Genomic DNA, 72,089 nt, shown 5'->3' with positions numbered 1-72,089 from the left:
AGCAACACTGATAGAGTCATTCACGGCACACACCTGCTGACGTTTGATGAGGAAATCTACGTGAATGGGTCTCTCTTTGAAAATACCAAAAACATACTCAGGCGTCATCCAGGCCCAGCAGTATCGACAACCCTAAACATAACTGGCCACCGAGAAATTTTAAGCATGCCCTATCTTCAGAGGCTGAACTTTGAGAATCTTCAATATATTGGAAACATCGAAAAAAAACTGGCAATATGGCCTATGATATTTGCAGCATGCTTGTCACTCTGATCATCGGTCTCGTCGTCTTCAAGGTTCATCAAAAATGCAAAGAGAATAAACAACAAATCTCGATACGAGCTGTCATCGACACTTTGAGGAAAACCGAGGACGGCCTTCAAACTAGTGAGGGAGGAGTTAACACATCCGGTCAAACAAAGTCAACGACTGCAGTTCTGCACGATCAGCAAAGCTGCAACAATGCTTAATGCCAATTATGCCAAACTGCACAATACGTTGCCGTCAACTTTCCATGCGCCGTCGCGACGTTGAAACATAATCCATTCAGCATAATCGCTGACACAGCGATTATAGGTCAGGGCTAGCTTATGTTAAGAATATTTTGTCATTTATATTTTAGTACGGATTTGACCAATAAACGAACAAGTATAATTCTATCTCTCTGATTTAACTTCGTGCAGAGATCACAAGTAAACAGTTTGAGTATATTAATTATTAACTTATACATAGGTACATATTTGACTGAAAACAGATTAAATATTTACAAATCTATATATATAAAAGAAAGTCGTGTTAGTTACTACACTTATAACTCAAGAACGGCAGAACAGATTTGGCTGAAACTTGGTAGGGAGGTATCCCGTTCGACAGCGTTCCCGTGAATAAAATGGGTTTTATAACGGCAGTTACATGTCAACCACGTTGTAGGAAATTCATTCGTTCCTGTTTAAGTTACTAATGAAAGAGCTATCGGGCTGAAACTTTTGTCCGGGGGTTTTTATTACCCGGCAAAAATAAAATATGAAAACCATAAAGATCGGACCACTATATCATATAGCTCTAGAAGAACTAGAAGAAACATTTTCATAAAAATCGAGTATGCTATGAAATTTACATATGTGATAATATTGGATATAAAACCCCAGATCCCAAAATTTGAATGTGATCGTCAATATAATAATCGGCTCTGCTCCCAGCTCTGCCGGCAGCGCTGCTTGCTGTCTACTACGCAGAGTACATGCATACAAACACAGATGCAACGCTACATAAAGTGTATGTGTATGCGTGCGTTGCTTTGCTTTGGGAATGAGGGAAGAAGAAAAACAAATTGTAAAATAGAGAGTAAAATTGTTTTGTTTGTATATTGATGAATTGAGTTGCAGAAAACAAATTTTGAACATGTAAAATTATTATTACCAAGGACTGCAAGGGTATATAAACTTCGGCATAGCCGATGTTAGCTTCTTTGATTTTTTCGAAAAAAAAAAAAAAAACACTCTCCTTATTTATTGTCATTATTAAGGCGGAACAAAGTTCACCGGGTATCTAGTAATTTTTTTAAACAAAAATTAAGACTTAAATCAGATGAACCTACGTATGTATATTAAAAATTATAGAATCTCACACACACATAAAATAGAAATTTCCAAACATATTGACAAATTTATTAGTGATGACGTAATAGAACCTTCAGCATCCGAATACAACAGTCCAATACTGTTAGTACCAAAGAAATCTAATAAAAGATGGCGTTTAGTGGTGGATCACAGAAGCTTAAACAAAAAATTAAAGAATAGATGATATTCTTGATCAATTAGGCACAGCCATATATTTTTCCTGTCTTGACCCTACTTCAGGTTTTCACCATATTGAATTTGATAAAGAATCTAGTGACTTTACATTCTTTTTTACAGATAAAGGTTCAAATCGATTTTAAAGATTACCATACAGTATAAAAACAGCCCAACAGAATGATGACCTTAGTTTTCTCCGGACTACAACCATCCCAAGCTTTTTTATATGTGGATGATTTAGTTGTATTAGGCTGTTCTGAAAAACATGTTCAAAAATTTGACTGATGTTTTTGACGATAGCAAGTTCCAAAAAATCCAAATGAAGTAAAAAGATTTGTTAAATTTTGTACCAAACTTTGCCCAACACGGACGCGTATTGACAAATTTATGTTAAAAGAATGTCCAATTCATTTAGACTGATGAATGTGCTATTGCGTTCCAGCATCTAAAAACAGCACTAATTAATCAACCAGTACTACAATACTAAATTTTGCATCACTACCGATGCTAGTAAATTCGCTTGTGGAGCAATGCTCAGTCAAGAATATGGCAATCAGCAGTTACCAATAGCATTTGCATCCCGCTCGTTTATTAAACGCGAGAGCAATAAATCAACAATTGAACAAGAACTTATACACTGGGCTATTACATATTTTAGACCATACATATGTATGTATATGGAAACAACTTTTTAGTAAAAAGCGACCATCGTCTACTATCATACCTATTTTCTATTTTAATTTATTTCTATTTTCTATTTTTTATCCTCAAAACTCAGGAAAAAAAAAACGACGCAGCATATGCATTGTCTCGTATAAATTTCAAAGATATAGAATCAATCCAGCTTCAGGCCCAAAATATCCTACGAGCAACCACCTACAAGGTAAAGAACAAAGCAAGCACCCAGTTTCGACTGGCATAAATTAAAAATTCGTCACATAGTACAGAGTTAGCTATCACTGAGACGCTTCAGTCAAACGAAGCCGAGAATCGTTCTCGAATTTGTTAAAAATTCGATAAAATAAAAATAATTCTGGGGAAGAAAATAATTTGACCATGCTATTATTGAAAGAATCCATTTAGATAAATTTTTTTCCAGCTTGAAAGAGTAGCTGATAGCACTGGTCTGAGAAGGTACCAATTGTCTAGAGACGACAATTTAATGAACAGCTGCAGCATTACAGCCTTAAAAAATAAAGGATACAAAATAACCAGAGGGTCGGGGCTAACTTCGACCGCGTCAAAGTTTGTATACCCTTGCAACTTTTTGGTAACTCTATCCTTACCTATTAGCCATCAATGTGGAAGAACGTTTTATCTAAAAAGGCTTAAGCTTGAGAAAGAAAGGCCTACAATCATAGGAAATAACGAAGATATTGATCAAAGTCACTGTTTTCCACCGATCGTTCCTATGGGAGCTATATGATATAGTCACCCGATCTTTATCAAATTCGGCACAGTCATTAACATATATATTAAATTAAGAAATGTTTAATTTAAAAGCAATCGCGTTAAAAGTAACGAAGTTATTTACAAAAGTCACTGTTTTCGCCCGATCGTTCCTATGGGAGCTATATGATATAGTCACCTGATCTTGATCAAATTTGGCATAGTCGCTTATAGGCGTAGTAAACTCTCTAATATTAAGTTTCACGACAATAGCTCAGAAAATAACGAAGTTATTGAGAAAGTCACTGTTCGTGACTTGGCCGTTTGTATGGGAGCTATATGATATAGTCACCCGATCTTGATCAAATTTGGCACAGTCGTTTATAGGCGTAGTAAACTCTCTAATATTAAGTTTCACGATTATAGCATAGAAAATAACGAAGTTATTGAGAAAAGTCACTGTTCGTGACTTTGGGGTTTGTATGGGAGCTATATGATATAGTGGTCCGATCCGGCTGAATCCGAGATATACAATGCAGTATATACAAGCCTACGTGCAAAATTTCAGCTCTGTAGCTCTTACGGTCTAGGAGGAGTTTGCGTTGATCCAGACGGACGGACGGACGGACATGGCTAGTTGAACTCGTCTCGTCGTGCTGATCAAGAATATATATACTTTGTATGGTCGGAGATGCTTCGTTCTATGCGTTGCACACTTCTGACCAAAATTAATATACCCTTTTTGCAAGGGTATAAAAAATTTAAGAATAGCACTCACTCCCTGACTGAAAACCATTATTAATAACGACGAAAAGCTTGCAATAATGCTTAAATATCACGATGATCCCATCTGGGGTGGCCACCCAGGATTATCGCGATTCTTAGCAAAATTACAAAATCATGCCCGCTGGAAAAATATGCGCAAAGATATTGTCCAATATAAAAAATTGCAAGCATTGCCAGCTAAAAATATCACAAAGACAAACAAAGCAACCTATAATTGTAACACCAAAACCTCAAAATGCGTTTGATGTTGTGTTAATTGACACAATAGAACCTCTTCCAAAAACGGAAGACGGGTACGACTTTGCGGTCACAGATGGCGACTTAACAAAATACTTAGTAAGAATTCCTGTACAAACTCACTTCCACAGCATATCACCATCAAATTTTAGGAACAATAGAACATTCAATGAATATTTTGAAATGTACATTTCTTCAGATAAAATGGATTGGAATGCATGGCTTAAATATTATACTTATTGCTACAATTAATTTTTGTAAAAATTCCTATCCCCTATAGTTTTATGACATTCAATGAGATAGATCCACTCAACAAGATTGAAGCTTACGAAAAAGAAGTTCTATATAGATTACAATGTACACGTAAAAGAGCTCAAATATTAGTAGAAAAACACAAGGTAGTGAATTAAAATATCAACAATAAGCAAACAAATACAGTAGAATAATCGATAAGAGATCTAGTAATAGTAAGAAATGAATCAGAACATAAGCTTGATATTAGATACAAAGGGCCCTATAAGATAGTTAGTATAGTATAGTTAAACTGCAAAATAGATACAAATTATAACAAGAAAAAAAATAATATAAACGGAGTAATAGTTCATTTAAATAGAGTTATAAAATACAATATTAAATTCATGCGAAATATAAAATAATTACACTTATAAGTATACCATTAGTCAAAATCTTAAATAAATTTATTTTATCCATAAATTCATTCGCAAAAAAAAGGAGGTGCAATATACATATAGTAACGGTGTTGTGTTCTTATGATAAAGACATCACCGTATGGTGCGGTACACCATCAAGGAATATTCAATTTGTACATAGGTACACATTTACTTTGGTTAATACCAACTAATTAACACAATAATTTTGATTTCAATTTTTGAAATGGACTATGTGGCAACCATGTTGCTCCAAACTTTTCTATATTCAGACATGAATTTTATTTTATAATTTTATAATTTTGTTAATTCTAAACGTAAAACCTCTGTGCACCCATCTTTTTTGTCCTTTCAAAATAAAAAAAGCGAGCACTGATCAGGCGATTACCGGACGTTGACGATACTAGTACAGTACGCAGTACGTTCAAGTGGCCCCTACGACACCAAGACACAGCCTGTTACGCGCGAGCCCAAGCAGATAACTGCCCACCTCTCACCCGACCGACCGAGGGGTGCAGCCGTATATCGCACGGTACGAATCGCGTGGACAAATACACAATAGAAAACACAGACAAACAAATAATAATATAGCTATCTATTAACTAAATGTGATAGGATAGATGTTTTAAGTATATTAATAGAATATTTTGAGCCGATTACCGGGAATAGAAGGTTGTAATCAGAGCAGAGGACCCTAAAAGGTTCATGCATGGCATAATTAGAAGAACAACGACTAAGGGATAAAGGTATCAAAGGATGTCTACTCCGTCTACATGGTACCGACAGATTTACCTGAGCTAATAACTCAGGCGAGTCGATATCACCAATTAGGACCTTGCATAAAAAATAACACCAAGCATAATTCTACGGTTAGTTAGGGACGGAAGGTTAATCAAGAGAAGTCTACTAGAATATGAAGGCAAATTGACCTTGCGATCCCAGCTTAAGCCACGAAGAGCAAATAGCAAGAACTGCTTTTGAACGGATTCAAGTCTAATCTTGTGCGACTCATATTGGGGTGACCAAATGCAAGATCCATACTCTAAAATAGGACGGACAAGCGAAGTAAAAAGAACTTTAGTTGTATAGGGGTCATCAAATTCTTTTGACCATCTTTTAATGAAACCCAGAACACTCATGGCCTTTGCGACCGTGTTGGAAATATGGGTGTTCAAATTTAAATCATTCATATAATTTAGACGTTCTAAAGGACTATTGTTTAGAAAATAAGTGACCAGTTAAGGAGAGTTACGAAAAAAAGTCATTACCTTACATTTGGTAGTGTTAAGATTTAATAGATTAAACTGGCACCAGGATTGAAAGTTTTTAAGATCAGCTTGCAGCCGACTAAATGAATCTGTATCATTATAAGTAAGACAATGCTTGACATCGTCAGCATACATAAGCACGCGCCAATGAACAATGACTAATGGAAGGGGCAAGGTGACTACCTTGAGGTACACCAGAAGTCACAGGAATGGAATTGGAAAAAGAAGACTTAAAAAGTACCTTCTGTTTTCTATTTGTTAAATATTCTCGAACCCAAGAAAGGAAAAGAGGTGAAAATCCAATGTCGTTCAGTTTAGAAAGTAATAGAGTATGATTAACAGAATCAAAGGCTTTGCTGAAGTCCGTGTAGATGACATCAGTTTGTTTAGCATTTTTGAACCCCTTGATAATTATAGAGGTAAATTCTAAAAGGTTAAGCTGAGTATGACAAACGTGTTGTGTTTGAAGCAAATTTTGAACGTGGATAGCGTTGTTTGCAGTAATTTTCGTGTTTAAAGTGCGCGTTTGACGAAAATAGAACAGGTTTTATCTTCGACGTGTTTGACGGAACTGATTTGTTTGTCATACAAATTTGAGTGTGGATACACAGCTTTAGTGGTTGTAGACCTACTGTAGCGTGCGCTAGTTTAAACTTTCAAATTTTTAAACTTAACGACTTTACGCGCCACTTTGCCAATAGCGATTAATCAATAAATAAAAATATTGGTATCGATCGATCGATAAACGCATAATATGGGGATAGCGATAAATGATCTATCGTTTTTCTGGAGGTGGCAACGCGCTTCATTTTTTTGCTAGGCTTCATTTTCATTTTTAATTCTGAGGAGAAAAGTGTGTACAAAAAAAAAAAAAGCTGTAGTCCAAATCTTTGGTTATAAATCATAGCAGGTATGTAGGTTAATTAGAATTTTTACCCCGCCGCCATCTGCATCTTACTCTATATCCTAGATTGGAAACCTTACTTTTTCTGGCCAATATTGCTGATAGCTTTCGTTTGGGAAGATTATTTTCTGGAAAACCGGCGAGTTTTCAAATACCCATTTCTGGTGCCGGAGCACGTGCATCCGAATTTTCGGTTGTCGTTGCCTTCTGGAATTGGCATTCGGACATTGAAAAGACACCGCCAACTAAACACCGGTAGTGCCACAACGTTTCTAAGTTAAGGCTTACGGTGCGGCCAAAGTGTCTCATTTCCCGAAAGGTGTCCTAACCTTCGGTGAACCGGATTTTTTGTACGGCAAGGTTTTAAAGGCAGTTTTAACCTTCTGTCGCTGCTGACCCAGACAAAGTTTGTCTTTTAGCCAAATTCTGGATACTGCTTGCTGTTGCCCTATTTATCGCATTCCATGTGACCACCTCGAAAGCTCCTACAAATTTTTTTTAAATTACCCTCGTTTTGAACGAAATCTTTAAGTCCTGATATTTTCATTTCTGATCTTATTATTAAATTTTAATTCCTAATCAAGTTAAACGAAAAAAAAAAAGGGAATGTAAATAAGTTAAATATTGAATCAATTAAAGTCTCGTTAAGGTTATATTAAATAATTCAAGTCGAGAGTAACGTAAAATAGAGTAAATGTAAAAGCAAAGTGAGTGAACGGAGTTTAATGGTGGTCATAAAGCGCGAAGGAGAAATCATCATATAAACACCCTCCCACAGTGCATCGATGGAAGGCCTTTCAGCGAATAAACTATGGGGTAAGTGCCTAGTGTATTAAGCAGTATCAATTCGGCGACTTTCAACCAAGTTTTTGCGAACTATGGAGGATGGTAGTCAATTGATACTCTGATTTGTTGATGTAATTTCTGTTTCAGCGTTTTGTGATCAACCAGATAGTTAAATTAAAAATTGATTTTCATAAATAATGTTTGACTTGAAGAGAAATTAAAGCAATGAGTGAATTTGTGCGACTTGAAAATTTAAAATAACTTTAAAGAATTTAAAAACAAAAAAAAAAAAAAAAAAAATAAAAGAGAACTTGAAATAAGATGAATAATTACAAGAAAAAAATGTTAACTGTATTCATTTAATATTCCTTCTATATTTTTTTCTATCTTCTACAATAATTAACAATGTGTAACTAGTAAGCTCTCTTTTATACTGCTAGTTTTAGTCCCTCTTATTCAATAGTTTGATTAACTTTGCGTTCCATTGTTTTGCAAGTCGGAAAGTTCAGAATCTCAAAATGTTGAGTCATACCAGACCAGCTGTTTAAAATTAGTCTGTAAATATTTCTTTAAAATTTATTGTGTACAACAAGAAATGCTTCTATCTGAAATTATAATGAATTTGAATATGATTGCTTAAGCTTTCTAATTAATTTTCCTAGTGATATGGGTACATGAGTTGATATCGATCAGTTTTTTGGGAATCTTTACAAATGCCAATAAAGATTCATGGTTGGGAGGGTATAGAACTGATAAGGTCCATCTACATCTTGACCTCAGTAACCGCTAGCTTGTGAACAAAAGGATACACCATCATTTCTTTTGTCGTTTTTTATTAACATGAATTCCCTACTGTTTTCGTAAGTATTTTCTGCCAGTCCTTCTATTTTCATTTAAAGTTAGTTTCAGTAGAGATCCTAATAAAATTAAATTTTATAATTAAAGGTAGAGATTCAGCAAACAACCCCCCCCACCCCGCAAGAGCTACGGAACCAGAGGATCTCGAATCTGCTGCAATTCACCTACCGCCTTCTTTTGGCTATCGATAGCTTTATCGTCGCTGTGATAGGAGAACCGATTACATAAAAATTTATGGCGCGCAACGAGAAACCGAATAGGAAGGTTACATAAAATTTTTGGCGCCCAACGTGTGGGGCAGGATAAAAGCATACTCAACTCCTTGACAATATTAGATATAGACAAGAAGGTTATTTAAGTTACGGCATGTGGTTATTTTGACAGCAGACCACCTTAGATGTATGTAGTTCTACCCTAAGTGATATAAAGTGTTGAGTTCAAGTATATCAGGAAAGTCTTAAGATCAAAACATGAGGTTTCAAATTTTTCGTCGATTTTGTTAGACTATATTATGGTTTAACTTACGCGGATAAATGAACCTGCACGGTTTAAGTCTGCTTGGCGAAGCCGATGTTTCTGTTAGGAATATTCAGCCGCAAAGTTAAAAGCAAAAATGAATGTAAACAAGAATTGCAATACTCTGTATCACAAATTGCTCGTTTAGTTAAGGTCCTCGATAATTTATCACTCGTTTAGTAAAGTCGTTCAAACTTTTCTTAACAATTTAGATTATTGTATATTAGATGTTTCGATATCAGTACTGATTGGATTTTAGATCATGTTACGACAGCTGAACGTCTAAAGAAATCGAAGAGAACACGAACAAATTGTTTTATAGTAAGACTTGGATGATTTAATGTTCTGGTGTCTGGATCTTGGTAATACAGATAGTATAGCCTTGCCGATCAGAAAATTCAAAAGGCCAAAGCCTGACTAAAAGAAACAATTTCGTAGATGCAATAGCCCAAAACAAAAATAATAAAGTTACCAATATTCTTTAGGTTCATTTAGCTAGTTACGATTTCAAATCATGTACCCAGTCATGCCACTTTTAGGAAAATAATTTAAAAAAAAAAAAAAAAAAAAAAGAATGTCTCCAGTTCAACATAGTCCCGAAAATACGGACACTCCAGCAGAAGACATATGCAAAATTTGTTCCTTGGTTTTGGACAACACGCAAACATGTTTCTGTACTCCCTGTAAACACATTTTTCATAAATCCTGTTTGGAAGCTCTACTAGAAAAGGAAAAGCATTGCCCAATTTGTGAGAGTGAGATAAATGTGTCTAGTATAAAGCTCGTAGTAGGCAACTGTTCACCAAAAGCGAAGGAAAAACATTTGTCATTGGCACCCAGCACTTCTCGAGCATGGACTCGTAATTTTACAAAACAGCTAAGTCAAGTCCCAAGAGACAGAGCAGAACAGCTCAACGAACCAGCTATATCAGTTAGCGAAGCACCAGCATCATGCTTAGATGCCAGTCACAGTAGTAATCAACCAGAACCGCAACTACCTAGAACCATGCCTAATCAGCGAAGAGCAAGACCAAATCGTGGTAATAATACTCGTCCTAATCGAGAGATCGATTATACGGTCATACAAAATATGATAGAACAAACAGTTTCTCGTGTAGTATCGTCGTTACCTATGAATTTAGGCCAGCGAGAAGTCCCATTAGACACGGTCCAAACCCGATCTCTGATAAGTTCGCCCTGCCCTACAACTGTTCAAAATGCAAAAATTGCAAATGTAATGCAGAAATGGAATCTACGTTTTGACGGATCTACGGAAGGTCTAGGAGTAGAAGAATTTATTTATAGAGTAGAAGCCCTAACGGAGGAAACTCTTGATAGTGATTTTATTGGGGTGTGTAAACATATTCAAATATTATTTGGAGGAAAAGCCCGCGAGTGGTATTGGAGATATCATAAGCAAGTCCCTCGAATAGTATGGAGCGAGTTTTGTTCAGCTATTCGTCAGCAATATAAAGACTATCGATCAGATTTTATGAGCAAAGAAATGATTCGTGCTAGAAAGTAAAAAGCTGGAGAATCTTTTGTTTGTTTTTACGATGAGGTAGCTTCTTTGATTGACAAGTTCGGTATAAAGTTTGAGGAAGAGGAGCTGATGGAAATTTTACAAAATAACCTGTTGCCAGAGATACGACAAAAGTTACTATATCAATCCATCGGATCAATAGGTCACCTTCGTAGATTAGTACAGATGCAAGAAAATCTAACACATGAGCTCAGCCCTCAAGTAAAAGTAATTTCTAACACCAAAGCGAATGGACGCAGACAAATTTTTGAAATTCAAGATGGGGAAACCGAAGATAATAAAATAGTTCCAGACCCAGACGAGGAATATGAAGTTGCCGCTGTGCAAGGGAAGTTCGTTTGTTGGAATTGTCGCGAAGCCGGTCACACCTGGCAAAACTGTCTAGAGGAACGCACAATTTTTTGTTACGGTTGCGGCACGGCCAATGTTTACAAGCCTCAATGTCAAGATTGTATAAAAAGGCTAGCGGAAAACCGACCGAAGGGTGCATCCAGACAACGTCAGATGCTCCCGCAATAGTTACATCAAACTCGGAAAACGTTCAACAAAGTATCAACATTGTGAATCACAAAGTAAACGTACGAAAGTCTCAAAAACTCCCACTAAGATTTTTGCCATATCCTGAGCGTTTACAACATTACCTTACTGTTAAAGACAGAATTTTCAGATCTGACCAACCCTTGTCTAAACGCACGTTAAGACTAAGGAAATATTATGATCACGCAAGACAAACCAAGAAACTTTTTGTTGCAACAATTTTTAGAAACGACAACGATAATAGGAGCTATGCAGAAGTCTCATTTCTTACGTTCACAGAATTAGGTTTATTGGATACCGGTGCCAGCATTAGTTGTATAGGCTCGGATTTAGCACAAACAGATTTTTCACATTTTCCCCAATTTGTAAAAACTAAAGGTCAAGTGCGCACAGCGGACGGAAACGGCCAAAATGTGATTGGTATGTTAGAAGTAATAGTACGGTACGGTAGATTGGAAAGAATGTTGAAATTATTTGTAATTCCTACGTTGAAGAAAAGATTAATATTAGGTCATGATTTTTGGAGAATTTTCGAACTTGCCCCGTCTATAATTAGTTCGATCGAGATTGGTTCTGAAAAAAAGTTAGAGACTGACCCTAGTTCTTATTCTCTCACGTATTCCCAAATTAGACAGCTTGAAGCCGTCAAGCAAATGTTTCCCAATGCAAGTCATCATCTCGGACGTACATACGTCCTTAATAAAACATCATATCGAGATTGGCGAAGCCAAACCGGTAAAACAACGTTTTTACGCTATTAGTCCCGCTGTTGAAAAATTAGTATACACAGAAATTGATCGTATGATTCAACTAGGAGTTATCGAACCAGCTGTTAGCGCCTGGAGCTCTCCTATTCGACCAGTGATAAAGCCCAATAAAGTGCGACTGTGCTTAGACGCTCGCAAGTTAAATGCAGTCACAATTAAGGATGCTTATTCTTTGCCCAGCATTGACAGTATTTTTTCAAGATTACCCAAGGCAAATATTATTTCCAAAATCGATTTAAAGGATGCCTATTGGCAAATAGAATTAACGGAAGCATCCAAACCTCTTACTGCATTTACAGTACCAGGAAGACCGTTATATCAATTCACAGTTATGCCTTTCGGCCTTTGTAATGCCACATCTACTATGAGTCGTCTAATGGATGAAGTAGTCCCTGCTGACCTTCGCCATTGTGTATTTTGCTATTTAGATGATCTGTGTATAATTTCAGAGGATTTCTCATCTCATCTTTCGGTGTTAGCAAGAATTGCGGAGCAATTTCGGAAAGCTAATCTGTCCATTAACATAGAGAAAAGTTTTGTGTCGCAAGCATTAGTTATTTAGGATATGAAATAGACAGTAAAGGTATCTGCACCGATCCATCAAAGATTGAATGTATTAAAAATTGGCCACCACCTAGGAATTTGAAACAAACTAGAGGATTTCTTGGAGTTTGCGGTTGGTATCGCCGTTTTATACCGAATTTTGCCGATCTCACTTATCCTATAACGGAACTGTTGTCAACAAAAAGAAATTTTGTTTGGACTCCGGAAGCTCAAGCTTCTATGAATAAGTTGAAGGATCTATTAACTTCTGCCCCTATTCTACAAAACCCGGACTTTAATAAGAAATTTTTCTTACATTGTGATGCCAGCGATTATGGTATTGGCGCTGTACTTGTCCAATTATCAGACGCAGAGGAAGAGAAGCCTATTGCTTTCATGTCTAAAAAGTTAAGTCGTGCCCAACGCAATTATAGTGTTACTGAACGCGAATGTTTAGCCGTTGTACTGGCTATAGAAAAATTTAGGTGTTATTTGGAATTGCAAGAATTTGAAGTAGTTACTGATCACTCTAGTTTATTGTGGCTAATGCGTCAACAAAATGTTTCTGGGAGATTAGCTCGATGGATTTTTCGCTTACAACAATTTAAGTTTAATATGTCGCATAGAAAAGGAAAAGAAGACTTGATTCCTGACGCGTTATCAAGATTGCCCAACCTTTCGATAGAGGCGATAGAAATGGGTCCGATTATAGATCTTGACTCTGAAGCATTTTTGGACGATAGTTATATGTATCTGAAGAAGAAAATCACTGAAAATCCAGACAAATTCCCGGATATCAAAATTGTAAATAAACATTTGTATATTCGAACCGAACATGCCAATGGAGATTCTTATCAAGAGAAGCTTTCTTGGAAACTATGGGTGCCGGATAAACTCAGAGTTGATGTTCTAAAACAAGCTCACGATAGCCACACCTCTTCACATTCAGGTATGCAGAAAACTGTTGACAAGATACGTAGAACTCTTTTTTGGCCTGGTATGGTAAAGGATGTGCGGGACTATATTCGTCAATGTGACACTTGTAAGGAGTCCAAAGCCCCAAATTATACGCTTAGACCACCTATGGGTCAGCATATTCCAACTTGTAGACCTTTTCAACGTCTGTATATCGATTTACTTGGTCCTTACCTTCGTAGCAAAAATGGATTTGTCGGTTTATTAATTGTTCTTGACCATTTCAGTAAATATCATTGGTTACAACCTCTGAAAAAGTTTCGCACGGAGGATTTACAAGAATTTTTGTTAAAACAGATTATTCATTGTTTTGGAGTACCGGAAATCATCGTTAGTGATAATGGTGTTCAATTTAAGGCAAATTCGTTCAATTCTTTTCTTACTGAACTAGGCATAAAACATCAGTATACCGCTTTATATTCTCCGCAAAGCAACGCAGCTGAGCGTGTTAATCGTTCTCTGTTAGCTGCGATCCGTTCGTATTTAAAAAATCAGGATCAAACGCTTTGGGATCAACATTTAACGAGTATATCTTGTGCATTGCGATCCTCGTTGCATCAATCTTTAGGTTGCTCACCCTTTAAAGCTTTGTTCGGACTGGACATGGTTACTCATGGATCAGATTATAAACTTTTAAAGGAATTAAAGTTGTTACAAGAGCCCATAACACCGCTCAATCAGACTGACCAGTTAAACCTTTTGCGACAGGATATAAGAGAAAACATTAAGAAAGCATTTGATCGAAATGTAGCACAGTATAATCTTCGCAGTAAGTCTGTCTCTTTTAAAGAAGGCCAAGAAGTTTTTCGCAGAAATTTCGCGTTAAGCAAATTCTCTCAAAACTTCAATGCTAAATTAGCCCCTAAATTCATAAAATGTCGAATCAAAAAGAAGCTCGGAAACTGCTTTTATTTGTTAGAAAATATGCAAGGTAGAGAAGTAGGAACATTTCACGCCAAGGATATACGGAACTAATTCCCACTAATATGCTGCTTAACGTTGCATATTATCGGGTGGTGTAGCGTGCGCTAGTTTAAACTTTCAAATTTTTAAACTTAACGACTTTACGCGCCACTTTGCCAATAGCGATTAATCAATAAATAAAAATATTGGTATCGATCGATCGATAAACGCATAATATGGGGATAGCGATAAATGATCTATCGTTTTTCTGGAGGTGGCAACGCGCTTCATTTTTTTGCTAGGCTTCATTTTCATTTTTAATTCTGAGGAGAAAAGTGTGTACAAAAAAAAAAAAAGCTGTAGTCCAAATCTTTGGTTATAAATCATAGCAGGTATGTAGGTTAATTAGAATTTTTACCCCGCCGCCATCTGCATCTTACTCTATATCCTAGATTGGAAACCTTACTTTTTCTGGCCAATATTGCTGATAGCTTTCGTTTGGGAAGATTATTTTCTGGAAAACCGGCGAGTTTTCAAATACCCATTTCTGGTGCCGGAGCACGTGCATCCGAATTTTCGGTTGTCGTTGCCTTCTGGAATTGGCATTCGGACATTGAAAAGACACCGCCAACTAAACACCGGTAGTGCCACAACGTTTCTAAGTTAAGGCTTACGGTGCGGCCAAAGTGTCTCATTTCCCGAAAGGTGTCCTAACCTTCGGTGAACCGGATTTTTTGTACGGCAAGGTTTTAAAGGCAGTTTTAACCTTCTGTCGCTGCTGACCCAGACAAAGTTTGTCTTTTAGCCAAATTCTGGATACTGCTTGCTGTTGCCCTATTTAGCGCATTCCATGTGACCACCTCGAAAGCTCCTACAAATTTTTTTTAAATTACCCTCGTTTTGAACGAAATCTTTAAGTCCTGATATTTTCATTTCTGATCTTATTATTAAATTTTAATTCCTAATCAAGTTAAACGAAAAAAAAAAAAAAGAGAATGTAAATAAGTCAAATATTGAATCAATTATAGTCTCGTTAAGGTTATATTAAATAATTCAAGTCGAGAGTAACGTAAAATAGAGTAAATGTAAAAGCAAAGTGAGTGAACGGAGTTTAATGGTGGTCATAAAGCGCGAAGGAGAAATCATCATATAAACACCCTCCCACAGTGCATCGATGGAAGGCCTTTCAGCGAATAAACTATGGGGTAAGTGCCTAGTGTATTAAGCAGTATCAATTCGGCGACTTTCAACCAAGTTTTTGCGAACTATGGAGGATGGTAGTCAATTGATACTCTGATTTGTTAATGTAATTTCTGTTTCAGCGTTTTGTGATCAACCAGATAGTTAAATTAAAAAAAAAAATTGATTTTCGTAAATAATGTTTGACTTGAAGAGAAATTAAAGCAATGAGTGAATTTGTGCGACTTGAAAATTTAAAATAACTTTAAAGAATTTAAAAACAAAAAAAAAAAAAAAAAAAAAAAAGATAAAAGAGAACTTGAAATAAGATGAATAATTACAAGAAAAAAATGTTAACTGTATTCATTTAATATTCCTTCTATATTTTTTTCTATCTTCTACAATAATTAACAATGGGTAACTAGTAAGCTCTTTTTTATACTGCTAGTTTTAGTCCCTCTTATTCAATAGTTTGATTAACTTTGCGTTCCATTGTTTTGCAAGTCGGAAAGTTCAGAATCTCAAAATGTTGAGTCATACCAGACCAGCTGTTTAAAATTAGTCTGTAAATATTTCTTTAAAATTTATTGTGTACAACAAGAAATGCTTCTATCTGAAATTATAATGAATTTGAATATGATTGCTTAAGCTTTCTAATTAATTTTCCTAGTGATATGGGTACATGAGTTGATATCGATCAGTTTTTGGGAATCTTTACAAATGCCAATAAAGATTCATGGTTGGGAGGGTATAGAACTGATAAGGTCCATCTACATCTTGACCTCAGTAACCGCTAGCTTGTGAACAAAAGGATACACCATCATTTCTTTTGTCGTTTTTTATTAACATGAATTCCCTACTGTTTTCGTAAGTATTTTCTGCCAGTCCTTCTATTTTCATTTAAAGTTAGTTTCAGTAGAGATCCTAATAAAATTAAATTTTATAATTAAAGGTAGAGATTCAGCAAACAACCCCCCACCCCGCAAGAGCTACGGAACCAGAGGATCTCGAATCTGCTGCAATTCACCTACCGCCTTCTTTTGGTTATCGATAGCTTTATCGTCGCTGTGATAGGAGAACCGATTACATAAAAATTTATGGCGCGCAACGAGAAACCGAATAGGAAGGTTACACTACGTTTCACAAACCCATGTTGGGATGGTGAAATAATAGAGCTGCAAAAATGTTGCAATTGAGAAGTTATAATTTTTTCAAAAGCTTTCGGAATAGCGGACAATTTTGAGATACCCCTATAGTTAGAGGCTTCGGACTTTTTGCCATTTTTATGCAGAGGAATGATATACGACTCCTTCCAAATAGGTGGAAAAGAGGAAGATTCGACAGACAATAGAAACAATTTTAAAATGGGTTTACATAATGCGTTTGCACAGAACCTGAGTAGACATCCAGGTAGACCATCTGGCCGCGGAGATTAAACAGGACTAACTAGTTTAAGTTCGCTAAGAAGATACCTTTCATCAATCACTGGATTGAAAATGCAACTAGATTTTTCTAAATGATAAGGATACGGACTTGCTCGATATTCCGTTGAGGAATAAGTTGTTTTGAAAAAACTCGCAAACATATCGGCAATTGCCTGATCAGTGCTCGCTTTTTTATTTTGAAAAGACAAAAAAGATGGGTGCAGAGAGGTCTTACGTTTAAAATTAATAAAATTATAAAATTGTTTAGGGTCAGAAGAAAACTAAAGCTTACACCGCTGAAGATAATTCTTATAGCATTGTGTATTAAGCATCATGAATTTTGAACGAGCGACTGTATACAGAGCATAGTCTGATGAACCACGTGTTTTTTGAAACTTCTTATAATATCGTAACTTCACATTTTTCACATTTTGAAATTGGATAACTCTCGAGAGAACCAGGAAGGTTTGTTAAGCCGCTCCAGCCTACCAAGAGGCACACAAATATCAAAGAGTGAATTCAGAGTATCATACAAAAAACGAACAGCTGAGTTCATATCTCTACAATTTTAGTGATAAGACCAATCGGTAGTAGTAATGTTTTCATTTGAACCAAGTAATGGTGAAAGCAAGGGCAGATCAATTTTTAAATTTAATGTAGAATGAAATTTGTCTTCGGGAAGAACAAATGGTTCAATCCTAGGAACATCACAATAAGAAGAATTCAATACAAAAATAAGATCATGTGACATAGAGGGCAGCAACATGATAGATTCATCTGTTGGTGACCATGCTAAAGCTGGTAAAATCAAATCACCTACAACTATGAGCATGTCTTGACTGGAAACTAAAAAGGAGACAAACTCAATTGCCTCTTAATGATTAAAGTATACCACCATGTCTGACAATGGTGCAATATAGGAACAAGTAATAAAAACATTAAAAGATTTAAAATTTACTTTAACACTGTCAATCTCAATCTCCTATATTAGAATATTAGAAAATTGAATTATTTCAGATGGTAAAGCAGCATCAACAGCTATCAAAACGCCACCGCCTACGCGAGAAATATGGTCACGTCTGAATATAAACAAGTTTGGAGAAACCGATGCATCAGCAATGTCAGGTTTTAGCCCCGTCGCGGTAAAAGCTAGAATGTTATGTTCAAAAGATAACCTATCTACATAGAGATTAGGAAGTTTAGGTTTCAGTCCTCTAACGTACTGGAAACCCAGGTTAAGGGAAAAAGCTAGTTTTTTGAAACACCAGCAGATGCTGATGTGGCAGGAATAGTGTTAGTTGTTGTTGGCAGGCGAATCGGTTGCCGATTTTTCTTTTTTGTATAAAATATTTCTTAACTATTATATGTTTCGGCCAAAAGTCTTCTCGACATATAATGTCGAAGATATTGGCAGAAACACAAACACACAAAGGACGAAATGTCCCGAGAATAAGAAAATTTAAACTTTTCCACCGCAATATTCGAGACGTTAACTTTCTTCCGAATATAGGTTATTACATCATCAGATGTGACAACAGGGTCTAGCCTAGAAACAAATATATGTCTCTTTGGTGCTATGCCAACGAGAAGCTGCGGTCCCGAACCGTCAGCCGCAGCAGCAACGTTAGACAAGTCACCCACTGCAGCAGTCAACTTGTTTACGGGGCCCTTTATACTTTTACAACTATCGGCAACTTCCTTTGGAATGGGTAATTGCCCGGACACATCGGACACTACAATAGGCATCGTTTTTAAGAGATCATTCCCAGATGATACCGGTAATTCCTTACTAATCGCATTCACAACCGGGCTCCTAAATGATATCAATTGCTGTACATTAGGAGTGAACGGTGCATGAGGCCGGTCGGGAACGATAAGAGATGCTGGCGGATCAACAGATAAAGAAACACCTCAAGGACTGGTTCTTTTGCGTTTCAGAGACTCATTCATAAGCGACAAGCTTCTGAACTGAGTCTCCACCGCAGTAAACTCCGCTTGGAGTTTGTTAAAACCTGCCCTTAAAGTGTCAAAACTATCTCTAGTCCGCCTCATGAATGAGTGCATCTCATTCTCGACCCCACGGCAAGCATCACATCCATATTTTAAGCCACCACCTTTAGCAATAGACTCCTTGATTCTGCCTGTGTAACCTGCACACTTAACGTGAACCGCATTGTGACAAAACCAACAAAGAATATAATCATGGGTGTTTAAGAATAAACATCGTGTTCATCTGAAGCGGCTTCACCAAATCAGATGCACTAAAGAAATTATAATACAACTGTACTTTTGTCTAATCTAGCATATGACTAAAATTACAATCAGCCACACACGTTGTGGAAAAAACACTTGTAATTCTAAACTAACCCAAAAGATCACAACGGCAGGATGTCAAGTGGCCGACGCCGTGCCCAAAACAATAATAATTTTCAACCCCCGAAATCTTGGGTTTGAGTCTCTTTAGAATAAGATATTTTAAAAACAATTGTTACCTCCTAGAGCCTAAGATTCCCTATATAAACTCCATACTTTTGTTAATAAAATCAGTTCATATTTTGAATTCAACGAATGAAGATTGGGTTATTCTTCTCCTCCGGAAACCCTATTCAATCGTAGTCAACCGCATTAGTGGCAACTACGCAATTATTTTTCGAGCAGACAACCATTTTATCAAAAAGTTTAATTTAATTAAAAAAGGAAAAAAAAATAAAAATTGCAAAGGTAAAAAATCTGTGTATAAGAATATACTGACCAGTACTGACACAAGGGTTAATGTGCAGAGTAAGCCTTCACAACTAAAAAAAAATTAATAAGCAAGAATACACAAAAACAAAAAACACGTATTACAGAGTCACGGGTAGGCAAAAGACGAGAGCGCAAATCAAACAAGAACAGGAAAGAGCGGGAGAGCGCGTCATATTGAACACATGCAACAACAATTTGTAAGCAAGAGCGCGAGTTTGCGAGAGTTAGTTACAACGGTAAAGACAAAAAGGCAAAAGAAAGAAGCAAAACAACAACGCTAATGCAAGTATTGTTGTAAGCGACCGCAAGAATTCGCGAAATGAAAAACAAAATTCGGATGCTGAAATTATTATTAAGCCGATAATGAGATTAAAAGTTATAAAAATGTATTTAATCACGAAAAAAAATAAAATTTGATAAGCGCAAAAAAAAAGCGAGTGAAAAAATTTTGCAATTGCAATTGCCGATATGTTTGCGATTTTTTTCAAAACAACTTATTCCTCAACGGAATATCGAGCAAGTCCGTATCATTATCTTTTAAAAACGGCTAATTGTATTTTTAATCCAGTGATTGATGAAAGGTATTTTCTTAGCGAACTTAAACTAGATAAGCCTGTTTATTCTCCGGGGCCAGATGGTCTACCTGGATGTGTACTCAGATTCTGTGCAAATGCATTATATAAACCCATTTTAAAATTGTTTTTATTGTCTGTCGAATCTTCTTCTTTTCCACCTATTTGGAAGGAGTCGTACATCATTCCTCTGCATAAAAATGGCAAAAAATGCGATGCCTCTAACTTTAAGGGTATTTCAAAATTGTCTGCTATCCCAACATGGGTTTGTGAAACGTAGATCTACAAGCACTTACCTTTTAGAATTTACCTCCATAATTATCAGTGTTCAAAAATCGTAATAAATGCTGATTCTGTTAATCATACCCTATTATTTTCTAAACTAAACGACATTAGGTTTCCACTCTTTTTCCTTTTCATTGCTTCGGGAATATTTATTAATACAGAAGGTACTTTTTAAGTCTTTTTTTTTTCCAATTCCATTCCTGTGTAACTCTCCACAACTGGTCACTTATTTTCTAAACAATAGTCTTTTATAACGTCTAAATAATATGAATGTTGCATAGGACTTGAGTGTTCTTGGTTCCATTAACTACAGAACTGAAGTTTTTTTTACTTCGCTTGTCCGTCCAATTTTAGAGTATGAATCTTGCGTTTGGTCACCTAAATATGAGTCACATAAGACTAGACTTGAACCCGTTTAAAAGCAGTTCTTGCTATTTGCTCTTTGTTATACCCTTGCAGAGGGTATTATAAAATTGGTCAGATGTTTTTAACGCACAGAAGGAGACGTTGCCGACACCATAAAGTATATATATTTCTTGATCAGCATGAGAAGCTGATATACCCTTGCAAAGGGTATTATAAAATTGGTCAGATGCTTGTAACGCACAGAAGGAGACATTTCCGACGCCATAAAGTATATATATTCTTGATCAGCATGAGAAGCTGAGTTGATATAGCCATGTCCGTCCGTGCGTATGCATTATACTCAGCCTTCTTAAGAGCTATCGGTATAAAATTTTTGGTGTGCTTTTTATACCCCTGCAAAAAGGGTAGATTAATTTTGGTCAGAAGTGTGCAACGCATAGAGCGAAGCATCTCCGACCATACAAAGTATATATATTCTTGATCAGCACGACGAGACGAGTTCAAATAGCCATGTCCGTCCGTGCGTATGCGTTTTACTCAGCCATCTTAAGAGCTATCGGGCTGAAATCTGAGGTTTTATATCTAATATTATCACATATGTAAATTTCATAGCGATACTCCAATTCTTATGAAAATGTTTGTTCTAGAGCTATATGGTATAGTAGTCCGATCCCGATAATTTTCATACTTGATCTGCTCCAGATAATCACCAGAGGGCCGGGGCTAAGTTCGACCGCGTCAAAGTTTGTATACCCTTGCAACTTTTTTGGTAAATCTTTCCATGTGGAAGAACGTTTTATCTAAAAAGGCTTATGTTTGCGAAAGAATGGCCTACAATCATAGGAAATAACGAAGATATTGATCATAGTCACTGTTTTCCACCGATCCATTTACAAAAGTCTCTGTTTTCGACCGATAGTTCCTATAAGAGCTATATGATATAGTCACCCGATATTGTTCAAAATTGGCACAGTCGTTTATAGGCGTAAAGAACTCTCTTATATTAAGTTTCACGACAATAGCACAGATAATAACGAAGTTATTAAGAAAAGTCTCTGTTCGTGACGTTGGCGTTTGTGTAGGAGCTAAAAAAAAAAAAAAAAAACAAATTTTCAACATGTAAATATATTTTTGCCAAGAACTGCAAGGGTATATAAACTTTGGCATGGACGAAGTTAGCTTCTTCAATATTTTTAATTTATGTTGTTTGACTGTCTGTATTTTGATCAAAAAAAAATTGTAGTTCTTGTATTTTTACCAAATTAAAGCTAAAATTTGTTGTGTTTTCAAGTCAATAGCATAGCTCGCAAATAACTGTCGACCGTTTTCATTCTTGCGTTCTCGTTGCGAACACAACCGAAAAAGTTCATACTCTCTCGCTCTCGCTCTGAACAAGAGACTCTTGCTGTCTTGATTTATATTTTCTGTTGAGCTCTTTTCGTTGAGCGCTTTGTATATCGGTCTTTCAATGAGCAGTGCATAAAGAGCGAAACGAGAAACGCTCGCACGATGTGAGTCAACAAAAGACCGATTGACCGAAAAACTCAACGCAAACGGTCTTCACATTTATTTTTGTTGTTGTGAAAAATAAACATAATTTTTTGATTTTTTCAATTTAAATTTTTAACTTAAATTTATTTTAAAATTTTTTGGTCTTTTTTTCATATTTTTTTTAGAAAACCATATTTTATTTCATTTTGATTTCATATTCCATTTGCTTGCCTATGCGTGTGAATGTATACCAATACATACGCAAAAGACTTTTTGCTTGATTGAACACGACGAAACGGTCTTGGAACAACCAGAACAAAACAGTACAGAAAAAAACGGTTTCGCTCCGAGCGCGAGCGAGCTCATTTAAGAACCGAAAAATCGGTTGCTCGCTGAGTCTTTTCGTAGAATGTCGGGAAAAGACACTTATTTACAGACAACGAGAAACGGTCGACAGTTATTTGCGAGCTATGGTCAATAGAGTTTCTTTTAAAGGGGTAAAAGCTTTACAAAATTTTTAAAAAAATTTTTTCCACGTATTTCGTACTTGAAATGCAAATGTCCTTCTTTTTTACCCAGCTGTTTATTATGAACTATACATTTTATGCAGTTTGGATAGCTTGCATTGTCTTGCGCGTCGAAAAATGTCCAACTTCGTGCGATCGTTGTATTATTTCAAGCTTTGGAACTACCAATAGCCCATAACCTTCAACTTCTTTGAATAGCAAACCTCCTTTCACGTTGAAGTTCTTATATGGTTGCTGCTTTAGTACCTCTATAATTGCGATAATATTATCATCTGTCTGCTGTACCTTCTTTAAACGCGCTGTTATTTCATCTTTTACTACTAAGCACGACTTCGGGTAACGGCTTAAACAGTCCACGTGCTGCATGTTAACTGCTGATCGGTGGTCCACGTTTAGATTGAAGTCTTATAGATACAATATTCGTTGCGCTACTTCTCTTTGGATGTCCAGCTTTGTCGTACTTTGCTTTAATGCAATGCAGTCTGTCACCAATTTCACCGGGATCCCTAGCAAATATTGTCGAAATTTTTTTAACGCCATATATGCTGCCTTAACTTCAAGAATGTAGCTATGCCTTTTCGAATCTGCTTCAGATGCTTTTTTTACTTCAAAAATAGATTGAATGCAAATTGTTGTCAAATAGCTGAAGTAACGGCTCCAAATTGGTGCAACGCCTGAAGATCGCTTGGACCCATAATAAACTTGACATCTTTTTTCAGCAACTTGGTAAGGGGTCGTGCTATCTGCGCATACTGAGGAATAAACTTTCTAAAGAATCCGGCAAGAAATGCCTGAATCGATTTGACATTTGTGGGTATTCCGAAACGACTGATCGCCATCGTCCTTTCTTTACCGGGCCAAATCTTTCCAACTTTAATTTCGTGACCTAGAAAGCTTATGCGTTTTTGCAAAAAACTACAACTGTCTCATTTTATTTTTAAATCATACTTTGCTGCAGTTTGTTTACCAATTTGGTTTTGTTTATTTATTTATTTACGTCGACTAACACAGCAGTCGACGAAAAAGCTTAAGCTAAAAGACAGATATTAATTAAATTGAAGAAGGTAGCTTAGCTTTATATACAACTAAACATCTCCGACTCGGTGGAGGTTATTTTATTTGCCAGGTGCCAGCTATGCCCCGATTCACAGCTAATGTAGACAGGGATGAGTTGCAGCCAACCCGAGTCCAGAATATTTTCAGTGGTTTCGCTGTAGATGATTGAAAAGAATAGCGCGAGGAGAAGTGGCAGAAAGATGAGATATAAGGTGAGAATGGTTGTTAAAAGATTGGCAAAGAACACGAAAAGGTTCGTGAAGAGAGTAGTTAGTCAGACATCTACTAAGGTGAATAGGAAAAAAGTTTCTATTCCGACGTGAGGGAACACAAAAATATAGCGTATCTAGTAAATTAGTAGAAATGACTTCGCCGTTGACTAGTTTATGGAGAAAGACAATGCCAAATACGAGCCCACTGTTGTAAGATTAATAAGAAGAAGTCTGTCAGAATAAGAAGGTAGGCGAAGAGCACACTGGCGAGCAATATTCTAGAGTAGGGCGAACTAACGAAGTGTATAAAACCTTTGTTACATAGGGATCATCAAGTTCTTTGGCCCAACGTTAAATGAAGCCAAGAAGACTGCATGCTCTATTGACAACTGAAGATATATAAACATTAAATGAAAGTTTTGGGTCAAACATAACGCCTAAGTCTTTGAATGATGGTACACAATCTAACAGAACAGACATAATAGAGTAATGAGCTAGGAACGGAGCCAAACGACTGACAGTCATAAAAGAGCACTTAGAGACATTAAGGTGTAATTTATTAACGTGGCACCAATCACAGAACGCATCGAGATCTGATTGCAAGTACTGTTGGAAAGAAGGATCATTATAGGAATAACAAATCTTGACGTCTTCCGCAAACATGAGCACGCGTGAATGAGCCAAGGCGGAAGCCATGGTGTACAAGGGTAGTCAATTCTAAAAGGTTGGTAAGCGACGAACGACCTTTCATGAAGCCATGCTGACAAGGAGAAATAGTGGAACTGGATAGGTGTTGAAGGGAAAACGTATTAATTTTCTCAAACAGCTTAGGTATTGCCGAAAGTTTGGCAATGCCACAGTAGTTAGAAACATCCGATTTGCTACCCTTTTTAAAAAGCGGAATAATAAAAGACTCCTTCCAAATATCAGGAAAGCTACAAGTCTCACTCGATATAATAAATAACTGAGATAAAGGCTTAGATAGGGAAATCGAACACATTTTAAGGATGCAACTAGGTATATTATCAGGCCCGGGAACGAAGGAAGACGTCATAGATGACAAGCTGGAGATAATACAGTCTTCAGTAATACTGGGGAAAAACATACAATTTAAATGTGGGATTGAAAAGGGATAGGGTGTAGGATCCGAAACATACAATTTAAATGTGGGATTGAAAAGGGATAGGGTGTAGGTTCCGAAACAGTAGTAGAATAAGTCGACTGAAAGAATTTAGCAAACAGATCTGCAATATCTGAATCATTATTAGCAGTCTGGTCATTAAGTCTGAAGGTAGGAGGGTAGTACATTAAAGCGTCTTTTGGAATTAACAAAGTTGTAAAATCTTTTGGGGTTTTTATAAAATTCAACCTTACAGCGAACGAGATAATTATTGTAGCATTGAGTATTTAAAAGACAAAATTGAGATTTGGCTATAAAATAATTTTCATAGTCAAGTCGCGAACCTTTTTTTTTAAATCTTTTAAAATATCTCGATTTAATGTTATGGCGATTAGAGAGCCTACGTGTGAACCAGACTGGCGAGCTGGAGACGGTAGAGACATTCACATAAGGAACGCATTTATCAATTAGAGAATTAAGAGCAGAGTAGAAAAACTTCAATGCACAATCTATATCGCAGCACTCAAATAGAAATGACCAATCTAAAGATAAAATAAAGCTGTTAAGAAAATTGAAATTTGTTTTACGAAAACATCTACGACGAGAATTTGAAATGTTATTAAATGGATTAGTAACGGAATTGTAAGAAATAGTAACTTCAATGGTAGAGTGATAAGGATCTTCAGGTTTCACTAGGGGCTGCGTTTGTGATACATCAGAGACAAAAACAAGATCAAGGATTCTTTTACAAGAGCTAAGGAAAGAATTCAACTGATATAGCGGACATTCAAGTAGGCTATCAAGAAAAACATGAGATGAAAGAATTAAGAATGATAGATTATCATCAACAAGCCAAGAAATATTAGGCAAGTTAAAATCGCCTAAAACTATAATAATAAAATTCTATCAGGCTTCAGGTCATTTGTTCCAAATCAAAATAAAAACGTAGTTTTTAATTTATTTATTTTCCGATATACTTCAGTTGCGCAGCGGCAACCGTCTTCAGGACAACTACAATAAAATACAAGAAACATTTAACAATCTTAGCGTAGTTCATAGCTATGTTAAACTGAGCAATAAAACATTTTTTTGTGATTGTGTTTGGCAAAAATGATATATACAATCGATAGGGAATACTTCAGAGATTCTGAATCCAAAAAATTTTGAAATCGAATTGAGATTCGTGGGTGCTAGAGGCGCCCAAAGTTGAGACATTTTTAGTAAATAGGAAAAAATGAAAAATCGCAACTTTAAAACTGAATATTGGGCGATTTCAACAATCGATCTTGGATTTTTTGGTTTTATCTGAAAAGTATGTTCTTTATTAATAGCATATTTCATAAATTTTTATAATGACTTAAATCGTTATTAAACTAGAAGCGTTTAAAAAATGTACTAAATATTGGCATTTTTTGAACTTTGGTGGAATACAACTAACAAGGAGCATTGAGTAATGCTGTTTTGCAAATACTACCTGATGATACAAGCTGAATTTTCTCGGAAGCTAGGACTGAAAGTTGACTGCCCAAATTACCGAGACGGAAATCCTTTAAGGACATTTTTTGAAAATGATGAAATGACATCTTTAATAACAGGTGTTAGTCAAGAGATCATTAAAAGGGTAGCTGTTATCTTGAATGTTATAATTTGCTAGGAAATGGTAAATGGTGAAAAATTTGCCAAATATACTTCTTTGCATTCATTATCAAAATGTAGGAGGACTTCTTACCAAGCTCTCTAACCTGTTCTGCGATAGCCAAACCTTTTCGGCTGACATATTAGCTTTCTCTGAACTTGGCTTAACTCCTCTGTTTTGGATAATGAAATTCTTTCTAATAACTTTATTTCTTATAGGCTTGATCGTGTTGGTAGTCGTGGCGGTGGAGTACTCATTGCTATCAACTCGAATCTGTCTTCAAGTGTGGTGCCGATTAATCTCCAATTAGGTGTTGAGTTTATTTTCGTCGAAGTTACATGTTCTAACTTTAGCCTATATATCTCTTGTTCATATATTCCTCCAGCTTCTGATATCATGATCTTCGTGCACCATGCTGATGCTTTACGAACTATTTTTGGTCGTCTTAAAGATCGTGATTTTCTTATAGTTTTAGGTGATTTTAACTTGCCTAATATTTCTTGGCTTGTTGATGAATGTCCACTATATCAGTTGAATTCTTTCCTTAACTCTTCTAAAAGAATCCTTGATCTTGTTTTTGTCTCTGATCCCACTGTTAGTGCTGTATCACAAACACAGCCACTAATGAAACCTGAAGATTCTTATCACCCTACCATTGAGGTTACTATTTCTTACGATTCCGTTACTAATTCATTTAATAACATCTCGAATTTTCGTAAAACAAATTTCAATCTTCTTAACAGCCTTATTGTCTCTTTTGATTGGTCATTTCTATTTGAGTGCTGCGATATAGATTGTGCAGTGAAGTTTTTCTACTCTGCTCTTAATTTTCTAATTGATAAATGCGTTCTCTATGTGAATGTCTCTACCGTCTCCAGCTCGCCAGTCTGGTTCACACGTAGGCTCTCTAATCTTCGTAACATTAAATCGAGATATTTTTAAAGATTAAAAAAAACTGGTTTGCGACTTGACTATGCAAATTATTGTATAGCCAAATCTCAATTTTGTCTTTTAAATACTCAATGCTACAACAATTATCTCGTTCGCTGTAAGGTTGAATTTTATAAGAACCCCAAAAGATTTAACAACTTTGTCAATTTCAAAAGACGCTCTAATGTACTACCTTCCACCTTCAGACTTAATGACCAGACTGCTAATAATGATTCAGATATTGCAGATCTGTTTGCTAAATTCTTTCAGTCGACTTATTCTACTACTGTTTCGGATCCTACACCCTATCCCTTTTCAATCCCACATTTAAATTGTATGTTTTTTCCCAGTATTACTGAAGACTGTATTATCTCTAGCTTGTCATCTATGAAGTCTTCCTTCGTTCCCGGGCCTGATATTATACCTAGTTGCATCCTTAAAATGTGTTCGATTTCCCTATCTAAGCCTTTAGCTCGGTTATTCTTTATATCGAGTGAGACTTGTAGCTTTCCTGATATTTGGAAGGAGTCTTTTATTATTCCGCTTTTTAAAAAGGGTAGCAAATCGGATGTTTCTAACTACTGTGGCATTGCCAAACTTTCGGCAATACCTAAGCTGTTTGAGAAAATTAATACGTTTTCCCTTCAACACCTATCCAGTTCCACTATTTCTCCTTGTCAGCATGGCTTCATGAAAGGTCGTTCGTCGCTTACCAACCTTTTAGAATTGACTACCCTTGTACACCATGGCTTCCGCCTTGGCTCATTCACGCGTGCTCATGTTTGCGGATGACGTCAAGATTTGTTATTCCTATAATGATCCTTCTTTCCAACAGTACTTGCAATCAGAGCTCGATGCGTTCTGTGATTGGTGCCTCGTTAATAAATTACACCTTAATGCCTCTAAGTGTTCTTTTATGACGTTCAGTCGTTTGTCCCCGCTCCTAGCTCATTACTCTATTATGTCTGTTCTGTTAGATTGTGTACCATCATTCAAAGACTTAGGCGTTATGTTTGGCCCTAAACTTTTATTTAATGTTCATATTTCTTCAATTGTCAATAGAGCAAGCAGCCTTCTCGGCTTCATTAAACGTTGGGCCAAAGAATTTGATGATCCCTATGTAACAAAGGTTTTATACACTTCGTTAGTTCGCCCTACTCTAGAATATTGCTCGCCAGTTTGGAACCCTCAATATGATGTTCACCAGCGCAGTATTGAATCGGTACAGAAGCAATTCCTTAAGTTTGCGTTACGCGGTCTAAATTGGGACCCGGGTCTTCGCCTACCTTCTTATTCTGACAGACTTCTTCTTATTAATCTTCCTTCACTTTATAACCGTAGGCTTGTTTTTGGCATTCTCTTTCTCCATAAACTAGTCAACAGAGAAGTCATTTCTACCAATTTATTAGATACGTTACATTTTTGTGTTCCCTCACGTCGGACCAGAAACTTTTTTCCTATTCACCTTTGTAGATGTCTGACTAACTACTCTCTTCACGAACCTTTTCGTGTTCTTTGCCAATCTTTTAACAACCATTCTCACCTTATTTCTCCTCATCTTTCTGTCACTTCTCTTCGAGCTATACTTTTTAATCATCTACAGCGAAACCAATGAAAATATTCTGGACTTGGATTGGCTGCAACTCATCCCTGACCACATTGGCTGTGAATCGGGGCATAACTGGCACCTTGTGCAAATAAAACACCTCCACCGGGTCGGGGATGTTTAGTTGTATATAAAGCTAAGCTACCTTCTTCATTTAATCACTATCTGTCTTTAGCTTAAGCTTTTTCGTCGACTGCTGTGTTAGTTGACGTAAATAAATAAATAAATAAATAAAAGACTGCTCAACTTTTGACTGAATTGGAGGCGCAAAAAAAACTTACCCCAACGGTACATAGGGTTTTTGCTCACGGAAAGGATTTAATAGAATTTCAGTGTTTACCAATTGGAGAGCTATCCGAAGAAGCACAGGAATGTAAAAACAAGGACTACAAAATGTTCAAATATACTAATACAAAAAAAAAAACTTCTCGTGTTAGACAAAATGAAGACCTTTTTAACATGCTGGCTGCCTCTTCGGACCCACTTATTGCATCACTGAGACACGTGCGATCACGAAAGGATTTGGAAAATAGCAACTATAGTCCCGAAATGTTGATATTGATGTAAATATTGAAAATTATTTTGGAAAAAATCAGCCGTCAATAGCAAATTTTCAAAATTAAAAAATGAAAACAAACAATGAAAAATTCCATTTTTGATTAAAAAAAACCGTGTTGCGCTCCATTTTTAAAGGAAAAACATGCAAGTTACGAGAGCGTTCGGCAGTCGTGAAATTAATTATTAACTTTGTACTACACCTCAATTTTAAACATTTCAGTTAATATTATGTACAATAAACTATTATAAATATAATGTTAACCTCACATTTGGGGGCTCGCCGGTTTTGTGTGTGTTAGTGCATGTGTAATGTGGAGAAAGTTCTTAGAAAAGTAAAAATGTGGTTGTGCTGGAATTTAAAAAGAAAAATATCAAAGAAGCTAACATCGGCTATGCCGAAGTTTATATACATACCCTTGCAGGCATTGGCAATAATAATTTTACATGTTGAAAATTTGTTTTCTGCAACTTAATTCATCATTATACAAACAAAACAATTTTACTCTTGTTACTACAATGTGTTCTTCTTCTTCCCTCATTCCCTAAGCAAAGCAACTCACGCATAAACATACAGTCTATGTAGCGTTGCGTCTGTGTGTGTATGCATGTGCTCTGTTGATTTGATGATGACGTAGTAGGCAGCAAGCAGCGCTGCCGGTAGCGATTGAATCGATTTACATTGACTGTAACTTGTGTTCTATTTACCCGATCGGATTGAAATTTTGGGAACTCATGTTTTATATCCAATTCTATCACATTAGCACATTTCATAGGAATACTCCAATATTTATGAAATTTTTTTGAAGATGATCTGCACCAGATAATAAAAAGCACACAAAAAAATTTCAGCCCGATAGCTCTTATGCCCGATAGCTCTTAGGATGGCTGAGTAAAACGCATTCCCACGGACGGACAGACGGACATGGCTATATCGACTCAGCTTCTCATGCTGATCAAGAATATTTATATTTTATGGGGTCGAAAACGTCTCCTCATGTGCGTTACAAACATCTGACCAATTTTATAATAACCTCTGCAAGGGTATAAAAACAATAAAGTGTAAAGTTGCGGTTGATTTTGTAAAAGTAGCGGTTGATTTTGTAACAGTTGTGTAAATTTCAGTAGTGCGCGGTAGCTTTTCTAAGAAATCGTTCTCGATCATTCGATCAGTCGGCGCCACGAGGTCGCGAAAAACCGAAATGTCGCCACCATTGCGCCAGTCGAAAACCGAAAACCAGAACGAAAACGTTTGGTCTAGTTGAAGAAGAAGAATCGATAAAAAATAATATGGAAGTGAAAGAAGTTAGTGACGTAGAAAAAAGTGATTGCAGAGATCTAGATGTAAAGATGCAACAGTTAATACAAATGTTTTCTCTTAAAATCGAAGCGGATGAGAGAAAGTATGCAGAAGTTAAATAAACCCAGAGCATTTCAAAAAAGTTGTATGTGTGTTCGAGGGTTACAACGTACCGGTAGAGAAATGGTTTTAGAACTTTGAGGACAATGCGGAAACTTTCGAGCTCACAGACAAGCAGATGTATGTATGTGCAAGCGAGAAATAAAATGAGTGGTGCGGCACAGTTATATCTCGAGTCAGGAACAGTTGTGATTTTCAGAGTTTGAGACAAATGTAGTGTTGTGAGTTCGAGTTAAATTTGAGTAGCGCTGACCTACATCAACAGTTACGCGATCATAAAATGCACAGTGGTGAATCGTTTCACGAATGTATGCCTAATATGAGAAATATATTGCTAATGCTGGAAAAATCGAAGACGCGCGGTTATACGGTACATAGTTGATGGACTTAATATTAAAAGTGAGTTCAAGTTCTCAATGTACAATTGTAAATCGCTACAATTGTAAATCGCTATTAAAAGAGCAATATGGTGTATTCGAGCATGTAAAAAACCTTGATAATATTGAAAAAAAAAATAATCGATTTTACGTCTATTGCAAAGTGGAAAACATTAAAAAGAAAGAATTCCGTTTTAATTGCGGTTCCAGTGAGCACATACGTAAAGACTGTCATAGTGCGGATAGAAAATGTTTTTGTTGTAATGAAAGTGGACATATTTCAACCAATTTCCCCAGAAAGTTATCAGCTGTTCGTAAAATAAACATACAAAAACGGGCTCAGATGTCACTATTGTAAAGAACTCTTTTCTAAAATACTTGGGTAAGATTGATTTAAAAGAAAGTTGCCTAATGCTCTGCGGTCAGGCAAAAACCAAACAAAAGGCAAAAGCTTTTTCGAGACAGAGGTCATCGTAGATAACCTAAAGACGCAGCAAAAATTCTTGGTAGTAGAGAGCAACACTATGGACTGTGACGTTTTTTTGGAATACGACTTGGTGGAGAAGTTTAGAGTATCGATCGATGAGCGTGGATATACATTTATGAGCCTGGTTTAAGACACCAAATAGCAAGAAGAATATGCTGACAATTGGTACAATGTTTTTGACATCTCATGTAGTTATTCATCTTCTCCGCAATATCAAAAGCAATATCAAACGCTTCGTTGATATAGCTATCGGCCGAATGAGGCAGAGATGCATTGCCCTATTGAGTTAAAAATTTTACCAGATGGCGCAATAATCCCATTTAGGCAGTCACCCAGTCGTTTGTCAGCACCAGAAGCGGAAGCGGTTAAAAATCAAGTTAATGAGTGGGAAGAAAACGGAATAGTGCGCAAATCCATTTCGAATGTTGCTAGCAGAGTTGTAGTTGTAAAAAAAAAAGGCAATGTTTGCGGATTTGTGTAGACTACAGGAAGCTAAATAGCATGGTCTTGGAATATTGCTTTCCAGTTCCTTTAATCGATGAAGTGCTTGAGAAATTGCCGGCAGCAAGCTTTTATACGATTATAGATTCTTCTATGTGCCAATAGAAGGATTAATAGAGCGTCATTTGGATTTCGTAATTCTCCTGCTTCATTCATTCGTTTCGTTTACCACATATTTCAGGATCTGATTAACAAGAATATAATGCAATTATATATGGATATTATAGTATTTTTGCATAGCTCGTGAGTTATCAATATTTATTGTTTTCTCTCAATTTTTATGTGCTTAGTTTGTTTACGCGTTCGCTGGTGTTGTTTGCTTGACACCCTTCTGTTTTATTTCCATAATTTGCCAAATTAAACCGTTTTTTCTTTTCCGTGATTAGTGTTTGGTGCATTTAATTTTTTTTATTTTTCTGTTTTGTCATTGCTTTTGCAGTTGCTCCCCTCATCGCCCCCATCATACCATCAGTGCTAGCGGTTTTGATGTCCTCTCTGCTTTGTGCTTGTACTCAGCTTCTCTCTTTTAAAAAATTGCAACTTTAAAACTAAATATTGGGCGATTTCAACAATCGATCTTGGATTTTTTGGTTTTATCTGAAAAGTATGTTCTTTATCGTTATTAAATCGTTATTGAACTAGAAGCGTTTAAAAATGTACTAAATATTGGCATTTTTTTAACTTTGGTGGAATACAACTAACAAGGATCAACTAGGATCAATGCCGGACTACTTACACTACGTAGGTGAAATATTTACCTATCAGATGTATATGGTCCCAATATGCGGAGACCTGCGACAGCGATGCGTAAGCCATAAAACTAAGTTAACCTCGCCTAAAAAATGCGCTGCAGTTATAAGGAAGAAGAGAAGTATTTAAATGATAACATTGAGTAATGCTGTTTTGCAAATACTACCTGATGATACAAGCTGAATTTTCTCGGAAGCTAGGACTGAAAGTTGACTGCCCAAATCACCGAGACGGAAATCCTTTAAGGACATTTTTTGAAAATGATGAAATGACATCTTTAATAACAGGTGTTAGGAATTGGTAAATGGTGAAAAATTTGTCAAATATACTTCAAAGACTGCTCAACTTTTGACTGAATTGTATCCGCAAAAAAACTTACCCCAACGGTACATAGGATTTTGGCTCACGGAAAGGATTTAATAGAATTTCAGTGCTTACCAATTGGAGAGCTATCCGAAGAAGCACAGGAATGTAAAAACAAGGACTACAAAATGTTCAAATATACTAATACATTAAAAACTTCTCGTGTTAGACAAAATGAAGACGTTTTTAACATGCTGGCAGCCTCTTCGGACTCACTTATTGCATCACTGAGACACGTGCGATCACGAAAGGATTTGAAAAATAGCAACTATAGTCCCGAAATGTTGAGTTTATTAGCTATTGATGTAAATCTATATATATAAAAGAAAGTCGTGTTAGTTACAACACTTATAACTCGAGATCTGCTGAACCAACATTCGTGGTTTTTGATTTGTTGTTTTTGTCTCCACCCGGAGTAGGAGAATACATCTTAAAAACAATAAATAATTGCTGGAAAACCCCTTAAAACAGTCAATTTCTTTTCCCTGTACAAACAGTCAACTGTTGTTTAATGTCATTGTAGTGCTCTGTAATATACAATGTGAATACTGAAGGAAAAATTCGAATATTGTGTTTTGTGTAGTAACATAATAGAAATTCGAATATCGTGTTTTGTGCAGTGTTTAGTAACCCATATTATCAAACGAAACCCATTAGCAATCTAATTATTATGCCACGTCCTAGAAGATCTAATCTTTCCCGGCGGAGCCGTAATGCAATTAGGCAACAGAACATCGCGAGTCAATTATCCGATGTACAAGGAGAAATTACACGAGAAGAGTGCAGCGTTAGTATTCAACGAAGAAGAACATTAATTCGGGATTCTCAAGATTCTGATTCTGAAGATGCCCGTGAAAGAGCTCGGTTGGTAATGCAGAATCGTCGAGCGAACAACAGAAGGCAACAAATAGATAATTTGCGACGCAGAACACGATATTTAGCTGATTTGAATCGAGCAGCGTTTCCATACAATTGCAGCTATGATTACAGCTTGCATCCTGGCGTTGGCATTGGGCAAATGGACGTTGTTTGCGAGTATTGTGGTGCATTAAAGTTTTCCGGAGAAACGCCTGGATTATGCTGCCTTAATGGTAAAGTGAAATTGCCAGTGTTGACTCCGCCACATGAGCCATTGTATTCATTGCTTTGTTGCGAAACACAAGAATCACGCCACTTTCTTGAATACTCGAAAATATAATAGTTGTTTCCAAATGACATCATTTGGGACAGACATTATCGAAGACGGAGGATTTAATCCGACATTCAAGGTATTTATTTTTGTACTTACATAGAATGTAGTTAAAGAATAACTTACTTTATCTATTGGTGTGTATTATATTTGCTAATACTGAACTCTACTCTCCCACAGAAAAAGTTTTTGTAACCCAGTTAATACTGTCACGTTTTTATTTTGTAGTTACAAGGACAGATTCACCATCGGATTGGATCATTACTACCTTTCGAAGATACACAGAATAAATTTTTACAAATATATTTCAAGGGCAACATGGAAGAACAACTTGATCGACGCCTAAAGATCAATGCAGGAATGAAGCGAGCAATTATTCAAGACTTGCAGTGTGTGCTTCATGAAAAAACACAATCTGCTTATTTATTGTCATTATTAAGGCGGAACAAAGTTCGCCGGGTCTCTAGTATTATATATAAATTAAAGCATTAAAAAATGTTACATAGTCGTTTAAAACAATGAAAAATTCCATTTGTGATTGAAAAAAACCGGAAATGCTTGGAAATATTTTCTGACTTTGACCTTGAATATTACAGCACCACGAACACCCAGCACTCATGACATTACAAGCTTAAGGTATTCATTATCATATGCTTTCTAAATTTTTAAATTCGCTTTATTGGTTTAGAAGCTATGATTTTTGCAATGTAAAATGCCAAAAGGCCCCACTGTGCGACGTGTGCCCTTCGACTCTACGACTCTTTCGCGTAGATGCCTCTCACACTCAGCTGCTACACGCCTCGTCAAAATAGGGGTAATCTGAGAGCGGTGTGCCCATCTCGTCTTTACATATGTACATATCTTTAAATGAATCCACAAACAAATACTTCTTAGTTCTACAAACGTTTTTTGATGGCCATACAACCATTAAAAAAGAAATGTAACCTAAAGCTATAAATAATTAGGTATTGTAGTTTGTTTGAACTGTTTAGCTTTTAAATTTTCTTTTATAAGTTTCTCCTTAATTCTATAAACTTGAACTTTATCTTGATCTGTTATTTCAGAAGAATTAAAGTTTTCAAGAAAATTTGGCAAAGTGTTAGATGCATTTATGGCCTCTTGAAAAGATTCTTCTTGATTCTTGATCGCTTGTGTCTGAATTATCATCGTTACCCTGAGTTATATGGACAATATCTTCGTCCGATTAAATGGCGAATGGAAGAATATTTTGATCACACTCGAGCCATGATTGTAGATCATTATTTGTGAATTGGTCCGTCATATTCATTATTGGGGTTAAAACATCAAGTGTGTATTTATGATGAAAAAAACATTTTAAATAATTTTGTTTTAATTTGAACACTTTCATATTCATCTTTATTTTCCAAACGGAGAAAATTACTCCAGACATTTTTCAAAACTGAAGATGTAACGGCATTCCAAAAACTCGAAATGCTCCAGAAGATTCTTGATATTAAAAAACTTAAGATCATCGGAGTTTTTCGATGCGAAAAGTTTTTGCATTAGAGTTTTACGGTAGTGACTTTAAAAACTCCATTTTGCGCCCTGATCCATTGCACTATGGTCCAAAATCCAGATTTTGTGGCATAAACTAAAAGGAATGCAGTTACAGAGTTAAAACTTTGCACATATAACGATGTTAGGATGATTATTAAAAAAAAAAAAAATTGGAGTGATTTGAGCACGGCCTCTTGACATCACATACTAGCCCATGCAGCGTATACGTAATGTGACTTAAATTAATTTGGGATTAAAATAATTATCGCAATTAAAAGTCAACAACTTAAATTTTAATATTTTATTTTGAACTGTTATTAATAAAAAAAATTTTTGTTTCTTGATTAAGCAATACAAACTATAAATAAACAACTCTGGTTTTATTTTAAAAAAGATATTTTCGACAATTGCTTATAAAATAGATGATAATATAAATTTACCTCGGAAAAACTCGGAAAAAGTAATCATAACATAATTTAATACATACTTTGAGCTGTAATTTTCTATAATTACAGAAATTCACGGAAAGTTAGTTTACACTTCACAATAGTCGCACACATGGGTTAACTTTTCTTTATTTTAGGACATAAACAATCATTACACAAAAAAAAACAATTAATATAAAATTTCGAGCAGTATTAACATTCACATACCTTGATTAATAATATCCATTACAAAAGTTTTTTTAAAGTTTGTTTATTAATTTTTTACACTGCACATTAGACTTGGATAAAAGCAGCTCATCGAGGTGAACTGGCTCACTCATTCTTTTTTTCCCTAGTGAGCCAACTCACTCGTTTGGCTCACTGGCTCACTTGCTGATAGCTCATGACACGATAATAAAATACGTTACATTTTAAGCCATTTAAAAATATTACATATTTTAAAATTTTTTTTCTTTGAACTAGCAGAACAAACTCTTAATTAAAAATATATTTTTTAGCTCCCTTCATTGGGAATTTAATAAAATTATAAGATAAAATATAACAGAAAATTAAAAACAAAATAAACATTCTTTGAGATCCATTCATTGAACGCAAAATGAGCCATAAGAGTGAGTGAGCAAAACTGAGCTAGTTAGCAAAACTGAACTACTGAGTCAACATGAGTTAGTGAGCCAAAATGAGCCATATTGAAGGACCCAGCTCAGTGGCTCAGTTCAGTGAGCCATTCATTTTGGCTCACTGACTCTTGAGCTACCCAAGCCTACTGCACATAGGGACGCCGAGCCGTTTTTTGAGCACTTAATTCAAAAATGCATGCTTTATAATTTTCAGTCTCATTGCAATTATTTTTGGCATCTCGCCTCCACGGTGAAAAAACCGTATTTTGCCCAAAAAAGTTTCCAAATATTTTATCAAACGTAATACTTTTCATACAACCGTTGTGATTTTAATAATTTCTTTAAATTTAGGGCCAAGATTCATAGAAAAATCTAGAAAATGTTATTAAATATCATTATCAGCATAAGTAATATAGACATTTGAAGCAAGAAACTGCTTCTGTCGGCCGCGGAATTCGAGAAATGCATTTGGAAGCTTTTTTCTAAGCTTAAAGACAAAATCAAGGGATCTGAATGTCCATTTTTATGCGGAAAGTGTTTTTAAAATCTGCGATTCTGTTGTTTTTCTTGGTGTGAAGGGTTGGCTTATATTTATAGCAACCAGCAACCTTGTAATATACCTTACCGCTTTTGGTAGTTAAACTTACTTTCTGATTCGTGCTACTCTTTGTGGATACATAAATGAGACATTAAAGTCGCGGAAACGATTTTTGTGCTGTTATTGGAGCTATTTCTTATTATTCGAAAGGTCGTATGCATCTGCCATATAAAAGATTGAACTTAAAAACATCCAAATTGGTCCTATATGTTTTGGTGCAATAAAAAAAAACGCCTAGTATTCAATTATAATTTCGCATCCAACACACCTGGAGCATTATACACTACATGCACCTGCAACCTATCAACATTAACTCGATATGCTTGATTCCCAAATCGTTGTTTCCTGCTTTATTAAAATCTCGTCCTATGCGCTAAAAAGTTAAATTGCAAAAAAAGTGGTTATTTGTGGACATTGAGACTTTTATATTTTACAAAGAATTGATTATTCTATCCAATAGTAAAAGTCTTAGACTGCACACTGGTAAACATTTTTTTTTAACTCCACCTAAAGTTAAGATTTCGTTATAAGTCTTGTTTTTGCGAGTTGCTCAGAATGACACAAATTTTAAGGTACACACCTAAACTTGTTACAAATTAAATATACCTACACATAAGCCCGACTTTTCCAGTTGCATCTACAGTTTTATCAAAAACGTTCTTCTTTCAAAAGTTATATACACTCAAAGTCAAGCAACAATTTGCAATAAACAGAAGGGAATTCATTCTGTTCCCAACACTGGTTTTCAACAACGTTTTTCTCGCCAGTGTTGGAATAATTTGAAAAAGCAAGTATGCAGAAATATGCATTGATGTTCTATCTATAAAGTGGCATCATTTCGATTTCATTAACTTTTAAAAATTGACTTAAGTGCTCAAAAAACGGCCGGCGTCCCTATGTGCACTGGCTCAAAGTTTGCCTAAAATTTCCCGCTTTTTTTGGCAGAGTGAACAGCTGACTAAACACCTGACTTTAAAAGTGTGATAAAATTTCAGGGGTGCAATAAAAACAAAAATTTTTTGTTCGATATATTCAAAGTATTCTGTCCAACAAGAAATTGTTTAATGCCACAAAATGTGGATTTTGCACCATTGGTTGGATTAAAGAGGAGTTTGGTGGAAAATACTTCACAATAACTTTGAATTCCTGCTGGTTCGGATGAGCCGGGCAATTGTCCAAAAGCAAAAGAGCTTTAGTATTTTTTTCAAGACCAATTTTTTTGAAATGTTGTTTGACTTCTGGAACAAAATTATGATTGAACCAATCCAAGAAAATTTGTTGGGTAACCCAAGCTTTTTTATTAGCTTTATAGATGACGGGCATTATTTTTTAACACTCTTGGGCACTTTTACCTATAACTAGAGCTTTGCACTTATGTATGTGTGCCAGCTGCATTGGCGATGGCAATGTGGTAAGTCTCTCTTTTGAATTTTTGTGGCCATCTATAAAACGTTCATGATGGCAAGACAAACTGCTCTGTTTTTCGGCGTAAGAACCCGACAGTTGAATAAGTTTCTGTACAAAATTTTAGAATTTTGTTTTTATTTTTAATTATATCGTAAACTGTTTGTTTTCCACTTAATAATTTTCCGACAGCTATTTGCCAGAAACTAGTAGTAGCTTTAGTAAATATTTACCAATTTTTTTTATATTAAATTCGTGCTCACCGCAAACCCTTTTTTTCATAGACGCTGCCATGGATCGAAATATATACAGTCGACGGCATAAGTATTTTGACAAAAGTTGTTGCTCTCTTTAGCGATTTGTTTTGAAGAAATTGAGTTGTTAACGGTTCTTGCTTTATAAGAAATGCATACATGTGATGCGCCATTCCATAAGGCAAAAATGATAACAAGTTTTTTTAATGAAAATAAAGTAAATGTGCTGGATTGGCCACCGCAAAGTCCTGATGTGAACTATATTGAAAACATATGGGCTTATATTAAGCGACAGCGTTGTGCTGATCTCGAAAGGACACGACAGGACACTATTTCTGAGGTTGGAGAGCTCTGGAGACATATTTCGTTGGATCTCTCTTTTCTTTTTATGGTCTTTTAAAAAAAACTAGAACATATTCTTTGAAAATTTTGTTTGTCAAAATACTTATGCCGTCGACATTATATATGGAATTTAAAATTTTTCCAATGATACTTCAAATGTCAATAAATAACTTGTATATAGCAGTCGTCGGTAGATGAGAAGTCTAAGTGACCCAGTCATTTGAGCAACTGAACAACGAGTATCCGGGCTAGTGGTATGGATGTAGTTTTCGTCTAAGCCGAAGGCCTCAATTGCCAGTGCTTGTAAAAATATTAGGTTGATAGTTTACAACTATATCCTATACTTATAATAATAATATAACTTGTATGTTATTTTTAAAATGTGTTATTTTTTGGGTTTTAAAAATTTTTTAAAAATATAACGAAACGTCTTTAAAATTCATTTTATAAAATATCTGAAACATTATCTATCATCTGATTAAAGTTAACGAAATAACCGCCAAAACACATGATTTAACACAACTTAACTTCTGTTGTGTGTACAGTTGAGAACAAAAAAATAGTACCGCATAACACTCGCCGATATTTATTACTATAACTTGCAAGATATTAGTTTAATCTGTTAAACACCTTTTAGTACTTATATCAGCAATGTCTAACAGTTGTCTATTACATTGTAACCCGACATTGTGACTGCTGTGGAGATCCAGGACCGTCTACAAAGACTATTAAACATGGCAGATCGAGTGTGTTAGTGTTGGGCTGTTTTCCATATTACGGTGTTGGTCCTATATGCTGCATAAAAGCCCAAGCATGTTTACTTTAAAATTGTTGAAGAAGTGATGACCTGAAACACACGAGGAAAGTGGCTTATTTTCAAACTGCAGGAGTAGATTTAATGAAGTGGCCCGAACGGTCGCCCGGGGTGAACCCAATCGAAAATTTGTGGTGCGACGTTAAGAAGAGAGTAGCTGCTGTAAAGCCAATCACTAAAAGAGGTGCTTGGACTGCTATAGAGCGTACATGGAAGGCCATAACACCAGAAAGGTGCCAGAAACTGGTAGACTTCATGCCGCGTCACTGCGCAGCCTTACTGGGGATCGTGGATATGCCACTAATTATTAATAGGCTGATATTAAATTGGTCTTTATTTTAAAACTATTTCCCTAAAATAAAATTCTATACTTTGCCTGTTTAAGAATAAACATCGTGTTCATCTGATGAGGCCTCACCAAATCAGATGCACCAAAACAAAATATAATACAACTGTACTTTTTTGTCAGAAACAACTAAACGAGCATATGACTAGAATTGCAAGCAGCCACACACGTTGGGAAAAACACTTGTAATTCTAAACTCACCCAAAAGATCACAACGGCAGGATGTCAAGTGGTTGACGTCGTTCCTAAAATAATAATAATTTTCAACCCCCGGAAACGTGGGGTATATTTTAATAACAATTGTCATCCCCTAGAGGCTAGATATCCTATTTGTAAATTAAATCAGTTCATATTTTGAGCTCAACGAATGAAGATTGTGTTTTTTAGTTGTGGTTCTAAAGTCCCTATTCATATGTACCAGAGAACGGCATGGCGTGACGGCAAAAAAAAAAATCACACAAAAATAGCAGAATAATCGTGTCGTTCGGCTCAACCGATCTTAAATTTACCACAATGCGCTCATTTTTTTCTACCCTTACATAGGGTATTATAAAATTGATCAGATGTTTGTAACGCACAGAAAGAGACGTTTCCGACCCCATAAAGTATATATATTCTTGATCAGAATGAGAAGCTGAGTTGATATAGCCATGTCCGTCCGTCTGTGCGTACGCGTTTTACTCAGCCGGGCTGAAATTTTTTTTCGGTGTTTTTTATTACCCGGCAAAAATAAAGTATGAAAATCATAAGGATAGGACCACTATATCATATAGTTCTAGAAGAACTAGAAGAAAAATTTCATAAAAATCGAGTATGCTATGAAATTTACATATGAGATAATATGAGAGTAAAATTGTTTTGTTTGTATATTGATGAATTGAGTTGCAGAAAACAAAATTTGAACATGTAAAATTATTATTACCAAGGACTGCAAGGGTATACAAACTTCGGCATAGCTGATGTTAGCTTCTTTGATTTTTTTTACTGAGTTTATTCGGCTCAGCATTGATTTTTTCCTTGATTTACTTATGAGCCCAAATCCTTACTCAATTCACGCCACTAAACGAAAATCAGCGTTGAGTGAAAATCAGCGTAGAATGCCAAAGCCACTGAACTCGTTTAAATGCATTACCGTATAATAATAATCACAATGTACAATAGAAATAAGTATGCATTGAGTATTAATAAGAAGTTAACACGATACAGCAGTAGCAGCATTAGCGGCAGCGAGATGGAGGAGCAGCAGCAGCTGAAGTATAGGCAGTACAGACCGAGAGTACGGACCTAGAGGTCGAGGTCTGGAGTGGTTGGGTGGTAAACACCAGAGGGACATGGTATGAGAGATCACAATAAATGTTTGTATCGTAAGATCAAACCAAATCCTTGATGAATGAAGTGGGTGCGGGCCGTCGGGGGACGGAATTCAAATCCTTTCATCTGCAAGGTGACCTAAAATACGAGGTAGTTAACTGGCGCCCGAGCAGGGACCGTCTTCCGTCGCGTCTTTCGTTAATACATTTTTTCTCTTTCTCTTCTTCTTTTTCGCCAATAAGTGTTTAGCGAACGTGTTTCCAAAATAAAGTGAATGAAAAAAGTAAATGCAATTAAAAATTAATAAAAACAATTAAAAGTTTTCTTTCTTGTGAATGCCCACCGAAAAATTAAAGTGGATGGTTACACAACAAATGTATTGGAATCTATGTAAAGAATTTGTGTATTGGATGATGAAACATTTCTCGGAATCTCAGCAAATACAATTATTTCGTGTGCCGAACAGTTCAATAATTCTAGTTGATCTGCGACCGCGGCGATGCACCTAAAATTCTTTTGAAATAAAAGCCGCGCGGATCGAATGTTCAATTATTCTGCGTGTGCCAAAGTTTCTTGAAACCTTGGCAAGCGGAATAATTCTAGCTGATCAGCGACCGACGCTATGCAGCCGAAATTCCTATGAAATAAAACCAGAGCAGATCAAATATGTCAATTATTGTGCGTGTGCCTGTGGCAAACGCAATCAGCCTTGATTTAATGTACAATTTTCGTTTCAAGATGACTCTCCCTAAGTCTGACAAACAGACAAGTCGTGGTTAACTTTAATATTTCAAGGGTAAACATATTAAACTCTCTGTCAGGGCTCAAACGCCAGTCGGTGAATGGCATAGGTAAGAAATTCATAAAATAATCAACAAATTTTTTTGTTTGCCTAATGGATGTGAAGTGTTGGTTTACAAAATAAAAATCTAGTTTTAATTTTTTGTGTCCGGGGTTCAAGTCCCCATCAGTGCATGATATAAAAATAAGGAATCTCCGCTGAAAATTAAAGTGGTTGCAACTCAAACAGTAAAGTTGGAAGTCGAAGTCATTGACGACATAAATAAATAAAAATTAAAAAAAAAAAAAAAGGAATAACATTCGTTCAGCAATTGATAGGTGCTCGTGAACGTGATGCTTGGCGCTTACCCACAAAAAAATTATTTAATGAGTGTCAAAACCATCACGGCAACAAAGTTTGCGAGTGGCAATAAAGAGTAAAAAAAAATAAAAAACGCGCAGGTATTGACCACCAGTGGTGCTTCCCACCGAAGGTATCCTTCCGAGTGAGGATGTGGAGTCACCTCCACCGAAGTAGGTCCTTGTTAGGACTAAAAGGGATAATGGAGATATCCCTCAACCGACATAGGCGGGCAACGCGATAGGCAGCTTTGCGACAATTAAAAACGAACATATTCAAACATTGAAAACAAAAAGAAAATAAAATTATTATTCTTGTTGCTGCTGACTAAATACAGGCTGATGCTTTTAGCGTTGCTAATAACCGCTGCTCACATGATGGTTCGAAATTCAGCCGATAACGTCGCTGCTGCTTCCCCTGCCCTGCCCTAATCGCTGCCACCACTGAAACAGTGAGTCGCGTTGCGGGTCTAGTCTTGTTTGATATTATTTTTGCTAATCGTCGAGACACGTTGTGTCTCAATTATTAATAATTTTAGAAATAAAACCAAATTGATCTGAAGAGTAAAATAGAGACCAAGTGTCCAACAAATTTAAAGAATTACTTTAGGGCTTTACAATATAAGTTTTAAAGTGCGTATTGATTTTATCTTTTTTTATTAATTGTTTGTTTATTAATTTTTTGTTGGGATAAACACTATTGTTATATTTTGTTTTTATTTTTCTTATGTAAAGTATAAATTTAAGTATACCATGTCGGCTCTTTTAATTAAATGTTAAAGAAGCTAACATCGGCAATGACGGAAAAATATACCCCTGCAGTTTGTAGAAATAATATTCAAGAGCTCACACTATATCTTTTAATTTGGCTATACCGGCCATTCCCCAACTCCTTTGCAAGCCGATTGTGTACATGTGCTCTGCTGATCTCGAAAAAACTATCTCATTATTAAATTTGCTAAAAAATACTCCTACTGCTTCCCCGATTTTTCGTATAGCACTTAATAATATAGTAGTCCAATCCGGATGATTTTTATAATTGATCTCACCCAGTTATAAATAGTATAAATACCCAGTTTCATCTTAAAAGCTTTTACATTGGCGGAGTAAAACGCATACACATCGACGGACGGACGGACGTGCTGATCAAGAATATGTACCTACTGCAAGGTTGTACTCATAATAACGTGGAAACTAATCACAATGAAAAAACAACTCACATTTATGATTGCCTAGTCGGTGGCTCAATGGAGACCTACTAAAACTACAATTCTGTTGTGCTCGAGTTCGAACCCCGACATAGGTGGAGTTTCCCCCCCAATGAAGCAATACTGAAAGGTAGTTCCGTCGGGGATAATGGAAACGATTGTGGATAACGAATAATTTTTTTTTTCACATTTATGATTATTATATATAGTTTTTGAGAAATATTTTATAGACGTTTATGTTTTTTACAACTATTTTTTATACCGTTGGATGTATATATTAAAATTTTTTTAAATTTGTTTACCATTAATTTTTTTTTCTTTTCTTTTTAGATCACGCACAACAAATTTACATATACAAAGTGATTGGTGTATTAAGGGCTTAGTTTTTGATACTATTTTTTTTCAATAAGAAAAGAATAAGAAATTAGCATCCCTCTGTAAAAAAAAAGCTTTTTAGAGCAACTTCTATATGTGAAAGCATATCTCATTTCCGTCCCATTGATTTGGACGACGCTTTACTCTTAGCAACAACCACTATTTGCAGCACCAGCAGCTCCCCCAGACCCTGGCAGAGATGGATTTGTAGGAGAATGTTGTTGTCCAATTTTTATGCCATTCGCCTCATTGTTAATGTCGAAGACACCTTCTTGAATCTTTTCATATATCTCCTTAGCTGTGTTAATAAATGCCTCTTCCACGTTGGCCGCTGTGCGCGCCGATGTCTCCATGAAGACTAGACCATGCTCACGAGCAAAAGCCTCGCCTTCCTCCTTTTTTACTTCACGTCTAGAATCCAAATCGGATTTGTTGCCTATTAGCATTATCACCATGTTGGAGTTTGAGTGCTGGCGGGCATCTTCCAACCAAGTAGTCAAGTGATTGAAAGTTTCGCGTCTTGTAATATCATACACAAGCAGAGCGCCTGCCGCTCCACGATAATAAGAGCGGGTAATTGATCTGGTAAAAAAAAAAAAATTGAATCGGCAGGAGGTAATAAAAAAAAAGGGGGAACTTAAGACTGACCTGAAAGCTTCCTGACCAGCTGTATCCCAAATTTGTAGTTTAATTTGTTTTCCATCAATGGTGATCATGCGCGCTCCAAACTCTACGCCAATTGTTAAATCGTGCACTGGCTGAAATCGCTTATCCGTAAATTGAAGAAGCAAGCATGATTTACCAACGCCTAAAGAAAAGAAATAAAATAAAAAGGATTTGATTGTTTTTTAATAAGTTTTGTGATTTTAGTATTAACACTGGATTTTTAGCATTTTAGCAGCTTTAAAACGGTTTTTTAGGAATAGAATTTCAAATATTTTGAAAAACAAAATTGTTTAGGGCTGCTAAATATAGCTATGGTCACATAATCAGCACAAAAATGTTTGCTTTATAAACGTTTTTGCGAAACGATTGTAGGTACAGTGGCGGCTACGATTTTAAGACTTTTTTTAATACCCTTGCAAAAGGGTATATTAATTTTGGTCAGAAGTGTGAATTAATTTTGGTCGAAGCATCTCCGACCATACAAAGTATATATATTCTTGTTCAGCACGACGAGACGAGTTCAAATAGCCATGTTCTTCCGTCCGTCTGGAACAACGCAAACTCCTACTAGACTGTAGGAGCTACAGTGCTTTGCATGTAGGCTTGTATATACTACAGGGGTTACTTCCTTACAAACGCCAAAGTCACGAACAGTGACTTTTCTCAGTAACTTCGATATTTTCTGAGCTATTGTCGTGAAACTTAATATTAGAGAGTTTATTACGCCTGTGCCAAATTTGATCAAGATCGGGTGACCATATAATATAGCTCCCATAGGAACGATCATCAAAAACAGTAACTTTTGTAAATGACTTCGTCACTTTTAACGCGATTGCTTTCAAATTAAACATTTGTTAGTTCAATATATATGTTAATGACTGTTCCGCATTCGATAAAGATCGGGTGACTATATCATATAGCTCCCATAGGAACGATCGGTTGAAAACAGTGACTGATCAATATCTTAGTTATTTCCTATGCTAAGATTGTACGCCGTTCTTTCGCAAACTTTAGCCTTTTTAGAAAAAATGTGTTTCCACTTTGATAGTTATAGATAAGCAAAGAGTTACAAAAAAAGTTGCAAAGGTATACAAACTTTGACGCGGTCGCGGTTGGTTTTAGTTTAGATCTGAATTCTGATTTCCTTTTTTTTTGTAATTTGTTGTTTATTGTATTCAGATGATGTACCGTAAAAATGGTCTTCATAGTTTAATCCGTTTTTTCACAGGTGCATTTTGTAGCATATATTTAAGGATTTTTTTCCATTGTATGTATGTATTTTTTGTTTAGCTCATGCACTCTAAGAAGGAAGAGGTTGTGAAACATTTTTAAAAATAGATTTTTATATAATTCAAATACACAATATGGTCAAAGGATTTTTCGATTGCCGTTCTTTAGAATAGAGGCTATGAGATGTCGTATTTTATACAAAGTTTGTCATCCCTATTGGGTTGTTCTGAATCAGTAAGAGTTTTCGTGTGATTGTTTCGGAATAATCGGCACACACGGATGTTTATTCCAATAGAGCTAGCCCTGGGGATATTTCAGTGTTCCCATCATTAATATTACATCCCGAGAAGCGGTTTAATTCAATATAGAATTAGTATTATTTGATCTACAAGAGTTAGAATCGTTAGATCCATCCATTAAATAGCAAAACTACTTATCTGTTTATTTTTGCATTTCGCAACCCTATTGTTTTCAGCAACTATCAAAAGAGCTGCTATCGGTAATCGTGCCTGTAATTTGCCAATCGGTACCAGTGACTTCTGATTTCTGTGACACCGACATTTTATTTGGTAGATTTAAAAAACAAACTGCCTCAAAATCCCTAGAGATTTCTGTGATAGTTAATTTTTTTAAAACATTAATTTATTTAAAAATGTGCAAAGCGATTTAAAAATTTTTCATTAAGTAAAGTTTTGTCAAGTTTTTTAATTTTATTTTAGAAATCATTTTTTGTATACATGTACATAAGTGCCTTTTTATTATTATTTAATAAAAAAAAAGTAGATTAAAAATATATTTTTATTATTTGTGAAAATTATGTAACCATAGCTGCATTAGGCATATACATAGGCATATAAATAATTGTGAATATATAATATGGGTGTTTTTGTTTATAAATAGTTTTTAATTTATTTGAGTAATTCTCTACGCTCTTATCCCACAATTTAAAGGCACCTATTATTTATCATGGTCTCTTAAATATCAAATGCCTCTTCTGATGCCACCATGCAACATGGCTTCATATTTTTGAGGTATTTGTTAACTTTGTTAAAACAAACAAAACAAAAATTATTAATAGAAGAAATTTTTGTTTTAATTCATTTTTGGGGGTTTTTGAGCATTCCATGAATTGACAATTTATCCACGAAAAAGTCCTTTCTTCGTTTTCGTGTATCTCCTTTACAAAAACACGGGACAATAAAGACTGAATGCCAGATCATCTCCCAGTTATTCATCTATATCCCCACCAAGTTTCATTATGTGGTTTCATACAGTTTTCGAGAAAATTGCATTTTTATGAACCAACCATGATTATACCCATACAAAATGTGCCAAAAATTAAATCGATTTCAACGGGCAAAAACTGGCTTCAAAAAACACGGCTCAATAAAGATTGAATGCCAGAATCCTTGAAGGACTTTCTAGAGTAGGTCTTTGAGAAAAATCCATAAATGTAAGGGCACCTTGGTAGAAAAAATTTTTCTTCAGCAAAAGCAATTCGTCGATCATCTCTTCTTTTTCTTTAATTCGCTTACACAAATTGTGTGAAAAATGGGCCGACTTTGTTGGGCAAAAACTAGCTTTAAAAAACACGGCTATGAAGATTGAATGCCAGAATAATTTAAGTTCTTTTTGGAATATGTTTGTTATAGTCCCAATACCCAATAGCGTAGCGTTTTCAAGAAAATTTTAAAAATGTGGTGTTACCTGCAGCGGGAAAATATGTTTTCAACATTTCGCCGCTCAAGCTCAAACGTTGCATTGCTGGAATAGGGGGATCAGGCAAATACAGGTTCGCTAAAATTGGGGGTTTGGTATAGTGGTACGACTGCATCAATAAATTGTGATTTTACCTAATAAGAATTTTTAAGATATAAAATTCAAGATATAATATATACTTATGTAAGTCTACATAGGTAATTGTTAAATCTGGTTTAATGTATACACAAGTATATATGAATGTATGTATGTACATATGGTCGTGCAATTGCAAACAAATATGCTGCAAACAAATAAGGCTTGCACCATTGTATGACCATTTGCATCACCATTGTTTTTTCCGCAGTTTATATTTATTATTATTAATACACATTCTTTCACACTATTCAGCATACAAATATTATTTTCATTTCGCGAATTCCTGCTGTCGCTTTTGTGTTTTTGTTTAAATTTAAATAAAATCAAAACTTACAACAATACTTGCATTAGCGGTGTTGTTTTTTTGCTTATTTCTTTTGCCTTTTTATCTTTACCGTTGTAACAAACTCTCGCAAACTCGCGCACTTGCGTACAAATTGTTGTTGCATGTGTTCAATTTGACGCGCTCTCCCGCTCTTTCCTATTCTTGTTTGATTTGCGCTCTCGTCTTTTGCCTACCCGCGACTCTGTGATCGGTGTTTTTTGTTTTTGTGCATTCTTGCTCTTTTAATTCTTTAGTTGTGATGGCTTACTCTGCACATTAACCCTTGTGTCAGAACTGGTCAGTATATTCTTATACACAGATTTTCTACCTGTAGAATTTATATTTTTTTTATTTTTTTTGTATTTCCTTTTTTAATTAAATTAAACTTTTTGATAAAATGGTTGTCTGCTCGAAAAATAATTGCGTAGTTGACACTAATGCGGTTGACTCCCATGATTATATTCTTTGTTGGTTGTGTGACAATGCGGTTCATGTTAAGTGTGCAGGTTACACAGGCAGAATCAAGGAGTCTATTGCTAAAGGTGGTGGCTTAAAATATGGATGTGATGTTTGCCGTGAGGTCGAGGATGAGATGCGCTCATTCATAAGGCGGACTAGAGATAGCTTTGACACTTTAAGGGCAGGTTTTAACAAACTCCAAGCGGAGTTTACTGCGGTGGAGACTCAGTTCAGAAGCTTGTCGCTTATGAATGAGTCTCTGAAACGCAAAAGAACCAGTCCTTGAGGTGTTTCTTTATCTGTTGATCCGCCAGCATCTCTTATCGTTCCCGACCGGCCTCATGCACCGTTCACTCCTAATGTACAGCAATTGATATCACTTAGGAGACCGGTTATGAATACTATTAGTAAGGAATTACCGGCATCACCTGGGAATGATCTCTTAAAAACGATGCCTATTGTAGTGTCCGATGTGTCCGGGCAATTACCCATTCCAAAGGAAATTGCCGATAGTTGTAAAAGTATCGAGGGCCCCGTAAACAAATTGACTGCTGCAGCGGGTGACTTGTCTAACGTTGCTGCTGCGGCTGACGGTTCGGGACCGCAGCTTCTCGTTGGCATACCACCAAAGAGACATACATATATTTGTTTCTAGGCTAGACTTTGTTAGTGGAAAAGTTTAAATTTCCTTATTCTCGGGACATTTCGTCCTTTAAAATAAGGTTTTCTGCCAATATCTTCGACATTATATGTCGAGAAGACTTTTGGCCGAAGCATATAATAGTGAAGAAAAGAAGAAAAATCGGCAACCGTTTTGCCTGCCAACAACAACATCTAACACTATTCCTGCCACATCAGCATCTGCTGGTGTGTCAAAAAAATAGCTTCATCCCTTAACCTGGGTTACCAGAACGTTAGAGGAGTGAAATCTAAACTAAAACCTTACATTGCTGATGCATCGGTTTTTTCCACAAACTTTTCTATATTCAGACGTGACCGGATTTCTCGCATAGGCGGTGGCGTTGTGATAGCTGTTGATGCTGCTTTATCATCTGAAATGATTCAATTTTCTAGAACCCAGGAGATTGAGTTTGTCGATGTTAAAGTAAATTTTAAATCTTTTAATGCTTTTATTACTTGTTCCTATATTCCACCATTGTCAGACATGGTGGTATACTTTAATCATAGTTGTAGGTGATTTTAATTTTCCAGCTTTAGCATGGTCACCAGCAGATGAATCTATCATGTTGCTGCCCTCTATGTCACATGTTTTTATTGATGGCCTTTTAGGCTTATCTTTATCCCAAGTCAATCCTGTCTTGAATTCCAATGGAAAATCGTTAGATCTTATTTTTGTATTGGATTCTTCTTATTGTGATGTTTCTAGGATTAAACCATTTGTTCTTTCCGAAGGCAAATTTAATCCTACATTAAATTTAAAAATTGATCTGCCCTTGCTTTCACCATTACTTGGTTCAAATGAGTTACCTCTAACTAGGTGCTTTCGTAAGACTGACTTTGCCAGCCTTAATGAAAACATTACTACTACCGATTGGTCTTATCAATACAATTGTAGAGATATCAACTCAGTTGTTCGTTTTTTTTATGATACTGTGAATTTACTCTTTGATATTTGTGTGCCTCTTGGTAGGCTGGAGCGGCTTAACAAACCTCCCTGGTTCTCTCGAGAGTTATCCAATTTGAAAAACGTGAAGACTCGATATTATAAGAAGTTTCAAAAAACACGTCGTTTATCAGATAACGCTCTGTATACAGTCGCTCGTTCAAAATTCGTGATGCTTAATACACAATGCTATAAGAATTATCTTCAGCGGTATAAGATTCAGTTTTCTTCTGACCCTAAACAATTTTATAGTTTTGTTAATTCTAAACGTAAGACCTCTGTGCAGCCATCTCTTTTGTCTTTCAAAAATAAACCAGAGGGCCAGGGCTAACTTCGACCGCGTCAAAGTTTGTATACCCTTGCAACTTTTTTGGTAACTCTTTACTTACCTATTAGCCATCAATGTGGAAGAACGTTTTATCTACAATCATAGGAAATAACGAAGATATTGATCATAGTCACCGTTTCCCACCGATCGAATCTATGGGAGCTATATGATATAGTCACCCGATCTTTATGAAATTCGACACAGTCATTAACAGATATATTAAATTAAGAATGTTTAATTTGAAAGCAATCACGATAAAAGTAACGAAGTTATTTACAAGTCACTGTTTTCGATGATCATTCTTATGGGTGCTATATGATATAGTCGCCAGATCTTAATCAAATTCGGCACAGTCATAAACAGATATATTAAACTAACAAATGTTTAATTTGAAAGCATAACGCGATTGCTTTCAAATTAAACATTTGTTAGTAGTAACGAAGTTATTTACAAAAGTCACTGTTTTCGACCGATCGTTCCTATGGGAGCTATATGATATAGTCATCCGATCTTGATCAAATTTGGCACAGTAGTTTATAGGTGTAATAAATATTACACTGCTAATATTAAGTTTCACGATAAAAGCACAGACAATAACGAAGTTATTTAGAAAAGTCACTGTTCGTGACTTAGGGGTTTTTATGGGAGCTATATGATATAGTGGTCAGATCCGGCTGAATCCGAGATATACAACCCCTTCAGTATATACAAGCCTACGTGCAGCTCTGTAGCTCTTACGGTCTAGGAGGAGTTTGCGTTGATCCAGACGGACGGGCATGGCTATTTGAACTCGTCTCGTCGTGCTGATCAAGAATATATATACTTTGTATGGTCGGAGATGCTTCGTTCTGTGCGTTGCACACTTCTGACCAAAATTAATATACCCTTTTTGCAAGGGTATAAAAAGCGAGCACTGATCAGGCAATTGCCGATATGTTTGCGAGTTTTTTCAAAACAACCTATTCCTCAACGGAATATCGAGCATGTCCGTATCCTTATCATTTAGAAAAGACTAATTGCATTTTCAATCCAGTGATTGATGAAAGTTCTCTTCTTAGCGAACTTAAACTAGTTAAACCTGTTCATTCTCCGGGGCCAGATGGTCTACCTGGATGTGTACTTAGGTTCTGTGCAAACGCATTATTGTGGGGATGGTATGGTAACGCTGTAAGGCCAGACCTACTCCCAAAGGAAAGAGAAGACGAGGTGGCAAGGCAGAGTTGAAAACGAGGAGTCTGGAGAAAACGACGAACGAGGAACGACGTGTGTGTGTAAACAAAACAAGAGTATTTCATTTAACCTTTTAAATTTGTTTAAAATCAATTAATTAATATATCTTAAATATAATAACTTCCTAAATAAAACAATAATATATAATTCTTATATTATAATTCTTGTGGGCACAAATCAAACATATTGTAAACCCATTTTAAAATTGTTTTTATTGTCTGTCGAATCTTCCTCTTTTCCATCTATTTGGAAAGAGTCGTATATCATTCCTCTGCATAAAAATGGCAAAAAGTCCGAAGCCTCTAACTATAGGGGTATCTCAAAATTGTCCGCTATACCGAAAGCTTTTGAGAAAATTATAACTTCTCAATTACAACATTTTTGCAGCTCTATTATTTCGCCATCCCAACATGGGTTTGTGCAACGTAGGTATACAACCACTAACCTTTTAAAATTTACCTATATACATAATTATCAAGGGGTTCAAAAATGCTAAACAAACTGATGTCATATACACGGACCTTAGCAAAGCCTTTGATTCTGTTAATCATACTCTATTACTTTCTATACTGGATTTCCACCTCTTTTCCTTTCTTGGGTTCGAGAATATTTAACAAATAGAAAACAGAAGGTACTTTTTAAGTCTTCTTTTTCCAATTCCATTCCTGTGACTTCTGGTGTACCTCAAGGTAGTCATATTGGCCCTCTGCTTTTCAGTCATTCTTCATTGGCGCGTGCTTATGTATGCTGACGATGTCAAGCATTGTCTTACTTATAATGATACAAATTCATTTAGTCGGCTACAAGCTGATCTTAAAAACTTTCAATCCTGGTGCCAGTTTAATCTATTAAATCTAAACACTACCAAATGTAAGGTAATGACTTTTTTTTCGTAACTCTCCTCAACTGATCACTTATTTTCTAAACAAAAGACCTTTAGAACGTCTAAATTATATGAATGATTTGGGGGTACTTATGGACCATAAGTTAAATTTTAAAACCCATATTTCCACCACGGTCGCAAAGGCCATGAGTGTTCCTATACAACTAAAGTTCTTTTTACTTCGCTTGTTTGTCCTATTTTAGAGTATGGATTTGGTCACCTCAATATGAGCCGCACCAGATTAGACTTGAATATTTGCTCTTCGTGGCTTAAGCTGGGATCGCAATGTCAATTTGTCTTCATATTCTAGTAGACTTCTCTTGATTAACCATCCTTCCCTAACTAACCGTAGAATTTTGCTTGGTGTTATTTTTATGCACAAGCTCATAATTGGTGATATCGACTCGCCTGAGTTGTTAGCTCAGGTAAATCTGTCGGTACCATGTAGACGGAGTAGACATCATCCTTTGATACCTCCCTTAGTCGTTGTTGTTCTAATTATGCCATGCATGAACCTTTTAGGGTCCTCTGCTCTGATTACAACCTTCTATTCCCGGTAATCGGCTCAGAGTTTTCTATTAATATACTTAAAACATCTATCCTATCACATTTAGTTAATAGATAGCTATAGTATTATTTGTTTGTCTGTTTTTTCTGTTGTGTATTTGTCCACCTGTACCCCTCGGTCGGTCGGGTGGGAGGTGGGCAGTTATCTGCTTGGGCACGCGCGTAACAGGCTTTGTCCTGGTGTCGTAGGGGCCACTTGAACGTACTGCGCATAGTATCGTCAACGTCCGCTAAAAAAAAATTAACACATGGCGTTTAGTAGATTTACCGCCTGGCCAAAAAGCGGTTGGATCCAAATGGGTATATCGCATCAAAAGAACTAAGCATGGTGATTTAGAAATTTTCAAATCAAGATTGGTGGCTAAAGACTGTGGGCATCAGCTAGGAATCAACTATCAAGAAACGTTTTCTCTGGCCATTCGCTACGAAACTATTAGAATGATGTTTGCTATAGCTGCGGAGAAAAGTCTTTACTTACACCAAGTTGATATATCCAATGCTTACCTCAACAGTAATCTGGAGGAGGATGTTTACATGCAGCAACCGGAAGTTTTTGTCAAAGATTCATACCCGAAAAAGGTTCTCAAGCTCCAAAAATTACTGTACGGACTCAAGCAATCTGGAAATGTTTGGAATAATACACTCGACGAAGTTCTACGTGGTATCGGATTTCATAAATGGAAAGATGAGTCTTGCCTCGATGACCTTAAATTATATGCCCTGACGAAACAGACATAGCCAAAATTAAGAAGAAGATTGCAGTACATTTTAAAATACACGATGGAGGCCGACTTAAATATTTCCTTTGACTGGAAATATAAAGAGCAAATAACGGAGATATTTCTTTGCATCAAAGGACGTATGTAAGAAAGCTTGATTTTCATGGTAAGGCTAACTGTCAACCTGAACACCCCTAACCCCTGGTTTTACGGCTGATTGTAATGATGCGGGCTTGTCAATGTAAATATAACAAATTATCAGTCACTAATTGGTATGCTTACCCTACTCACATACCAAAAAACGGGTAAACCAGTAATTGGCTTTGTGGACGCTGATTGGGGAAATGACAAAGCTGTGTGGAAGCGCATTCTCTTGGACTTCAGCGAAACAAAGTATCGTTGCTTTGAGTAGCACAAAGGAATATGTAGCCTTATCTACTGCAGCCAAGGAAGCTGTATATCTAAGACGTCTACTTATTCAAATAGGATATGCTGCCTGCGATCATTCTATCATCATTTACCGCGATAATATCAGTGCGCAACAAGTTGCCCAGAATCCAATTCATCAAAGGCGCACGAAGCACATTGACATCAAATATCATTTTGTACGAGAAAAGGTAGAAAATAATAAAAATTAATTTAAAATATGTTTTAACTAACGAAAATGCTGCTGATATTTTAACAAAAATGTTTGTCTAAGATAAAGCATCATGAATTTGTTAACCTACTTGGAATAACTAAAATTAAATAAAATATATATTATACCCTTGCAGAGGGTATTATAAAATTGATCAAATGTTTGTAGTAACCCACAGGAGACGTTTTCGACCCTATAAAGTATATATATTCTTAATCAGCATGAGAAGCTGATCCATTTTAAGAGCTATTGGGATGAGACTTGATTTCAAGCTATTTACAACCCAGGTATGATATGTATATAGGTGTGCTACAGAAATCACTTCAGCGGCAATTTCAGTGAAAGCTGAAATCTAGGTGCCACAGTCTGACATTTCGAGCGATGTGCTAGCTAAATGGTCTATTGCAGGAAACTTATAAAAAAAACTTTATTAAAAAAATGAATGTCGTTAAACAAGTTGCTTAGTTACTGATGATTCTGCATTAAAATAATGAGAGGTTTGATGCGTTTATTATACCCTTGCAGAGGGTATTATAAAATTGGTCAGATGTTTGTAACGCACAGAAGGAGACGTTTCCGACCCCATAAAGTATATATATTCTTGATCAGCATGAGAAGCTAAGTCGATATAGCCATGTCCGTCTGTCCGTCTGTCCGTCTGACCGTCTGTCCGTCTGTCCGTCGGTGCGTACGCGTTTTACTCAGCCATCTTAAGAGCTATCGGGATGAAATTTTTTTTGGGAGCTTTTTTTTACCCGGGTGAGATAAAGTATGAAAATCTTTGGGATCGGACTACTATATCATATAACTCTGGAACAAAAATTTTTGCAAAAATTGGAGTATCCCCATGAAATTTACCAATATAATAGAATTTGATATAAAATCTCAGATCCCGAAATTTGACCCTGATCGGATAAATAGAACACAAGTTACAGTCTATATAAATCGGTTCAATCGCTGCCGGCAGCTCTGCTTGCTGCCTACTACGTCATCATCAAATCAACAGAGCACATGCATACACACACAGACGCAACGCTACATAAACTGTATGTGTATGCGTGCGTTGCTTTGCTTAGGGAATGAGGGAAGAAGAACAAATTGTACATATGTAGTATGAAGAGTAAAATTGTTTTGTTTGTATATTAATGAATTGAGTTGCAGAAAACAAATTTTGAACATGTGAAATTATTATTGTCAAGGACTGCAAGGGTATATAAACTTCGGCATAGCCGAATTTAACTTCTTTGATATTTTTTTTTTTAATTTTAGCAAATCACCAGAAATTTTATCAGAAATAAATTCACTGGTTGAATTCAACATGGTTGTCACATAGCATAGTTTGAAAAGTGAAATCAAAATTATTGTATTAATTAATTGGTATTAACCAAAATAAATGTTTTTCAAAAATCAAAACTCTCGAAGTCCAGTGGCACCTAGTTTTTTTTGAAGCAATTTCGATTCCGTCCGGAATTAAAACTGACAGTTATATCTGTAGCACACCCAATAGTTTGATAATCATTACATCATTAAATGCAATACTAAAAATCGGTGAGGCAGTGGGAGTATATGTACCAAATTTACTAGCGAGATAGTTTTGCATGTAAAAGATCGTATCCCAAAATTTTAATAAGATGGGATAAATGGAAGATAAGTTACTGTTTACATAAATGGTATCTACCATCTGCCTACTACGTCATTGGTCGAAACAGCAGAGCACACGCATACACACACATCCAGACGCAATGCTACACAATCTAGGTTCCGGTTTTATTAGTAGACAATTATAGTTAGTTTTTTTAACTAACGATTAAAAATTTTTTTATTAAGTTAAGTTTTGTTGAGTTTTTTAATATTATTTTAGAGTTCTTTTTTATACCCTTGCAGAGGGTATTATAAAATTGATCAGATGTTTGTAACGCACAGAAGGAGACGTTTCCGACCCCATAAAGAATATATAATCTTGATCAGCGTGAGAAGCTGAGTTGATATAGCCATGTCCGTCTGTCCGTCCGTCTGTGCGTACGCGTTTTACTCAGCCGTCTTAAGAGCTATCGGGCTGAAATTTATTTTCGGCGGTTTTTATTACCCGGCAAAAATAAAGTATGAAAACCATAAGGATCGGACCACTATCTAATATAGCTCTAGAAGAACTAGAAGAAACATTTTTATAAAAATCGAGTATGCCATGAAATTTACGTATGTGATAATATGAGAGTAAAATTGTTTTGTTAGTGTATTGATGAATTGAGTTGCAGAAAAAAAATTTTGAACATGTAAAATTATTATTACCAAGGACTGGAAGGGTATACAAACTTCGGCATAGCCGATGTTAGCTTCTTTGATTTTTCTTCTATAAGTTATTGACAAAAGTCACTGTTTTCGATCGATCGTTCCTATGGGAGCTATATGATATAGTCACCCGATCTTAATCAATTTTGGCACAATCGTTTATAGGTGTAATAAACCAATAGTAAATTTCACACCAATAGCTCAGAAAATAACGAAGTTATTGAGAAAAGACACTTTGCAGTTTGTATGGGAGCTAAATGATATAGTGGTCAGATCCGGCTGAATCCGAGATATAGAACCCCTGCAGTATATAATTTTAACTCTGTAGCTCCAGCTCTGTAGTTTGCGTTGATCCAGACGAACGGATGGACGGACATGTATGAACTCGTCTCGTCGTGCTGATCAAGAATATATATTCTTTATATGGTTGGAGATGCCAAGGTACTGGAAAAATGAATGAAAAGGGGAATTTCGGGCACTCCTTGATAGCGGATCGCAAGTAAATGTCCTCCCAGATAGACAGGTAAAGAACACCATACACCAGGTGAAACAAATTTTTTTAAATTTCGAAATCCAAAGGTATGTGTATTGTTTTTACATGCTTCATACTATGTGCTATCTTGCTCACTCTACAAACACACGAGCACTCTAGCGCCGCCACTAGCCAACGCTTGTGGACAGCTTAGTAAAATACGTTCATACATTTTGCATTTTTCTAGTCCGATTTTAATAAAATTTGGTAGTTTGGTAGAAATAGATAAGATTAATTAGTCTTGAATATGAATATGAATTTGAATATGATAGTCAAAAAACTACAGGAGGAAATCGGTTTTTTCTAAATTATGGAAGCGGAAGTGGGCGTGGCAAAATATTAAAAAATGTATACTCTGCGCGCATACTAAGCCAGTGTACATACTAAATTTAGTGACTTTAGCTTTGCTAGTTTTCGAAAAAATCAGTTTTGTTTAATTTGCGGGGGTGGAAGTGGGCGTGGCAAAATATTTAAATAGCCAATATCTGTGCGTCTATTAAGCTAGTCTGCATACCAAATTTAATGTCGGTAGCTGTCATAGCTTTTAAGGAAATCAGTTTTATGTAAATTCCGGGGGCGGAAGGGGGCGTGGCAAAAAGTTTAAACAATTAGTTTCTGCGCGCTAACTAAACGGGTATACAAACCAAATTTGATGTCTCTAGCTGTTATACTTTTTAAGAAAAACAGTTTTATGTGATTCCTGGGGGCGTAAGGTGGCGTGGTCAAAATTCCAATTAACTCTATACATTTACAAACTACACGAGTATACATACCAAATTTGGTGGCTCTAGCTCTTATAGCCTCCGAGATCTGCGTGTTCATACAGACGGACGGACGGACAGACGGACATGGCTAGATCGACTCGGCTGTTGACCCTGATCAAGAATATATATACTTTATAGGTTCGGAGAAGCTTTTTTCTGCCTGTTACATACATTTTGGCGACTTTATTATACCATTTCACCCTATGGGTGTATGGTATAAAAATCAAAGAAGCTAACATCGGCTATGCCGAAGTTTATATACCCTTGCAGTCCTTGGTACTAATAATTTTACATGTTTAAAATTTCAATACTATCACATATGTAAATTTCATAGCATACTCGATTTTTATGAAAATGTTTCTTCTAGAGCTATATAATATAGTGGTCCGATCCTGATGGTTTTCATACTTTATTTTTGCCGGGTAATAAAAACCGCCGAAAAAAATTTGAGCCCGATAGCTCTTAAGACGGCTGAGTATAACGCGTACGCACAGACGGACGGACAGACGGACATGGCTATATCAACTCAGCTTCTCATGCTGATCAAGAATATATATACTTTATGGGGTCGGAAACGAGAATCCAACATGTAATAAACGTTAGCTTTAATAATATGTTTGGTAGGCATTACCAATCCAAAAGAATCTGTATTAAGAATCTAGCATCTAGACACAATAGAGCCAATAAAAAAGTACAAGAGACCGCAGGAAGAGTATTGTGAAAAATTCTTCCTCTTTTGGAGAATCCCGGGAAGTAGCCATAAGAAGATTCATGTCGAATAAGCCCTGACATAAAAAAGGAGTACGTGAAATTTATGTCAGAATATGAACAGCTTGGACAAATGAAGCAGGTAATGGTAGAACAAATTCCCAAAAACCCTTTCTTTATACAGCATCACTGTGTACTGAAGCCAGAAAGTACCACCACCAAGCTAAGAGTGGTATTTGATGCATCATGCAAAACGTCATCAATAAAATCACAGAACGACATTTTTTATCCTGGACCAGTTGTACAGAGTCAACTCTTCTTAACTCTCTTCTCCCAACTCTTCTCAATTCTTCTGCGGTTCAGGACACACAAATATGTGTGGAAAAATTGTCGTCTGAAGCATTAGCATTAAAAAATAACTTTTATGTTGATTGTCTCACAGAAGCAGACGGTTTACCAAATAAGACAAGAGCTTCTACAAGGTGGCGCAAAAGAAGTCATCCGATGTTGTTTGGCTCTTATTTTTTTTCTAAATGAAAAACTTCGATTCTGTTTTTTGATTATGTTTATTTATAAAGGATGATGACTTCTTTTGCGCCACCTTGTAGAAATCCTGAGACCTAAATGTTTCAAGGCATATTTTTGATGGCAAGGTCCCCACTACAAAGGAACTGCCTACATTTGTTGATGCATCAGAAAAGGCGTATGGAGCGGCAGTTTATGTCCGATCAACCTATAAAAATGGCCAAATTTCGGTCAGATTGTTGTGCGCCGAGTCGAGAGTGGCACCCCTTGAAAAGCAGACACTGCCCCGGCTGGAACTATGTTCAGCTGTACTTGTAGCTGAAGTCACGGATAGAGTCCGACAGGATCTCCAATTAGGATCAGAAAGTGTTCAATCATTTCTCTGGTCAGACTCAACAGTAGTACTATCTTGGATTAATTCACGGGCATCACACATGACAAAAATACATGCAGTATCACATCCAAGACAATGGCGTCATGTGTCATCAGCGCTCAACGCAGCTAATGTTCTGTCTCGAGGCCTATCAGCAGCCCAGCTCAGCACATATGCATTATGGTTGTATGAACCTATGATAGACCCTTTATTTTATACTTTATGTTATTCTAGGTAACCACTGGAGGCAATAGGGCTGTATAGTTATTAAATCTTGAGTAACCAGTAGTATAAAATAAAGGAATGGTGGATTTCATATCCGTACAAATTGCCTTATTAATTCACCAGCGGCCATAGTGTTGACCCCGACGTGAATTGGAATAAGTTCCGGTCCACTACCAAATTTTTTCGTGATCCGAAGTCAAACTTGCTACCAATTTTTTTCGGCGGCTAGAATTTCAAACGACTTTGAAAATTTCACTATGGAAGAAATGAAAAGGGAACTTGACGATCTCAAAAGCCAATTGGAAGCTTTACATGCACTAACAACGCCACCACCAATTATCCGGCAACCGGCCAACGTACCGCATGTTTCTTGCCACGCAATCGCAAGAAACAACCCCTATTTATGGTTCGCTCAGAGCGAACGCCTATTTTCGCTTGCACAACCTTGACGACGACGCCGGCAAATTCGATCATTGCTGTAAAAGACGAGACGAGAGCAGAATCGTCTGCTTCACGGAGGTGAAACACCTGGATTAAAATCATCCGAAATTCTGGCAAACAGCAACAGAAACACGGCAAGTGGGAGCATAATTCTCACACTCCTTACGACGCTTAGCGATTCTACTTCAGATGTTATAGAGAGATCTTCAAAAGGAGCTGAAACAGCTTCGATCACTAATACATGATTCTCAGTCTCGCTCACGTAGCGCATCACGTGTCCGATCGCAACGGAGTAACTCAACAACAATTCAAACTTTGTTTTTACCATCTGAAATTTGGGGATAATGCCAAAAATGTTGTTCTCCTTGTGTACATTTCCAGTCGTCAAACTAATAAAGCTGTCGTCCAAAGCTACGCCTGCACATCACCGATCGTTTCTCCAACACACGGTTTCTCATTGACTTAGGGTCTCAGATTTATGTTTTTCCACGATCATTCTGCAAGCAAAAAACCAAACCTTGCTATCCCAATTAACTTCTCCTTGGTCAAAGGTTTTTCGACTCCTTGATGCTGAGCTACAACGCGACAAAATTCCATATCCACAGTAGAAGACCCACGCAAGTATCCTGAAATCCTTCACGAATTTATTGACCTAACTAAACCGTCAATAAAAAATAAACAAAAATCCTTAAAGACGTCTCTCATGTCATCGAAACACATGGTAGATCTGTCGCGGATCGGCCTCGCCTATCGGGTGATAAGCTAGCCTCATCAAAACAGGAATTCAATCTTATAATAAAACAATGAATTTGTCGTCCCTCGAAAAGTCCATGGTCGAGACCACTTCATTTGCTCATTAAAAAAAATGGGAGGTTGGTGTGCCTGTGGCGATTATCGGAAACTAAACTCAATAACGGTTCCGGATCGTTATCCTATCGCTCATATCAACGATTTCATCAACTTTCCCATATAGTCATTAAAACATTAAAACAAATTCGACAGAAGTTCGTTTGGCCATCAATGAACCAAAACATCACCGAATAGTGCTGAATCTACCACCCTTGTATTACCAGAGAAGATACCCGTTCCGAAAGGCAATTCCGATCACCTACACTTGAACATCTAAAGTGGGCCATTTAAAGTGGAAGCATCTGGCAACCCCATAACGCGCTGAAATTGTTCAGCTGTACATTTAAAATACCTTCTCAATTGTGTTAACTAAACGGGAGCGTTATCGGACAATGATAACCGATTTTTTATTGCCATTTGTTCGTGAAAATGAATTGGATAATTACTGGTTCCAACAGGACGGCACTACATGCCATACAGCGCAGGCCACTACCAATTTATTGCGCGAAATGTTCCCCGGATGATTAATATCGAAAAACGGCGATTATGATTGGCCACCGAGATCACCTGATTTGACGCCTTTTACTTTGCTATTGCAAAAACAAATTTTTCAACTTTAAATGGCCCACCCTGTAGTAATGCCTTACTATCAAAACTTTCGCTACTGCCCAACGATGATTCACCGATTTTCACGATAGCCTGAAGCTGTCGCTCTCACCGACATCACTGCAGAGACAATAGCAAGTACCTTCTACGCCCAGTGGATATCACGTTTTGGAATGCCCAAAACAATCACAACAGATTAAGGCTCGCAGTTCGAATCCCCTATTTTCAAAGAATTCGCACAGCTCACCGCATTGATGTGCAACAACGGTACACCTTGGACAAAACTGCCAACTGCGCTGCTTGGACTACGCACTTGTTTCAAACTGGACGTCAACGCATTAGCTGCGGAAATGTTGGAACGGCATTACGACTACCAAATGAATTTTTAGAATATTTGGACCAGCCATCAACGCCTGCATAATTTTTTTGAACATAAGCAAAAATTCCCTCTAAGCCCACGTCTCATCATATCAAGGAAAGAATGTTCATCCTAAAAGGCATTGATCAATGTTCACAGGTTTTCATTAGAGCTGACACAGTCAAGCAACTGCTTGAACCTCCGTATTCTGGTCCCTGCGAAGTCATAAGACGTCACACGGAGCGAGTCTTCGTTCGTACTGTGGTGACACCGAATATACTGGTTCGCCCTCTGTTTGTCGTTTCCCAATCCTAAACTGAATTCTAAGTATTATTATTGTTGTTTAACACTGTCTCTCTTTTTGTAAAACTCGCTAAGTCGCTTTGACCCTATTCCTAATTAACGTTTTTGTAATTATATTATGCAGGTTAAAGTTCCCAAGAACTTTACAAACAAGCTATTCGGCCAGAAGCTAGAATTGCAGATACTGCCAACAACTCTATCGGAACACTGATTTTAAAAGATGAGATTTCTCTAAGATATGAAAATTCAAGTTTTCCTACCGATATATTGGAGACATTAATTTTAGCCCAAATGTGGGCCATAACATCATCAGATGAAGCATCGGGGAGAAGTCTTGAAACAAAAATGTGTTTTTAGGTGGCACACCCACCAATGGTTTCGGCATATCAGGTATTGCAACGGCTACCGCATAATTTGTAGCGTCAGTCACTCCGTGGCACTGCGGCATTACTGTTACTGGGATCTCTGTCGACATGGATCCATAAATCACCTATTGAATAAACCCAAATTGGAAAGACATACTTATCTATGACATATGTATGTACCTAAATTATCAGAAAGACTATCACGTTTAGAATGTTATGACACATATTCAATAAATCAAAATCCAGAATAGATATGATAAATAGAAGTAATGTGATAAACATAATGCCATGTAATGGACATAGAAACATACCATGTGAAAAGTTATACTTAGGGACGACAAAATCAAAATTAAACCAGAGGGCCGGGGCTAACTTCGACCGCGTCAAAGATTGTATACCCTTGCAACTTTTTTGGTAACTCTTTCCTTACCTATTAGCCATCAATGTGGAAGAACGTTTTATCTAAAAAGGCTTATGTTTGCGAAATAATGGCCTACAATCATAGGAAATACGAAGAGCAGTCACTGTTTTCCACCGATCGTTCCTATGGGAGCTATATGATATAGTCACCCGATCTTTATCAAATTCGGCACAGTCATTAACAGATATATTAAACTAACAAATGTTTAATTTGAAAGCAATCGCGTTAAAAGTAACGAAGTTATTTACGAAAGTCACTGTTTTCGACCGATCGTTCTTTTGAGAGCTATATAATATAGTCATCCGATCTTGATCAAAATTGACAAAGTCGTTCATAGTTGCAATAAACTAATATGTAATATTAATATTAAATTTTACGCCAATAGTTCAGAAAATATGGAAGTTATTGAGAAAAGTCACTGTTCATGACTTTGCCGTTTGTATGGTATAGTGGTTCGATCCGGCTAAATCCGAGATATACAACCTGTTCAGTATATACAAGCCAACATTCAGAATTTCTAACAGTCTAGCAGAAGTTTGTGTTGAAACAGAAAGACGGACGGATATGTCGTCCGACGGACGTCTTGTCGTGCTGATCAAGAATATATATACTATATATGGTCGGAAAAGCTTCTTTCTATGCGTCAAAGCTTAAGGGCACTACTATTTTTTTGAACACAGGACTATATCTTGATAGGCTTGAGTTAAATAAACTATGTGAATTTGCATCAATTACAACTAAAGTTCAATAAAGCTGATAAAAAAACCAGTGTGTGTAAATCGAATCTCCTCAACTTTGCGGCTCGTCAAGAAAATTTCGTCCGGGATAAGGCTGAAGGTCCACATATGTAGCTTTGATTCGAATGCATTCAAATCCCAATTCTGTTTTTAGTAGTAGTCAGGAGGCTTTAGGAGGCTCAAAAAATTGAATTTTTTTTATTGCTTAAATCTGTTTCTAATATATCTAAGAATATGTCTGTCAATTTTGGAAAGACAATTCGAATTATTTTCGAAGATACAGCACTAAAAACAGTCGGGCGCCGAGCAGGTATACGAGCGTTCGTAAACTTTAAAGCGCGTTCACTCGAGTTTTCATTTTTGGGATTTTCCAAAATTGGCGGGAAAAATTACTAAAAAAGTATTCAACCAATCGTAAAAAACCAAAGCTTATTAGATTCAGTATCTTATTACCTCCTCTGTGAACCTATAAAGTTCTTGAAAAAAAAATTCTTAACTATTTTTTTAGCAAATTGAAGTTAGGTTTTTTGGTGAAAAATTCAACTTTTTTTTTCAAATCTAAAAAAAACTTTGATTTTCGCGTTTTTTTCGGGTTTTTTTAGGTTCAAATAGAAGAAGGACTAATGAAAATTAATTATCCATTTGATTTTTTGTTTCAGACAAAAATTGCGACTTACATTTTGCCCGCCAATTGGACACTTTAATTGCGCGGTGGTGCACAAAAGTAGATGAAAGTGGGCTGTATTTCGATATTTTAAATTTAAAAAAATGTTTTTTGTAAGTTTAAATATGTAATAAAATGATGTAAAAATTTCATTACATTTGATTGTTTTTTTCTATCCTAAAAAAAACACGAAAAACTGCCTTTTTTAGGCCTCCTCCCCCTTAATGGCATCATCAAGCCGTTTTTACATTTTTTTTATTTTTTTAGTTTTCGACACCGTAAAGTATATATAATCTTGATCAGCATGAGAAGCTGAGTCGATATAGACATGTCCGTCCGTGCGTATGCGTTTTACTCAGCCATCTTAAAAGATGGGTTGAAATTATTTTTCTGTGATTTTTATTACCTGGAGCAGATCAAGTATGAAAATCTTGAGGATCGGACCACTTTATCATATAGTTCTATACGAAAAGTAAGTAAAGGAGTTGGAGTTGGAATTACATATGTGATAATATTGAATATATAACCTCAGATCCCAATCTTGAATCTGTTCGAATAAATAACTTGTTACAGTCAATATAATAATCGGCTCTGCCGGCAGCGCTGCTTTGCTGCCTATTACGTCATTCCTCATCAACAGAGCACATGTATACATACAGAAGGAACGCTACATAGACTGTATGTGTATGCGCGCTTTGCTTTACTTAGAGAATGAGGGAAGAAGAAGAAAAAATTGTAGTATAAAGAGTAAAATTGTTTTGTTTGTTTATTGATGAATTGAGTTGCAGAAAACAAATTGTGAACATGTCGAAATAATATTGCCAAGGACTGCAAGGGTATATAAACTTCGGCATAGCCGATGTTAACTTCTTTGGTATTTTCCTATGTAAGCCGTTTCGCAAACATTAGACTTTAAAGAAACCCTTTAAAACGTTTTTCCACTTTGAAGACCATACGTCACTGTTTTTAACCGATCGTTCCTATGGAACTAAATGATATAGTCGCCCGATCTTAATCAAATTTGGCACAGTCATTAACAGATATATTAAAATAACAAATGTTTAATTTAAAAACAATCGCGTTAAAAGTAACGAAGTTATTTACAAAAGACACTGTTTTCGACCGATCGTTCCTATGGGAGCTATATGATATAGTCATCCGATCTTGATCAAATTTGGCACAGTCGTTTATAGGCATAATAAACCCTTTTTGCAAGGGTATAAAAATAAATAATGCCTTGAGGAGTATACGAGATTCATAGATTCGCAGGAAAAAGTTCAACCATCAACTAGCCGGGGAATCGAAAGCTTCAGGGTGGTACTGAAAGCATTACAACGGAGAATCTTTCAGAAGCACTTTCTTCAAAGTATGCAAAGGAACAAGAGAGGGCAAAGGAAAAAAAATTGGATTTGCCAAGAAGGATGCAGTACCGGCAAATAAAATTATAACAGAGGTATCTGTAGAAGTAAAACTCCAGGATTAAATGAATCACACTGCGAGGTGTCCTGTTAAAAGTATGCCTGATGGAGACGTGGAGCTTCTTTCGGAAAATTCTTTATCATAAGCTTTTTACATTTTGTATAATGCCAAAAGGCCCCACTGTGCGACTTTTTGACACTTGTATAGCAACCACGACTTTACTTTTAAAGCTTTGTGTTTGGGGTTATGAGGAAAATAAAGAGAAATCAGAAAAGTCCTTCTCTGTGGAAACCATTCACCGTACTACAGGGTGGGCCATTTAAAGTGAAAGGATTTGTTTTGCAATACCAAAGTAAAAAGTGGAATTTTTAAACTTTTTCCAAGGAGATTAGTTCTAACTACTTTTGAATATGATATCTCGTAAATGACCGCCTCTGGCCTTGACCGCAAAATGTGCCCTTTTTTCGAAATGGCCAAAAATGAACGTGGCTTTTGGCAAAAAATCATAAATAATTTTGGCTGTATGTATGTTGGTAATCCGGGATTTACGTGTGACCTTACTTTGCTTGCTGATAAAAGCATGTGAACAACCAAGGAAGCAGAAAAACCTTTACTAAGATGGCAGTTTGGGATTCTCGTCGTTTCACATGGTGTTATGGTTTTATTGATTTTTCCTCTCTTTGACTGATAGCAGACTTTTTTACTAGGCAGCTGATAGCTGAATTCTACATTCCCTGAACGAGTGGAATTGCATATCATTGCGCAGTTAAGCAATACATTTTGCCCGATATGTAATATCATAGATACAAATGATTTTTAGCATGCAATTTATAATATTCCCACGTACATATGTACATACATACTCATGAACATACATACATACATACATACATACATATGTTACAATTCAAAATTGAATGAAAATACGGGTAATACTCACCAGTATCGCCAATTATGATGTATTTAAACAAATAAGCATAAGACATTTTCACACGATGTCTTTGTTTGAACTGTCCACAGAAGATTTCTCCTTATTATGGTAATGGACACTTAAAACGCAATTCCTCACAACTTTTTTCTACAAAATGCTTGACTGGAGGCTAGAGCTGAGTAATTCATGTATGGCACTGGTAGAGTGCGATAAATCAATATTTTTTCATCAGTTTTATCGAATTAAAATGTTTTACTGTTGCCAGACTTTTGGCTTTTTGTTGGAGCATAGTTTGGTACATATTTTTAATGGTTGAGTTTAAGACCTATAAGTATAATCCGGATGGCCGTATATTCATGTACATATAATCTGGTATATCCTTTTTTCTCGCTTCGATTGACCTTGAGGCTGTTTTGGGGCCAAAAATACGTCAAAATTTACCAACTTAGATCCAATATATTTGGACTACCAGTATTTGATGCCAACATCAAACAATGGATGCCAACATCGAACTTGTTGTACATCACTAGGGCTGAGAAATCTCTCAACATTAAACAAAATTTTGATAGATTTGTGTGGCTTTCTGATATTTCTAAAGCCCGGTTCCCACTGGCGCCCATCAAAATGGCATCAAAAATATCAAACGAAATCGACTTTTGACAAATTTAAACTCTGCAACGAACATACTAGCCAGATTGGGCAGAAATTTTTGGCCCCTTTTAAAACTAATATAAATGCTTCGTGCCATTCATGGCACATGTATTTCAGTGAAAGACAAAATTTTAATGTTACATTCGCTAAATATTGACAAAAAGGCCAATTGAACCGCTTGAGTTAGGAACGTCTATTTAGGATGGTAAAATGGAAAGTCAAATTTCGGCACAGAGAAACCTTATGCATCAACCCCCAAAGAGATGGTTGATGGTCGTCAGTGGGAATCGGGTATAAACTCTTCTGGTATTTCGGTGACGTCGAATCGATAACAATGTAACCAGATTTAGCTACCCCTAAGTAGTGCTGAAAAATATTCTGCTTTAATAATAGGAGTCGATGTCGATATACATAAGTAAGATTCTGTTAGAAATTTTTTCGCCCAAAAATAGAGACGTTTTTCCTTGTCATTCGGAAAATGCCATGAGTAAACATAAAATTAAGAAAACTAAACAGTACACTAGCTAAATATACAAAATTTGGGTGTTTAAAGTTGCTTTCCTTACAGTTTTAGCAAGTTGAATTCCTGATTTTCTTTTGTCTGAAAGGGTACGAGAGTAATAGAAAAGATGAAGATGGCTGATGGATCGACAATTTTGCGCAGAAACCGACCGGGAACTAAGTCTAAGGTAACTATATACATAGGCTTCTTAGCTCGATTTATGAGCCACAAATTCATGTAAAAATGTTACTTTTCCTTTAGGATTTCTGTCGCTGGCCTGATGAGCCGCTGGAGGAAATGGACAGCACCCTGGCGGTGCAGCAGTTCATACAGCAGATGATCAAGCGGGATCCTAGCAACGTGGAGATAATTTTAGCGATGCCAGAGGCCCAAGATGAAGGCGTTTGGAAATATGAGCACTTACGTCAATTCTGCATGGAGCTAAACGGATTGGCCGTACGCTTGCAGAAAGAGTGTTCTCCCACAACATGTACACAGATGACAGCGACTGACCAGTGGATTTTTTTGTGTGCTGCTCATAAAACACCAAAAGAATGTCCAGCGATTGATTACACCAGGCATACCCTAGACGGAGCTGCTTGTCTACTCAACAGCAATAAATATTTTCCAAGCAGGTATGGGTAACAACCAACTAATATTCGCATAGTGCAAACGAAGTAAATTTTTCAGAGTATCCATTAAGGACTCATCGGTTACGAAATTGGGATCGGTCTGCCGGCGTGTGTACCGAATTTTTTCCCATGCATATTTCCATCATCGTCGCATTTTTGATGAATTTGAAGCCGAGACATTTTTATGCCACCGATTTACCCATTTTGTTACAAAATACAGTCTTATGTCAAAAGAAAATCTAATTGTGCCCATCAATGAAGGGGTCGAGAGTACAGGCCCTGGTGAAAGTGAAGCCTAAATACTTACCAACAGCCACTGAAGAAAATACTACAACAACTCATTAAACCGCGATTCCCCTACATATATTTTTTTCTAATAATAATATAGAGCTTGCAAAATAGTTTCCTTTTTGGGTCATTAAAAAAGATAAACGGTTATTTAAAAAGATTCCCTATAAGATAAATTATGAATTATATTGAACTTCTAATTTTAAATAAATTATGTGCAGACACTCAGAATACAGTCGAAAAGAAACTTACAGACTCATTCTATGTAGTGTCTCTTGACAACAAATGACTGGTTAAATCTTTTCATTATATTAAGTGGATTAAGTCTTTTAGGCAAAGCTTTGATATGCGTAGAAAAAATGATTTCTTCGATTTTTTTTTATTGGAATCCAAATTTATCTACATATATACATACGTATGTATGTACAGTGGCGGACACGAATTTAAGACGTTTTTTTTTTTTTTTTTTTTAGTTCTAATTTTCTCGGCTCCTAAATAACTTAATCGAGTCATTTTTTCTGTAATTTCTTGGTTATTGTGTTCAGATTATGAACCGTAAAAATGGTCTTCATAGACCAATCCGTTTTTTTCACAGGTGCGTTTGAACAAAGAGAAGTCCGTTTTTTGGGGGGCATTTATTTAAGACGTTTTTTCCAAAATCTTAAATATTAAAGATAGACGTTTGAAATCTTCGAAGAAGTTATAGATCTAGCAAAACTAAGATAAACTGCATACAATAATTTTTGAATTTAGCCCCAACTTTCGATTTGGAGCCATTTAAAAATCTGAATTTTGTATGGAAATTTTTGGTCCTTTGGGCGAGTCCATTTTACGAGACTAATTCATACTAAAGTACTTTTTTTCTTGAATTACGAAAGAAAGTAAATTGAATTTCCCGTCGAATGACATATTTTTGATTCAAATCGGATAAAAATGAGATACTTTTCATTGCCTATCAATTTGGGAAATTTTTTTCAAAACTGTATGTAGGTATATGGGCATTTCCGCCGAAGTGTCAACCAAGAGCAAAATATTAAACCATTTTGAAACTCTTTGTTTTTATACCCTTGCAAAAAGGGTATATTAATTTTGGTCAGAAGTGTGCAACGCATAGAACGAAGCATCTCCGACCATACAAAGTATATATATTCTTGATCAGCACGACGAGACGAGTTCAACTAGCCATGTCCGTCCGTCCGTCTGGATCAACGCAAACTCCTCCTAGACCGTAAGAGCTACAGAGCACATAGGCTTGTATATACTGCAGGGGTTGCCGGATCGGACCACTATATCATATAGCTCCCATACAAACCCCAAAGTCACGAACAGTGACTTTTCTCA

At 36.2% G+C, this 72,089-nt stretch overlaps 2 protein-coding genes across 5 annotated transcripts; one reads left to right on the top strand and one right to left on the bottom strand.

The window, feature by feature from the left end:
- Nucleotides 1-45,558: 45,558 nt before the first annotated feature.
- On the bottom strand, nucleotides 45,559-68,864 carry Rab2 (RAS oncogene family member Rab2). 2 transcript variants are annotated; one of them, XM_068287977.1, is made up of 4 exons: nucleotides 68,685-68,809; nucleotides 49,244-49,389; nucleotides 46,289-46,448; nucleotides 45,559-46,222 (listed from the first exon to the last, which is right to left on the bottom strand). In XM_068287977.1, the coding sequence occupies exons 2-4, from the start codon at nucleotides 49,368-49,370 to the stop codon at nucleotides 45,787-45,789; spliced, it is 723 nt and encodes a 240-aa protein (XP_068144078.1). In that variant the 5' UTR covers nucleotides 49,371-49,389; nucleotides 68,685-68,809; the 3' UTR covers nucleotides 45,559-45,786. The 2 variants fall into 2 exon arrangements, with proteins under 2 accessions (XP_068144078.1, XP_068144079.1); XM_068287978.1 differs by lacking the exon at nucleotides 49,244-49,389 and having other exon boundaries at nucleotides 68,685-68,864.
- An 811-nt stretch (nucleotides 68,865-69,675) lies between these two features.
- On the top strand, nucleotides 69,676-71,034 carry Mob4 (MOB kinase activator 4). Of its 3 annotated transcripts, none has more exons than XM_068287712.1 (4): nucleotides 69,676-69,741; nucleotides 69,880-70,015; nucleotides 70,090-70,463; nucleotides 70,519-71,034. In XM_068287712.1, exons 2-4 carry the CDS (start codon nucleotides 69,956-69,958, stop codon nucleotides 70,757-70,759), a joined length of 675 nt encoding a protein of 224 aa, XP_068143813.1. In that variant the 5' UTR covers nucleotides 69,676-69,741; nucleotides 69,880-69,955; the 3' UTR covers nucleotides 70,760-71,034. The 3 variants fall into 3 exon arrangements, with proteins under 3 accessions (XP_068143813.1, XP_068143815.1, XP_068143814.1); XM_068287714.1 differs by having other exon boundaries at nucleotides 69,724-69,741; nucleotides 69,895-70,015; XM_068287713.1 differs by having other exon boundaries at nucleotides 69,736-69,813.
- Nucleotides 71,035-72,089: the final 1,055 nt, after the last annotated feature.

The sequence above is a fragment of the Drosophila tropicalis genome, unplaced genomic scaffold, assembly GCF_018151085.1.
Source record: "Drosophila tropicalis isolate 14030-0801.00 unplaced genomic scaffold, ASM1815108v1 contig_573, whole genome shotgun sequence".
Taxonomy (NCBI): domain Eukaryota; kingdom Metazoa; phylum Arthropoda; class Insecta; order Diptera; family Drosophilidae; genus Drosophila; species Drosophila tropicalis.
Note: the sequence above shows the minus strand (reverse complement) of the source record. Positions and strands in the feature narration are given on the sequence as shown.

Excerpts from the sequence above, each read along its gene's own strand:
- Rab2 (XM_068287977.1), bottom strand. The coding sequence starts at position 49,370 with ATGCAGTCGTACCACTATACCAAACCCCCAATTTTAGCGAACCTGTAT. Across the intron at positions 46,449-49,243 it reads AACATATTTTCCCGCTGCAG|GCGTTGGTAAATCATGCTTG; the intron begins GTAACACCACAT and ends TCTTTTCTTTAG. Across the intron at positions 46,223-46,288 it reads GCTGGTCAGGAAGCTTTCAG|ATCAATTACCCGCTCTTATT; the intron begins GTCAGTCTTAAG and ends TTTTTTTACCAG.
- Mob4 (XM_068287712.1), top strand. The coding sequence starts at position 69,956 with ATGAAGATGGCTGATGGATCGACAATTTTGCGCAGAAACCGACCGGGA. Across the intron at positions 70,016-70,089 it reads GACCGGGAACTAAGTCTAAG|GATTTCTGTCGCTGGCCTGA; the intron begins GTAACTATATAC and ends CTTTTCCTTTAG. Across the intron at positions 70,464-70,518 it reads AATAAATATTTTCCAAGCAG|AGTATCCATTAAGGACTCAT; the intron begins GTATGGGTAACA and ends TAAATTTTTCAG.